General features: G+C 32.6%; 4 protein-coding genes and 2 long non-coding RNA genes across 11 annotated transcripts in view; 4 read left to right on the top strand and 2 right to left on the bottom strand.

The window, feature by feature from the left end:
* Positions 1-23,651: 23,651 nt before the first annotated feature.
* On the bottom strand, positions 23,652-53,065 carry LOC127107750 (uncharacterized). The gene is made up of 8 exons (XM_051045076.1): positions 52,775-53,065; positions 52,635-52,686; positions 52,427-52,543; positions 26,247-26,935; positions 25,971-26,097; positions 25,591-25,869; positions 25,383-25,484; positions 23,652-24,299 (listed from the first exon to the last, which is right to left on the bottom strand). Exons 4-8 carry the CDS (start codon positions 26,933-26,935, stop codon positions 23,976-23,978), a joined length of 1,521 nt encoding a protein of 506 aa, XP_050901033.1. The 5' UTR covers positions 52,427-52,543; positions 52,635-52,686; positions 52,775-53,065; the 3' UTR covers positions 23,652-23,975.
* Positions 27,953-31,134, bottom strand: LOC127104842 (uncharacterized). The gene is made up of 3 exons (XM_051041989.1): positions 29,162-31,134; positions 28,772-29,083; positions 27,953-28,685 (listed from the first exon to the last, which is right to left on the bottom strand). The coding sequence occupies exons 1-3, from the start codon at positions 31,132-31,134 to the stop codon at positions 27,953-27,955; spliced, it is 3,018 nt and encodes a 1,005-aa protein (XP_050897946.1).
* Positions 34,751-36,650, top strand: LOC127107751 (uncharacterized). 3 transcript variants are annotated; one of them, XR_007795816.1, is made up of 4 exons: positions 34,751-35,067; positions 35,219-35,350; positions 35,452-35,582; positions 35,698-36,650. It is a non-coding gene; the product is annotated as an uncharacterized LOC127107751 (long non-coding RNA). The 3 variants fall into 3 exon arrangements; XR_007795815.1 differs by having other exon boundaries at positions 34,751-35,147; XR_007795814.1 differs by having other exon boundaries at positions 34,751-35,350.
* LOC127107752 (uncharacterized) lies at positions 47,317-49,215 on the top strand. Of its 3 annotated transcripts, none has more exons than XR_007795819.1 (4): positions 47,317-47,633; positions 47,785-47,916; positions 48,018-48,148; positions 48,264-49,215. It is a non-coding gene; the product is annotated as an uncharacterized LOC127107752 (long non-coding RNA). The 3 variants fall into 3 exon arrangements; XR_007795818.1 differs by having other exon boundaries at positions 47,317-47,713; XR_007795817.1 differs by having other exon boundaries at positions 47,317-47,916.
* An 8,522-nt stretch (positions 53,066-61,587) lies between the features above and the next one.
* Positions 61,588-63,637, top strand: LOC127107749 (uncharacterized). Its single transcript, XM_051045075.1, has 2 exons — positions 61,588-61,758; positions 63,159-63,637. The coding sequence occupies exons 1-2, from the start codon at positions 61,648-61,650 to the stop codon at positions 63,393-63,395; spliced, it is 348 nt and encodes a 115-aa protein (XP_050901032.1). The 5' UTR covers positions 61,588-61,647; the 3' UTR covers positions 63,396-63,637.
* Positions 63,638-72,061: 8,424 nt separating this feature from the next.
* LOC127107748 (uncharacterized) overlaps positions 72,062-72,089 on the top strand; it is a 2,661-nt gene continuing 2,633 nt past the window's right edge. For both annotated transcript variants that reach the window (XM_051045073.1, XM_051045072.1), the window contains exon 1: positions 72,062-72,089. This exon is cut by the window's right edge and continues 251 nt beyond it. The gene's annotated coding sequence lies outside the window, so the exon portion shown is untranslated.

The raw sequence follows: 72,089 nt of genomic DNA, 5'->3' as shown, positions 1-72,089 counted from the left end.
AGTTTGTACAGTTGCTTGGGTGATTGTCTACCTCCCTTGGGATTCAGGTGGTTTGAATATGAAGTCAACAAGGGAGTTTAATGAAAGTCTCATTTTACTCTTGAGCTGGAATTGTTTTTCTGGTGAGTCACAATGGTCTAATATGTTTAAGCTTAGATATTTCTCCCATGGTCGACATAAGCATCATTATTTACAATCCTCAACCTGGATAGGTATTAGAGATCACTTGGATTTTGTCATTTGTAATTCAGTTTGGATTATTTGCAAGGGGAACATATTAATTTTTGTACAGACAATTGGCTTGGTTCTCTATTAGAAGACTTATTAGCGCTCTCTCAGTCAGTGCATTTGATTCTCAAAGACAAGCTCTCTTCCATCATTCGGGAAGATCGTCTAGATTTTCCTATTGATGTTATTAGAAGTACAAAGGTTACATCTCGACTACCTAGTATTATTTTTGTCTATTTCCCCTCTTCCGGATAAACTTGTTTGGTCTCACTCATCTGACGGTATGTTAACTGTGAATCAAACTTATCATTTCTTTCATCCCCATCTTTGACTATTGATTGGTTCACTATTATCTGGCGTCCTTGTATTCCTATGTTTCAATCTTTTATCTTTTGGAGGATTATGCATAGAAAAATTCCTACGGATGAGAACCTTCGCATTCGAGGTTGTACGACTAGGGGTGGCAAAATGGATGGATTGGATGGATATGGATTGGATAGTTAATGGATGGATCTAAACAATCCATTAGTCCATTAACAATCCACTAAAAGTTTTTTAAAAATATCCAATCCAATCCTTCCATTAAGAATAAAATTCATCCAATCCATCCATTATCATATTTTTAGTGGATGGATATCCATCCATCCATTTTTTTTTCTTTGAATTTTTTTTTTTAAAATCACTTATTTTTTTGAAAAATTTATTTTTTTCAAAAAGTTTTTTTTTAATAAAACAATATCATTTTTTTTTAGAATTTTTTTTTTCAAAAAAAAAAATATTTTTGTATTTTCGAAAAAAATAATTTAAAAATCGTTTTTTTTTATTTTCGAAAAAAAATAATTTTTTTATATTCGTAAAAAAATAAAATTTTCGAAAATAAAATCAAATTTTGGTATTTTTCAAAAAAAATGATTTTTAAATTTTTGGAAAATATCATTTTTTGTATTTTCAAAAAAGAAATTATTTTTTTCGGAAAATCAAAAAAATATTTTTCAAAAAAAATGATTTTTTTTCGAAAAAAAAAATATTTTTTGTTTTTCAATTTTTTTTTTAATATTTGAAAAAATTTATTTTTTTAAAATTAGATAAAAAAATCCATTGGATCATTAAAATGTGTTGGATGAATTGGATCAATCCATGCTTATAAATGGATGGATTGGATCAATCCATTAACTTAATTTTTTATGTAGTGGATGGATTGGATGGATTTTGTATTAATGGATCCAATTGTCACCCCTATGTACGACTGTGTCCATTTGCATTTTATGTTTGGTTGCGTTCAAAACACCGATTCAACTTTACCTCGAGTGTCCATTTGTTGTAGATCTTTGGAAGTGGTTGGCGACAAGCTTCATATTTTCATTGATTTGTCAAATTTGTGCCTACTCTATCTTTCATCCCCTATAGGTGTAGCTCGCAAGTTAGAGATGTCATTGTTGTAGGTTTCTTTCATACTTTTCATACTATTTAGATGGCTCACAATCTTATTCTCTTTTAAGATGCAAAAATTTATATTCATGCTGCTAGAAAAAAAAAATTGTTATAATGATATCCTAAATGGTAGTTATTCAAATGGTCATTGTCTTTCCATTCCATCGTACATTAGTATTCTAAATAATTTTTTTATTTCTTCGCAACATAGGAGATTAAAAACATTGTGATAGTTATTTGGGCGCCTCCTACAACCTCTTATGTTAAGGTTAATACTGATGGTTCGGTTGTGGGTTTACATGCAGCCCGTGGTGGCATATTCAGATATCATAGTGGGGCATTCCTTAGTGGATTCTCTTCCAACCTCAAACATTATTCTATTTTTGAATGTAAGCTGCAATGCCTTATGTTGCTATGGAATTGGTTGCGCAACATAGATGGACTCGTCGTATTTGGATTGAAGGTGACTCTAGTACTGTTATTTTAGCTTTTAAGAAGCCTTTGATTATGCATTACAGATTTCGCAATCATTGGCACAATTGTTTTTATCTTGGGTTATAGGTGATATCGTCGCATATTTTCATAGAGGGTAAATGTTGCGCAGATAAGTTGGCTAATCATGGTCATTCTGTTCATAACACTGTTTGGTGGGAATCTCTTCCCAGTTTCATTAGGGAAGGTTTCTTTAGGGACCGCTTTAGTTTACCTAATTTTATGTTTCCCTTAGTTTGTCTTTGAGGATTCGTTTTTGCTTCTCTTTGAGAGTTTTAGGTTGGTTCCCCCTCTTGTATATATATTTTTCTTTTTTTTAGGGGTTAAGTATGTTTGTGGTCCTCCTAAATATTTCAAATTTCGTTTTTAGTCTCTCAAAATATTTTCTTCAAGAAATGGTCCTCCTAAAAATTTTCATCCACATTTTTGATCCATAATACTAAAATCATCGTTAAAATTTTTTTAATTTAGTCGTTAAGTAATAAACCGTCGCTAAAACCATCGTTAATTTTGTCGCTAAATTGTAAAAATCATCGCTAAGTTGCAGGAGAGACCAAAATCATGAATAAAAAATTTTAGAAAGATCATTTTTTAAAGAAAATATTTTGAGTGATTAAAAACGAAAGTTAAAATATTTAAGAGTACCACAAATATATTTAATCATTTTTTTATAATATTTTGAATGTATGGATTAAGATAGAGGTTTTCTAGAAATACCGACATAATCGAGATGTCTGCATATCTCTTGATATTCGTATGACTCTGGCTAAGAAAATCTTAATACTATACTTTATAAAAAAATTATAATTATTGTCACTTTGTAGATTGATTAAAGTATAGATAAAAATGAAGACTCAAAGAATTTGTCAATGGTGGAATTTGTTTTTGACTACATGCAATGAACGTTAATAAATACATTAAGATTTTGTAATTTCAATAAAAGATGGTTCCAAGATTAGATGGTTCCAATTTTAATATCAGTATTTTTAATTTTTTAAAGAAAACTCTACATTAAAATTTTGACAATTTATCAGTGTTATGTATTTGAGCTACTTTTCTCAATGTAATATGATTAAACTTATTATTTGACCACCAATTATAAATATTATTAAAAAAAATGTTCTCCAATCATTCAAATTTTTTAATTTAAATATAAAAAGATATAGTACTATATATACTATCTCATCAAATAAAAATAAAAGAATATGTTAGTTGTTAAATAATAAAACTATAAAGAAAAAACAGAGTTCAAAAGACAATTTCTTAAATAAAGTTGTTTTTGACACCTGAAAACGTAAATTCGTATGTATTCATCATATGAGACTCATTTCCCATATAACCCTATTTACCACACAACTGTATGTGTTTTGATTCTCTTCAATGAAGCATTGTGCCACTCTTCAGTGACGTGTCATCCGCGTCTTTTGTCTAAAATTCTGGTCCAAATTATCAAATTTTAAATCTAAAACTTCTAAAACATATATAAATTTATAAAATATATATATTGAAATAGAGGAACGCCGAAAGACCCTCGGCAACTTCTTTTTTTCAATATTATGTATTACGGGATGATCAAACAACTCAATAAAATTGAACTTTGATGATTCAATTCATAATTTCTCCGATTTAAAGAAGACAAATAAGAAGACTCTCGTAAAGAGGTTGATGTCGCATTTCGAAAAACACAATCTCACAAGCGTTCACACGTTCGCGGAAATGATTGAATAGAGTCGCCATTAATTTTTATTTATTTCAAATAAGAAAAGAGAAAGTATCAATAAAACTCTTAAAAGAAAAAAAAAGATAGTCATCGCAACCAAATTTGAATTCGGGAATCAATTACACAAGGGGAAGGTATTAACACATCTCACATTTGTTGTATTCAACGAGAACCTTTTAGTTAAATTTGCGATTGAATGTTAGCATATGCTAATTGTTTTATTCGAGTGATAAAATATGCAAAAAGAAAATAAAAGGGGTCGCAAAAAGGTTTTCATTAGGGTGCTTGAAAAAATTGTGGGTGTTGCTTTTAGGTATCCTCAGTACAAAGAGGAACTCAAAGCAACGTAGTTCTGCACAAGACAAAAGATATTTTTGGGTTTTTTGTTATACTGTTTGAAGAGACGTTGAATCTTGCTCCTACGTATCCTCAGGTGTGATGTAGAACTCAAAGTTATGTGGTTCTTGGTAGCAAATGAGTGTTGGTTGATTGATTTTAGTGAATGAATGTTTAGGTCGCACTTTTGTGGTTAAACGTTGCTTATATGCTCATGCATGGGAGGCTTAACATTTGTTTGTATCGCGGTAGAAAGGGTCATGCTTGATCGTGTTCTAGCGATTAACTGTTGTGTGTATGCTCGTACATGGGAGGCTTAAGCATTTGTTTGTATCACGGTAGAATGGACTAGACAATTTTTGTTTGTGAAAAGGATTTCTATCGCGCGGGGGTGAGAAAATATAGGATTGATTGGTTGAAGTATTTTTTAGGTGGAAGACGAGTATTTGGACTTGCAAGCTATTACGGCTTAGGTCTAACACTCAGGACTATGATTGGACATTACACCCAAGTAGTTATTTTAATCCATTTTGTTGTGAAAGAGTTTGGAATGTTTACAAATGTTGAGTGAAAGACAGACACTCGGGCTTCCAAGCTATTACTATTTGGGGTTAGTATTCAGGACTATGATTGGACATTACGCCGAGGTAGTCTTTTTCTTTCAATTTATTGCGAAAGGAAGATAATTTTGAATTTTCGGCGGAAGACAAACATTTGGACTTGCAAGCTATTATGACTTGAGTCTAACACTCAGAACTATGACTGGACATTACACTCAGGTAGTCATTTTCTTCCATTATTTGAAATGGTCAAAGTTGTTTATTGGTCATTTTGAATTTTTTGTTTTAGAAAAGAGCTTGATGTTGGATCAAACATTTTTATTTGTGAGACGAATTATGAAAATGGTTTGATGGTTTTTAAAAATGGATTTTGAGTCGAGGGTGAAAATGGTTGAAGAATAAGAAAATGTGAGAATCGTAACACGGTTGCGAATTGCATCGCAAGGGGCGCGCATTCTAGCCTGGGGACACGAACTCTAGCACAAGGCGTAACCTAACGCCACAAAGTAAGTCGAATTGTAATATTTGTACAAAGCACACAACAAAAATAAAAGGACATGAGCACATACAACAATAATTACAACACACATTCATCGTAACTTAATCTAAAAAGTAAAGAAAAACGGAGCGTGAACAGATCAAAATATCTTGACGCGAGAACATGAATTAAGGTCACCTAACGCGAAGACGTGCGATGCAAAGCTAACAAAAGTAGGATTTAAATTTGATTTAAATGTAACGACATTGAATCGTTGTATCTCAATACAAAACGAATTACAAATTGCTAACGCATAATGTTTTCATCGCAAATAAATAGAAACACAACAAAATATAACATCACGAAAGCAAAAGTCACATGTTGAAGCGTGAAGTGGCGAAAAGCTAAAATGCGGATTGTCGTTATGCTAAACCATCGGAAGCGCATACGAAATTGAATAAAACACATAATGACAACCAAATTGAAAATGTCACACGCAAACCACAAAAATTCCAATAAAATGCTAGCCAAACGCGATCATCGTAAACGAGTTGAAATGCAAACGAAACATAACGTGCCAACAACGTAAAAGTAACGATATCACAAAGTAACGATAAAATCAAGCAACCTCAATGCGAAGAAATGTAACGTGAGGCTTTTAAACATGATATTTAAAGTTAAAAGAAACACAACGACAACGAAGACAATAATGTCGCACGCATACACAAAGAAAATCCAACACATTGCTAATGCTAAAATGTGAGCATCGCAACAAAATCAAATCGAAGAAAATGCCATGAATGACGCACGTATATGCAAACAGCGTATCGACATGAATTCGATCCGAACATAAAAGAAAATAAAACTAAACAGCACAACTCAAGCATATATTATTCGATTAAAATAGTATTACAAAATTATTACAACATATTCAACGTAACCGAAATCAAAAGCCAACTAATACATGAACAAAAATGCAATGACATCGAAAATATGAAAACAAAATAACCAACAACAAAACAAAATAAAAATGTAATGAGAAGAGAAACGGAAAAACAAAACAAACCAAACGAAGTCGAGTTGTTATGCTGCTTGATGTTGAGCACGGTTTAGAGAGGGAGAAACTCGAGTTTGTCACTGTCGAAGGTTGTTTCCAGGTTATGGTTACTTCGCGTCCCTCACTGTTTCGGTGGTGTTAGGAGGCGATCGGAACTTCTTCTCCGTGAATGTTGTTGGTTGTGTCGTGGTCTCCGTGGTTGCTTGAAAGCCGTTTGAGCAGTTTCCATTTTTGTCGGTTTTAGTAGTTCGAAGAGTGAGTGCACTGTGGGGTGGAAGAGATTTGAGATGGAAGGTGGTGTTGAGAAGAAGATTTTTCCGGTGGTGAGTTGATGAAGAGGGATGAGTTTCTGCGTACACGGCGGAGGGAAGATGGTGTGTATGGTATTCATCGGTCGGAGTTGTGGTTTTTTGGTTGGAGATGGTAGGCGAGCGTTGGTTGTTGTTAAAGAGTGAGGGTGGCGGATGAAATGAAGGTGATGGATTGTGAGAAGAATGAGGAAAGTGGAAATAGGGAGAACATGTTTTATTCAACAATGAGAGAGAGAAAACCGGAAAAAATTAGTGAAGAATGAAAAGTGATCATTTTTCCTACTATGTGTTCTGCTTTTTTTGTGAGAGAGAGAGAGAGAGATGCTATTGAGTTGGATGGTCTTTGAAAAGTGCTAAAGAGTCCCCTCAAGGGCACCGTGTGTGGTTCAAATTGTGTAGATTGGTTCCCCTTCTCTCATTTCTAACACGAGTTACTATATATAATAGGGTTTCTAAAAAAATTATTTTTCAAAAACACCCTTTTAGACCATAAAAATGAAATAAAATCTAATTTTTCTTATAAAGACAAATAAAATCAAATGACCTCATATTTGTCTCTATTTGATTTTTTTTAACATTTTGATAAAAAGGAAAAAGAAAAAGAATATAAATGAATAAAAAATAGGCGCGAAAATATGCAAAAATAAAAATAAATTGAATGCATTAAAATGATATGCAAATTAAAGCTCTAGAAAACAAAAAGATAAATATCAAATTTTGCGATAAAAAATTCTCGGTTCAAAAGGCTTTGACTGATCAAAATGCAAACTCAAATGGAATCGAAAAAATTAAACGAGCATGTCGGGTTAAACTACGTGAATCGTAGATCAATAAAACAAACAACTACAAGCCCAATCTCAAAAAGTTCCACCCGTTAAATTTACACGCAATCAAAAATCAATTCAACTGATGTGTTTGTAAAACCAAAAATTTATTTTAAGCAAAACAAAATGAAGTCGGATGCATGAAGATTTAAAATGCCAAGACAAAATTGGGGTATGACAACTACCCCTATCTAATTGTATTCAACCTAGAAGGATGAATTGCCACTGTTTTCATACCTTCAGGGTAGAAGTAAATTAGATACCAACAGATCCCTAAATTTTGTCCTAAAAGGCGGAGATGAAAAGCAATGAAGTTAGGAAAACGAGTTTATAGGGATAGGATATTGGATCAATATCAATAATCGATTTAATATTATTCAAACTTTAACGACTGTCATCATCAAAATGATCATGGTTATATCACAATGACAAAGATCATCAACAAAAGGATGATTGTTAAATTAAACTGCAAAGACTGCCATCACTAAGAGGATGATGGTCAAACCAAACTTCAAAGATCGCCATCACCAAAAGGATGATGGTTAGATCACAACTTCTAAAATCTCAATCACCAAAAGGATTATGGTTAAACCAAACTTTAACAATCGCCATCACCAAAAGAATAATGGTTAGATCATAACTCCAAATATCATAATCACCAAAAAGATGATTGTTAAATCATACTTCAAAGATCGACATCCCCAAAAAGATGATGGTTAGATCACAACTTCAAACATCTTCATCACCAAAAGGATGATGGTTAGACCAAACTAACAAAGATCGTCATCACCAAAAGGATGATGGTTAAATCATACTTTAAAGATCGCCAAGGGTGATGGTTAGATCACAACTTCAAACATCGCAATCACCAAAAGGATGATAGTTACATCAAACTGAAAAATATCGTTATCACCAAAAGGATGATGGTTAAATCATACTTCCAGGATCATTATCACCAAAAAGATGATGGTTAGATCAAACTGAAAAAGATCTCCATCACCAAAAGTATACTGGTTAAATCATACTTCAAAGATCTCCATCACTAAAAGAATGATGGTTAGATCACAACTTTAAACATCGCCATCACCAAAAGTATGTTAGTTAGATCAAATTGACAAAGAGCGCCATCACCAAAAGGATAATGGTTAAATCATACTTCAAATATCGTCATCCCCAAAATGATGATGGTTAGATAACAACTTTAAACATCGCCATCACCAAAAGGATGGTGGTTAGATAAAACTGACAAAGATCGCCATCACCAAAATGATGATGGTTAAATCATACTTCCAGGGTTGTCATCACCAAAAGGATGATGGTTAGATCAAACTAACAAACATCACCATCACCAAAAGGATGGTGGTTAAACCAAACTGGCAAAGATCGTCATCACCAAAAGGATGATGGTTAAATCACATTTCAAATATCACCATCACCAAAAGGATGATGACCATCACCAAAAGGATGATGATTAAATCAATGACTTCAAATATTACCATCACCCAAAGGATGATAATGATCTTACATCTTTGAAATTTTCATCACCAAAAGGATGATGGTTAGATCACAACAAAACTTGTCATCATCGAAAGGATGATAGTAAGACCATAATTTCACATATTTCCATCAAAAGAATGATGACTGACATTAATGATTAGGGGACTGCCATCACCAAAAGGGTGATAGTAAAAAAACTTTTTAGGGGGAATAAAATTATCAACAAAAGATTAATAGATCAAACTTGTTGGGGACTACTGGAAAATCAATGGGTAAGACTTCCTTGGGGATACCATCAACAAAAGGTTGGAGAAAAGGATTCATTTAGGAACACCATCATTGTCAACAAAAGGTTGAAGGGAAAGATTCACCGAAAGATATAATTCTGATCAATAAAAGGTTGAAGGGAAAGACTCGTTGAGGAACACCCATTCAGAAAACACGCAAGGTAGGAACACATTCAAAGAAATACCATTGACTCGACTGAGGATGTCATCCTCATCAATAAAAGGTTAAATAAAAAGACTTTTAGAGGGAATGCCCAATGAGAAAGCATATAGTGTAGGAACTAACTCAGAGAAATATCACTGACTTAGCTGAGAATAAATTAGACTCTCCTGATTGATCCCGGATCCTGACTTATGATATATATGCATGTTTTTTCTTAAAATGGTGTAATGTTTCATCTCAGTGAAAATGCTACGCACAATGCATGAAATTGTATAATTTTATTTTTGTATGGTGTAATTCTTCGCCTCGGTGAAAATGTTGTGCATGAAATGCATGTAGGAATGTAGGCGGGTGATTGGCTTTTGGGGTGAACTGTCAGACAATAACTAGATTTGAGGGATATACTTCCATACAGGAACTGGTGAAAAAGATTAAGTTGCCAGACGGGAATTGGTTATTTAGTTTTTGTTTGTCAGACGATAACTGACTTTAAAATAGTCTACCAGAGGAGAACTGGTTATTAAAACCTTCATACAATAATTGACTTCAATATAGGTTACCATACATTGTTAAACGGGAACTGACTTCAAAATAGGTTACTAGACAGGAACTAGTTATTAAAAATTGGAAGTGGGGCAGTTTAAAAAGTTCATGGAGATGCTCATTGTGTTACAAGTAAATATTCTATTTTGTGATACCCTGGAACAAATGGTCGTCTATGCCAAATTTATGAAAGAGCTTCTAAATGGTAAACATAAATTAAATGGTGATGAAAGTGTTGCTTTAGCTGAGGAATATAGGGCCATCATTCAATGCAAGCTACCACCCAAACTAACAGATCCAGGTAGATTTATTATTCCTTGCTCTATAGGTTCATTGAAAATTTGTTAGAAACTATGTGATTTAGAGGCGAGCGTCAATTTGATGGCATTATCTATGATGAAGAAATTAAACCATGGAGAGCCAAAACCTATAAAAAATGACTTTGACTCTGGTCGACCGATCAGTCACATACCCCTATAGAGTACTAGAAGACGCGTTGGTAAAGGTTGATGATTTACTTTTCACGCTGATATTTTCATCTTGGATATGTCGGAAGATACTGAAACACCATTATTGTTAGGAAGACATTTCCTTACTACGGGAAGAGCTTTGATTTATGTAGAAAGAGGATAATTGATTCTCCGATTTAATAAAGAGAAAGTAGTATTTAATGTGTTTGAAGCCATGAAACATGCTCATGAGGATTTGCAATGCTACCAAATTGATTTAATTGACGGATTGATAGACAATGTTTCCAAAGAAAGGGGTATGTCATCTCCAATTGAAAAAGTTTTAGTGTTGTCTATCAAAGAAACAGGTGAAGATGAAAATAATGTTGATGTAAATTAGTTGGTACTATAATTGTAAGTAGCCTAGCTATAGTGGGCTTATAAAAAATTTGAAGAATTAGGAGGAAGTAGTGAGGAGAAACTCACGGATCCTGAACTCAGAGAGCTCCCTAAGCATTTAAAGTATTTTTTTTTAAGTCGGGGAAATAGGCACCCCGCAATAATCAGTAACACATTATCAAAAGTTGAAGAAGAAAAGTTGTTAAGAGTGCTTAGAGAAAATAAAGAAGCATTATGATGGAAAGTATCATACCCGAAATGGATTAGTTCAGCATACTGCATGCATAAAATCAAGCTCAGAGAAGAATTAAAACCGGTAGTACAACCACAGCGTGATTAAATCCAACAATGAAAGAAGTGGTAAGAAAATAAGTCCTTAAATTGCTTGAGGAATGTATGATTTATCCTATCTATGATAGTTCTTGGGTAAGCCCAGTACATGTAGTTCCAAAAAAGGGAGGCACCATTGTTATACGTAATGAAAAAAATGAACTAATTTTAACTCGTATTGTTACAGGATGGATAATGTGTATTGATTATCGCAGGTTAAACCTCGCCACGAATAAGGATCATTTTCCATTTCCATTTATGGATCAAATGCTTGAAAGACCAGTAGGACAAGCCTACTACTGCTTCTGGATGGATACTCAGGGTACAACCAAATTATCATAGATCCCGCTAATCCGAAGAAGAAGAAAATTCACGTGCCCATTTGGATTTTTTGCGTATCGAAGGATGCATTTAGGATTATGTAATGTACCAGCAACTTTCCAAAGGTGCGTGCTTTGTATTTTTTCTGACATGATTGAAAACTCAATAGAGGTATTTATCGATGATTTTTCTAGCTTCGGTACATCGTTTGGTTGTTGTCTTGATTGATTAAATAATATCCTAAAGAGATGTATCGAGACAACTTGGTGTTAAATTGGGAAAAATGTCATTTTATGGTAACTGAAGGCGTTGTTCTTGGCCACAAAATCTCTACTAAGGGGATATACGTCGGTAAAGCTAAAATTGAAGTTATAGAAAAACTTCCACCGCATGTAAATGTTAAAGGAGTAAGGAGTTTTCTAGGTCATGCAGGTTTTTACATGAGATTTGTTAAAGACTTTTCAAAATTTTCAAAATTCCTATATAACTTGCTGATAAAAGAAAATGACTTTAACTTTGACAAAGATTAGCTACACTGTTTTTCTATCTTAAAAAATAACTTGATAACTGCCCCCATCATCGTGTCACCAAATTGGGAGTTTCCTTTTGAAATTATGTGTGATGCTAGTGATTATGTTGTTGGAGCAGTACTTGCCCAACGCCATGCAAAAATTTCCATGCAATTTACTATGCAAGCAAAGTTTAAATGAAAATCAGGTTAACTACACCACCATTGAAAAAGAATTGCTAGTAATAGTATTTGCGTTGGAAAATTTTCGCTTGTATTTAATAGGTTCAAAGGTTATTATTTATACAAATCATACAACTTTGAATTATATATTTAATAAAAGTGACTCTAAACCAAGATTGTTATGATGGGTGCTTTTGTTTCAAGAATTTAATATGGAAATTAAAGATAAGAAAGGGGTAGAAAATCTTGTGGCAGATCACCTTTCCACGTTAGAGAATGATGAAGTGACCAGAAATAAATAAAATATTACAGAGACATTCCCTGACAAGCAGCTAATGGAAATCAGTGAAAGACCATGGTTTACGGATATGGAAAATTATAAAGCAATAAATACGGTACGCGAAGAATACAATTGGAAGAAAAGCAAATGCTTCTATAAAGAAGAAAAATTTTATTTGTGGAATGATCCATACTTGTTTAAAAGAAGCCCTGATGGTTTACTTCACAAGTGTGTTACAGGTAAAGAAGCAGACAACATTATGTGGCATTACCATAGCTCGGCATATGGAGGACACCATAGTGGCAAGAAAACTGCAGCAAAAATAATGCAGAGTGGGTTTTGGTGGCCTATCTTATTTAATAAATGTAAGTTATATGTGTATACATGCCCCGAATGCAACATAACTGGTAACATCTCAAAATGAGACGAGATACCATTGAATATTATGCTTGAGGTAGAACCATTTGATTGTTAGGGAATCAATTTTATGGTACCATTTCCCTAATCAAATTTGTATCTTTATATTCTTCTCTATGTTGATTATGTTACCAAATGGGTTGAGGCAATTGCTTGCAGTGCTAATGGTGTCCGAACTATCACTGACTCTTTGTAAAAGAGTATTTTTGCCAAGTTTGGTGTTCCCAAAGTATTAATCAGTGATGGAGAGACACATTTCTACAACATGTATTTGAAAAGATTTCTTGAAAAATATAATGTCAAATATAAAGTCTCAACGCCATATTATCCTCAGACATGTGGCCAAGTCGAAGTATCAAACAGACAATTGAGATAAATTTTGGAGAAAACAGTGGCAGCATCACAGAAAGATTGGTTGAAAAAATTAGATGATGCTTTGTGGTCATATAGAACAACTTTCACAACAATTTAAGGTTCTCTCCATATCAAGTTATTTATGGTAAAGCATGTCATCTCCCTGTAGAACTGGAGCGTAAAGCTTATTGGGCGGTAAAATTTCTAAATTTTGACGAAAAGCTAGTTGGGAGGAAAAGGTTACTAAAATTGGATGAATTGGAGGATATGAGGTTATCTGCATATGAAAATGAGTTTATTTACAAGGAAAGTACCAAAAGATATGATGATAAAAAGTTGGTACCATGAAACTTTCAAGTCGGACAACAAGTCTTACTGTTTAATTCAAGATTATGACTTTTTCCAGGAAAACTAAAATCCAAGTGGTGAGGACTGTTTGTTGTCACGGATGTTTGCCAAAGCGGTGCTGTTGAAATTCAATATCCTGGTGATATGAGGAGATTTTAAGTAAAAGGACAAAGGTTAAAGCATTATTATGGAGGGGAGATTCCAAATGTAAAAGTTTCCCTAATACTTTCGGACCCCTGAATCCAACCGTCAAGCTAATGATGGAAAAAAGTGTTGAATGGGAGGAAACCCATGTTTTATAACCAAATTTTTTTGTTTGTGCAAAATTTACTTTATATTAGTAGTTAGATTCAAGAAAAGGAATTAGTCGCTCGCACGCGCTCTTCAAACACTTTATGTTTGTCATTGATTAACAAGTTTGCATCTATTATTTCTTTCATATTTACAAAATTTGCACTTGTAGCATTGAACAAATGAACCAAAAATACCATCTAGGAAACTTGATCATCAGGAAAGTGACATACAAATTGAAGGAAAAGGATGAAAAAGGAATCAAAGGACTTGTACTCAACCTTCAGATACCTCAAATAGTAAGGTTCGAGCCAAATAAATTCCATTGTTTACTATTCCTTGTATTGAGTGTATCCATGCATTATTGTTTAATCAGGTTTGAACTATTTTTGATTAAATTCATCTGGTTTGATTTACACACACTGATATAGTTGTTTGTTTTAAACTCTGAGCATTTTAACCACCATGTAGTAATAGGATACATTCATTGCTAACCATTTTGATATTGGCCTTTGTTTCGGTGACTTAGCCTTATTTCTTAGCCTCATGACTTGAGAGATTTTATATTTCCACACTCTCTTTGGAGTTAGATAGAAATGTTTAGTTCTTAAAGTGTATGAAAAAGAGTAAGTTTGGGGTTGCTCTTGGAAGTGAGCAAAGTTTAAAGTTTGGGGTTGGGGTACTAGAGAAAAACGGTCAGAAATTCAAAATTTTGAGAAAATAAGAAGTTGGAAAAAGGAACTTCTGAAAAAAGAGATAATAATAATGCAAAAGACATATTGAGGACCACAATAGGAATATATATAGTACCATAATTAAGGAACAAAGTGGCATGATAAAAGAATGAGAACTAGGCACCTAACTCCGAATGTTTAAACCTACTTTCCCCAAAATGTCCTACATGAACATAAGCCAAGTTACAATCGAAAAAGACCCCAAATGTGTGTGTTTTGATTTCTTTGACGAATTATATTAGAACATGATCAAACTCAGTATAAACTATTTTGTATGTTGATTAAGAGACTACCCTATCAATTGAGTGAATCAAGGTGAGATGAGATACAGGTTGAGTACTTATCAAAGTTTGAGGATGTTTTCTGAATTTTCTAAATTGAAGTTTGAGGATGGTCAGGTGAAGAAAATTTTACATGGTGATGTTCAATTGTTATTGTGAAACTTGTTTTCTGTTTGGAATTGGCAGTACAAATAAGTTACTTGAGGACAAGCAACGATTCAAGTTTGGGGTTATGAGGACACTCTTTCATTGCATGTTTTTGGTCGAAGAAACAGATCAAAACAAATTAAAGAGGTGAAAAATAAAGAATAAAGGTCAAAGAAAGATGCAAAAATGACTAAGTATGAAAAAATTATGACTTAGTGAAAATCAGGTGAAAAAGGAGGAAAAGCATGTAGCTACTGGAATAATCATGCGCATCATCACTCTGCATCATGCACATGATAGAGAAGTAAAGTTACCATCACGTATGATACATGCTATGACGCACGCGATGGTATTTTTTCTGTGCTTTTTCTAACGCATTTATGATCCATTCTGGAGGCTTAAAAGGGGAAGTTTGATACTTTCTCAAGGGTTCTGAAATTTTACAGGTGAAGGAAGGGTTTACAACACTAGAAGGAATATTTGGAGAGCATTTGAAGTCATTTAAGGCCAATTCTTCAAGGGATTTCTCATGCAACCTTCTTATTTGTATTTGGTATTGTAATTTGCACTATGAGTAGCTAATTCTCTTTAAGTTAGGTTGAGTTTGATGAACCTATTTTAATACTATTTGGGCACATGTTTGGTTTTCTATTGCATGAATAATTTGAATTACAATTATATTCAATTGCACCTTGCTCTTAATGCTTTTTATATGAGATACTCGTTTAATTTGAATTTGAGCACATATGGAATATTAACCATTAGTATATGTGTTGAACCTAATGTAATTGTTGTGCTTACGCTGGTTTAATAGGGATGGGAGATCTCGAGTGGTGGCTTACGAATTAACGTTCTATTGTATTGCCTAATCATGCTTACGCTGGCAGACTATGGGTAGAAAACTCTGAGTATAGATTAGTGAGTGTGATACAGTGAACTGACTTTGTGTTTTTGCTTTGAAAAGCAATGTTGCGGATAGCAAGAGTCGCCACCGATTTTTCTTTTATCCAATAAGGAAAGGCGGAAAAGAACAGGAAAGACCTTGATTAGATTTTGAGTTCGGGAGGTACATTATACAAAAGGAAGGTGTTAGCACCCTTTGTATCCATGGTTATCCATGGGCTCTTAATTGCTTAACTCACTTATGCTTTCCTTGTTTGAGAAAGTGTTTGAGAAATGTGGTGTGTTTAGAAAATATTTTGAAAGGAGAGTTTAACTTTGTAATGATTCTTGTACGAATGTATACAAAGTGTTTATCTCGTTTGATTTTGAAAGATGTTTAGAAAAATATAACTCGGCGATGATTCTGGTGCGAATGTATACCAAGTGGTGATTTTCTAAAAGATGTTTTGAAAAGTGTAAGGTGTGAAAAGTATTTTAAGCTGTGAGCAAGCATTTAAGAGTTATACCTAACCAAGGTCTTTATAGGTATTTCCTATCCTTAGGAGGGTAAAACTGTCCTTACTATTGAGAAGTAAGTAGTCTTATCCTTTGGATGTAAAGGGACATCGTGGGGTCGTCGATTGGTCATTGAAGGCAACATTTGTAAGGATACCTTAGCATTCGAAGGGACGATCATCATTTAATCGTAGGCTACAACGAAGGGTCATCGAGGGACAAAGTCATATATTCGAAGGCAACGTTCGAGGGACAAGGTCATATATTCGAAGGCAACATTCGAGGGACTATGATTTATCTTGTAGGGACATTGACCTTTTGATCGAAGGGACTATGACTTATCTGTTTAGGGATGATGATGATTTAATCGAAAGAGTCTTTGCTAAGGGTATCCCCACATTCGCGGGACATGACCGTAATATCGTAAGGCAACAAAGAGAGGGTTACCCTAGAGGTGCAACTGTGAAAATGATTGGATTCGGATATATTATCTTGAATTAATTTATCTAAGTTCGATTATTTATCTTTCCATGCAATCCTATTAGCATACATGTAGACAGTTATATTCACAGTATGGAAAAAATTAAAGTGCGAAAAATAAGACTACGATATTACATGGCTTCGGGATGGGGGGTACATAATTTAAAAGGGGATATAAAATATCTAAATCTTAATTAACGAGTACGAAATTAAAAGGGCATAGAAAGTTCATGACAAATGAAATAAATAAACTAAATTTAAGAATGAATTGAGAATATTTTTAGTCTATAATAATAGAAACTTTTTTTTATGAATTTATGGAAAAACTTAGACTAAATTGATAGAAATTTTAAAAGAAAAGAGAACAAAAATATAATTAGATTTTTATTATTCAAAATAGCCAATTTTAATTAATTAAGTGATATATGAAAATTTAATTAATAAACTAGATTAAATTATATCCTAGTTTAAATAACCAATATAATATATTAATTAGAAAATTAATTAATGGGTTTTATTTTAATAATAGAAAAATAGTGGTGAATTAATTATAGTGGAAAGGGAGTAAACATAGTAAAAAACTGAAAAGCTAAAAAATAGTCATGTTGGTCCATTCGTTATTTATTCGCCTTCATTAAAATATATATTAATTCTACATGGATTTTTCCATTTTGACACAACACCACCATGCATGTTACAACTTTCTCTTTTATGGCAAGCTACTTTATTTTTTCTCATGCTGTTTCTTTCATGTGAATATAACAAACCTGTAACTTCATCTTATATCACACCACACACATAAAATAAGATCATATGTAATCATCATGCAATAATAAAAATAGTCATGCATAAATCAAGAAGCTTATATTATTTTACTCATGTATTAGTTCTCTTTACTGCAAGTGATAATGATAAAACAAACCTTACACATACATGTTAAAGACAACCAAGGATTTATATTATCACCATTATATCATCATCATTATTATGTAATAACAGCATGTGAAATAAACATAATCATGCTAGAAACAACACTCATATAATAATAATTAAATGGCAGATATAATTCTTTAATCATGCAAACAAAATTTCTCCAACATGCTATGACATAGCAAGAACAGATGCATACTTGAATAAAGCAATATCAACATCCACCAAACCATGAATACATCATCTCAATATATATATTAAACCAATATTATTCATGCATGAATTAAGGAGTATTGCAAGGTAATCATGCTGGATGCAAATTCCATAATGAACACTTACTGGGGATTTGATTCTTCTAGCTTGCTCACTGTATGTGTGTTGTTCTTATTCAGGCTATGAGTGCTTTATGGTTGCTTCTCTTTTCCCTGCCCGTGAATCTTCTTGCTTCTGCCTTGCCTTGTGTATCTTCTTTTGCTGTATCTCTCCCCCTTTTCGTCTTCTCCCTCTCGCTACAGCCATATGAAGTATTTATAATGGTGTGGATTAGGGTTTAACCTTGCTAAATATTTGGATCCCTTCCTATACTTTAGAGTTTAACCTTGCTAAATATTTGGATCCCTTCCTATACTTTAGGAGAGTTAGGGTTTAACCTTGCTAAATATTTATTAAATACAAATAATGAATAATTCAAATGACTTTTAACAAATAAAAATTAATTTAAATTTTAGTTACATAATTGAATTAAAATTTAAACCTATTTCTATTTTTACTTTCATCATTAAAAAAAAATCAAAATTATTCTTACTTATATCAACCAAAATTATTTTATAATTTATGGGCTTTTAAAAAAATGTTACTCTTATAAATAAATTTTATTAAGTAAAAAACGTGAATTACTAAATAAATACTATTTATAAATAATGAATAAATGGAACATGAGTCACTAAATTATAAAAAATAGTTATTATAATTTAATGAGCTTTAACAAATAAAAATTAATTTAAAATTTTAATTATACAATTAAAATTCAAATCTATTTTTATTTATCATTAAATTAAAACTATTTTACTTATATATATATATATATATATATATATATATATATATATATATATATATATATATATATATATATATATATATATATATATATATATATATATATATATATATATATATATATATATATATATATATATATATATATATATAATTTATTTATATCATACAGAAAACCAAAATTATTATTATTTTTTATATCTGTATCATATAATAAATAAATTAAAATTTATAATTTATATGAGAATGTATGCTCATGAATGAATGCAAATGTGAAATGAATGTCATGCATGAATCAATTTATCATAAAAATTAACAGGCAAATTTTGGGGTATGACGGTGAGCTATACACCAAGGGATTGGTTATAGCGGGTTTTTTAATTTGTCGTGGAATTATAGTGATGATATCATTCATGTAATACATCAAACATCAATAATATATAAATATGGGATTCTATACACAACCTGACCGCTTTCATATTATTGACATAACAATTTATTTTATTTTCGCAATTAAAACTCACCCCCTCCCCATTTAGGATTTTCTACGCATTTCACAATATTGTCTTCTTAAATAGTCGTCCCTGTGGATTCAATCTTTTTTATTATTTCAACATTATCGGTACACTTGTCGATAAGTCATCACGACCCCACGAGAAATACATCTCGCAGGCCCATACTACGCAACCATTGACTTCAAGGTTCTAGACATTGTTCCCATAGTCATTGATTCGCCAAGAATGATTGTCGCTTATGGAAAATTACTTGTCGGACATCAATTCCTTCAAGGAAATCTTTTCTGGGTGAGGTTTTTGTGTCGACCCCAAGAGAAATACATCTCGCAGACCCATACTACGCAACTGTCATTCCTAGTAGGCCAAAAGGGTTAAATGTTCTATAAAAGGTCCTTAGAGTCACGAACCCTAATGAAAACATTGAAGCTTACGGAAAATTACTTGTCGGGTGAGAACACTCTCAAAAGGATCTACTCTAACTGACGTTTTCATATCGACCCTAACGAAAAATACGTCTTGTGGACCGACACTATGCAACCACCACCATATCTTATGTTTTTCCTCTAGACTCAGGTATAGAGTCTTTCCCACAATTTGTTTGACAAGATATTGAATATTGCTCCTACGTATCCCCAGGTACGATGGGGAGCTCAAAGCTACATAGTTCTTTGTAGAAAATGAATGTTGGTTGATTGATTTTAGTGAAATAATGTTTAGGTCGCATTCTAGCAGTTAAACATTGCTTGTATGCTCGCGTATGGGAGGCTTAAGCATTTGTTTATATCGCAGTAGAAAGGATCCTGCTTGATCGTATTCTAGCGGTCACACATTGCTTGTATGCTCGCGCATGAAAGACTTAAGTGTTTGTTTGTATCGCGGTAGAATGGACTAGATAATGTTTGTTTGCAAAACAAGGTTTCGATTGCGTGGGGAGAGAAAAGATAAGTTTGATTGGTTGGAGTTTTTTTAGGTGGAAGACGGGCATTTGGACTTGCAGGCTATCACAGATTGGGTTTGACATACGGGACTATGATTGGAAATTACACCTAAGTAGTCTTTTTAGTCCATTTTGTTGTGAAAGAGTTTGAAATTTTTACAATTGTTTTGAGTGAAAGACAAACACTCGGGCTTGCAAGCTATTACGGCTTGGGCTTAGTATTCGGGACTATAACTAGACATTACACACATGTAGACTTTTTTATTCAATTTATTGTGAAAGGAAAGCGCAATTGAATTCTTGACGGAAGACAAGAATTTGGACTTGCAAGCTATTACAGCTTGGTTCTAACACTCGAGACTATGACTGGACATTACACCCAGGTAGTCTTTTTCTTCCATTATTTGAAATGGTCAAAGTTGTTTATTAGTCATTTTGAATTTTTTATTGGAGAAAAGAGCATGAGATTGGATCAAACATTTTCATTTGCGAGACGAATTATGAAAATGGTTTGATGGTTTTGAAACCGGTGGTGAAATGGTTGAAGAATAAGGAAATGCGAGAATCGTAACACAATTGCAAATTTTATCGCAAGGGGCATGAATTCTAGCATGGGGACGCGAACTCTATCACAAGGCGTAACCTAACACCACAAAGTAAATCAAATCGAAATATTTCACAAAGCACGCAACAAAAATAAAAGGATAGGAGCACATACAACAATAATTACAACACACATTCAGCGTAGTTGAATCGAAAGAGTAAAGAAAACCGAAGTGTGCACGGACCATAATATCTTGACGGTAGAACATGAATTGAGGTCACGGATGCAAAGACGTGCGATGCAAAGCTAAGAAAAGTTGGATTTAAATTCTATTTAGATGTAACAATGTTGAATCGTTGTATCTCAACACAATCAAATTGCAAATTACTAACGCACAATGCACTCATCACAAATAAATCAAAACATAATAAAATATAACATCGCAAAAGCAAAAGTCACATATCGAAGCGTGAAGTGGCGAAAAGAAAAAAATGTGGATTGTCACTATGTTAAACCATCGGAAGAGCATACGAAATTGAATAAAAAACATAACGACAACCAAATTGAAAACGTTGCACGTAAACCAATAAAATTCCAACAAATATCTAACGCCTAAGCGGTCATCGCAAACGAGTCAAAATACAAACAAAACATAACTTGCCAACAACGTAAAAGTAACGATAGTGAAAAGTAATGATAAAATCAAGCAACCTCAATGCGAAGAAATGTGACGCGAGGCTTTTAAACATGACATTTAAAGTTAAAAGAGATGTAACGACAACAAAAACAATCATGTGCATGCATACACAAAAAATGTCCAGCATGTTGCTAACGCTAAAATGTGATCATCGCAACCGAATCATATCGAAGCAAATGCCACGCATGACGCACGTATATGCAAACAGCGTATCAGCATGAATTCGATTTGAACATAACAGAAAATAAAACTAAACAGCACAGCCCGCGCATATATTATTTGATTACAACAGTGTTGCAAAATTATTACAACATATTCAATGTAACTGAAATCAAAAGCCAACCAATACATGAACAAAAATGCAGTGACATCGAAAATATGAAAACAAAATAACAAAAAACCAAACAGAGTCAAAATGTATTAAGAGAAACGAAAAAAATAAACAAAACGAACTCGACTTATTATGCTGCTTGATGTCGAGCATGGTTTAGAGAATAAGAAACTCGAGTTTTTCATTGTCGAAGGTTGTTGCCAGGTTATGGTTACTTCGCATCCCTCACTATTTTAGTGGTGTTAGGAGGCGGCCGGAACTTCTACGCCTTGAATGTTGTTGGTTGTTTCGTGGTGTTTGTGGTTGTTTGAAAGCCGTTGGAGCATCTTGCATTTTCGCCGAAGGAGTGAGTGCACGGTGGGGTGGAAGAGCTTTAAGATTGAAGGTGGTGTTGAGAAGAGTGAGTGCATGGTGGGGTGGAATAGCTTTGAGATGGAAGGTGGTGTTGAGAAAAAGAGTTTTCAGGTGGTGACTTAATGAAGAGGGACAAGTTATTGCATACAAGAGTGAAATATATTCTTTCTCACTTATAATATCTCTTACTTCATATTTTTATATTTTTTAACAAGGTTGCTTTAGTGCTTCAATAGTGAAATATATTTGTGAGAATTGTTATATGTTGGTGTAGTGTTATCTTTATAATTTAATTAAGAGAGTTTTGTCTTTTGTGTAAAATCTTTTGAAGGATTTGTTTGTTTGGTTATGAGCTTAATTAGTTTAAAGCTCCCTTTTGATACGTGAGATTCACCAAGTAAATATTTTTTTGATTTCAAGCTCAACCTGTAAAATGTTATTTGTTTGTTCTTGAGATTATCCAAGTAAAATCTTTATTCGGTTGTTGAGCTCGGCCTGGTGTAAAAGCTCTGCTCGATTATGAGTTTAGCATGAAGTAAATTCTCTCGCATGGTTTGGGTATTATACAGTATAAAATATCCTCTTTAACTATAAGAAGGTCTATGGGTATAACCTATGAAAAGCTCATATCTCATATAGTGGAAACTCTCAAGAAGGAAAACTATTTGGGACTGAAGTAGGCCATGTGATTAAGTTAAAGTTGTATAAACCACGTATGCATTTCTCTTTTCCCTTATCTTTTTATATTGATGTTCTTTATTTCTTTCTATTGTATTTACATCTCTTCATATCTTTTATTTTGTTTTTCTTTTACTTATTTTGCAACTTTATCTCTATTTGATTTATAAAATCAACTTAAATGTTCTTGTAACTTAATTTTTTTATAACTAGACATCATTTTTCAACCTACACAATTTCACTACTAGAAAAACAGTTATTAGCGTCGGCCACTTTCAGACGCTAAAGGTGAAAAAACAGACACTAATGTGTGGTTAGCGTCGGTTTAGCGTCGGTGTCGGGCCTTGAATAAAAGTTGCGAAGCTACTGTGTAACGTCGGCTAAAGATACACCGAGGCTACGTAGCCTCGGTGAAATGGAGGCTAACGCGGACACTAATGGGACCGACGCTATATTGTTTCAAAACCATGAAAAGTCAATATTATGTTTAGCGTTGGCCTGTCCGACTCTAAAGTCAACAAAAAAAGTCAACTTTTTTGTATGCATCGATCGATTGGCATTGAGGTCAATTTATGAAACTCAAGAAAAAAACAGATAGCGTCCGTAGCACCGACTCTAAAGTCAACATAGAAAAGTCTATAATAATATTTAGCCTTGCATAGACCGACTCTAAAGTCAACAAAAAAGGACAATAAAGATGTTTAGAGTCGGGTTGCAACATGACAACCTCACTCGAACAAATTTTTTCAATCCACTCCATCAACCGAACAATATCATATTTATGGTAAAACATTTGGAAACAATTTTAAACATTCGTGAAAGAAACTACAAAAGTTCTACCCACATTAACTTTCAAAAAACATACACAAAAAGTAATCACATCCGAGATTAATTCGTTCTACTAAAAGTACAAGATCAATCTTCATCTAATGATTGATCATCCAAATCGTCATCATAATGATGAGAATGTGATACAAAAGTTGAAGTGTCAAATTTCTTCATCATAAATTCCTTCCAAGCATTCATCTCCCTCTCCATCCTTTGTGCAGTCTCGGTAGCAGCTTTTGTAGCCTCGGTAGCAGCTCACATTGCTTCGTTAGCCTCTTGTAATTGGGTCGTTGCAGCCTCGGCAATTTGTTCAGCTCTAATTCTAGCTGCTCTTTCAGCTTCTAATGACATCCCAAACATAGAATGTTGAGGAGTTTGAGATTGTTGGGTAAAACTTTTTGATCCACGTTTTAGATTAATAGCTAAATCTGCAGCGCCATAAACCCGACCACGGTTACGGCCCCCAGCAGCCTCTGTCCATAGCTGATTTACACGCTCTTCATCTAACACTTGAACAACCTCTCCATTCCCTTCTTCAGTTGGCTGAAGTTCTGCATCAAACTTCTCTTTAAAAGTCTTCTGCATAATAGAAAAAGTAAGGAATACTTAACAGCAAGATAACACAAGCAATTGTATCATTCTTATACAGCTATGCCAATGAAACTCAAAATGGTTATGCCAATGACTCACTCACTCATAGGGTGGTTTGATTTATTCACATGTAAACAAAGGTACAAATTTGATATCTATCTAAGAAAAGAATCAATAATAATAATAGTATTTGTGCGCTGTCTCATGCATTGTCACTATAGCAATCGACACATCCACGTTGTGCTCAGAAATCTAATGGGACTGATCATTATTTTGCCTGCGTAACAGCAATCTGCAAGCATGTTGAGAGACATGAAGAATTTTAACTTAATTTGAGTTCATCAAAACAAGACATATATCTATATTTTAAATTGTCCTTAAAAGTATAAAAGTACAGTAATTATATACATCAGTTAATATATATCTATCCATATAAAAAATAATATAAAGACATGTAGTCAAGTTATAAAGTAGTAATGTACTAGAATTGATTTTATTGATTGATACTCCAATATTATTTAGTATGAGATGGAGTCAAGTTACACAAATCCATAATTTTAGTTCCTATTTTGAAAAGCAGCAACAACAAACAGTTTATGGGACTTTAAACTATTTTTCTGTAATAATAGTTAATAAGGCTGAATCTTGGTGGAATAAGTAGCACCTACCTTCCAACCTGCAGGTATTGTGAACCGTGATCCCACCCAATTGGACCCAACATTGCTACTCACTTGAAACCTCAATCGGATTTCATTTTCAAACTGATAGCAGGAAGTAGGAATTTCAAACTGATAGCAGGAATTTCAAACTGATTGCAGGAATTTCAAACTGATATCAAACAGCACAGCAAATATTGATGCAGGAATTTCAAACAAATATCAAACAGCACAGCAAACTGATTGCAGGAATTTCAAACTGATAGTTAAACATAGGACTTGTGCTATTATATCTAACTTACATTAGACTATAAAAATGGATAACTAGATCCTTTTTGGAGAGTTTAATTTGAATAAGTCTGCTTCTGAAAGCATGGATGCAAATATTGATGCAGTAAAATTTACGAGAACTTACATAAGTAGATGCAGCACGACTGTCAACCCATTCACCATTTTTCCTCTTGTGTGTTTTTAAAAATAACTCATCGGGACGCAGATCCCTTTGAAGTTCACGTGACTACAAAAATCAAATAATCCAATAATCAATACAGAATACGAGTAAAACTGTCAAGATATAAAGAATCTTCATAATAATAATAATTTGTTAGGATTTTATTACTTACAAGTTGAAGTGCAACATCAATATGAGCCTTACGGCCTGTGGTGTGGACTGCTCCGCCTCTTGCGGAAGCTCGATTGGTCTTGTTTTGAGAAGACACAGCCAAAAACTCGGTCTTTTTCCAATAAGTTTGAAGTTCAACCCAAGCATCATCACCAATCCATGAAGGTCGAGTCCCTTTTCTCCTCGCCTTCCCCAACATGTCGTTTAATCGTTTTCTTCCTTTTTTTTCAAATGCGCTATAGACAAATGCATGATCGAAAGGATCCCACGAAACCTTCTCCTAAAAATAATTAAAATCACATAATTAATATTAATAACCAATTAGTTACTTTTTAAATATAATTTGATCAACTTAAGTGACAAAAGTCAATAAATACTTACTCCAAACAACTTAAACCAATCAGCTTTCGTATCAGGATCGAGTGCAGACCAATGATGTATAGGTTTATAAAATTGTTTGCGTATCGCATAATTAATGGCACCAGCAACTTCTTTGGCAGGAACTAGCCTACAAAATACAATAATAAAACTACTAAATTATTAAGAATCATATGGATAGTAATATTCTCAACTTTCTTAACAGGTTATATATATTTTAGACAAAATACAATAATAAAACTACTAAATTATTAAATTATGAGAATATATATGACTTACCCAGTACCAGATGGTTTTATAATAACTTTCCCATTCTCATCTATTGTTGGCACAAGAGGGGTAATAGTTTCTTGACCCACCGCCTCATCCTCATCAGCATCCACATCTTCCTCCTCTGCCAAATTTGAAGGGCTAGCCATTGTTTGAAGGTTTATACTTTGAGGGCCAGCCATTGTTTGATGGCTTAAAGTTGGAGTAGGCATAAAACTGAATTTCTCAGAGGTAGTGGCATGAACAGGTACTACAGTTGGAGCTGGTGTTGGCATCGACGATGCAGCCTGCACAGACGATGCTGCCTGAGCTGGTGTTGGCATCGACGATGCAGCCTGCACGGACGATGCTGCCTGAGCTGGTGTTGGCATCAACGATGCAGCCTGCACACACGATTTTTTAGAAGCTGATGTTGGCATTGATGATGCAACCTGCACGGACGATGCTTCCTGAGCTGGTGTTGGCATCGACGATGCAGCCTGCACAGATGATTTTTTCGAAGCTGATGTCGGCATCGACGATGCAACCTGCACGGACGGTGCTGCCTGAGCTGGTGTTGGTGCCGATGATGCATCCTGCATAGACAATGTTGTTTGAGCAGGTTTCCTAACGATATGCTTCTTGTTAATTATGCGATTTCGTTCTTCTTGAAGTTTTCCTGGTGCTAATACCTTAGCTTTTCCACCTCTTTTAGTCATCTGTTGTCATAAAAATAAAAGGATTAGTCAGTCTCACACTCTTAACATTATCATAACATTATCAAATGCAGTTTCTGATAAAATTAAAAGTAAAAGAAAAGAAACAATGTTGTTTCTGATAATTCAAATGCAGTTGCCAAACATTATCATAACACGCAAAAACCCCTCCAAACATCAACAACAGCAAAAACCTCTCCATACTGTGGCGAGTCCGAAAACTGCCACGTATACCTACCATAGCGCCGTAGTTACAGATATTTGATAACACAACACTGCTCTACAGGAAACAATTTGAGCAATTTACAGTACGGATTCTTAATGGAGAATCCAAAATGCCCCCTAGTTTCAACAGAGAAGATGTGGATTTTTTATTATATGCCAGAAGACAGATAAAGGGAGGCGGCTGCTTGCTAAATAAAAAAATTTCATAAAACATATAAAGTGAATTCTAGTTCTACTAGAAAACAAAACATTCATTGTTGTTGTACGATATTCTCATACATCTCCAAACTTTATAAAAACAGGACTCATATTAATCAATCAATAAAAAAAGTTAAGAGAAAGATATGCATACTCTATTGTGGTCCTAAAGTAATAATAACTAAAAGATTAACAACAACTTCATGATAAAGCATGCAACGATCTAATGCAAAAACATGTAAAATGATATTGCAAGGTGTAGAAAACTGTATTTGACCTTTAGAAAGTATTATACTGCATGATAGCACAGGGAAGAACTATAGTGATTCACTATATAGCCAAATTATTGGATATTAGAAATGGAGCCATTTCAAATACAAAGGAATGCTGCTAACAAAGGAGGGGTAAACAAAGAAAAAGTTCTCTACAGGGAAAAGATAAATGCACAGCGACTTAATTTATCTTACATAACTTGTCCAGAATTGATTCTAGCTGAGAAACTAGAAAGAGAAACTAGAAAGAAAAGAAAATTTAGTTCTGCTTCACCCTTTTGTTTCTATTTGAACCCTCATTCACGTCACATCACGCTTATCTTCATCAATGCCCTCTATCTGCTTCACTAGTAGAGCAATCAAAAATCTCTTCAAACACATCTAATTGTGACATGTCACGCAAACAAGATATTGCTTCAATTTCTACATTGGGTAGCGCCGGTAACATCCCATCAGATTGATAAGGTACTTCATCCTCTATGTTGTCAATCTCTACGCGACCCCTTGGTTTTGTGGTGATTGCCGCACACCATCCACGCATATCTCTACACATTTCTGGATATGGGACATAATACACTTGTCTTGCATTTTGCGCAAGGATGAAAGGATCATAAGGACGATAACGTTTATCCATCTTAATATCCACAGTTTTATATTGTGGGTGAACCTTTGTGCCCGTATTCCTTGTTGGATCAAACCATTCACAATAAAAAACTGGAATCTTATGCTTCAGACCAAAGTAATCTAGCTCAAAGATATGTTTGATTATTCCATAAAAATCAGTATTTCCTCCTTCTGCAAGACCTTTCACGTGCACACCATAATTGCTAGTTTTTCTACCTTTGCTCCATTCTTCAGTATGAAACTTGTACCCATTGATAAAATACATGTTCCATGATATGGCCATTGATGCAGGACTGCGAGACAAGGCAATTATATCTTGGTTAGTAACTCCATTTGTCTCCTCATTTACATATTTCTTCAGCCATATGGGAAACTCTATATGTATGCGCCCAGATGAATCTTCTATATCTAGAGAGTGGTTCTCTAAGAATATGCTGAAATAAATCACACGATTCATAAGTAAATATCTATTATGATATGCATCAATAATTTGATTGAATATATTATGATGCACACTTACTCAAGATATGGTTTAACCTCATCACAATTTATCAAGACATGCACATGTGAAGACTTCCATTCCTTATCAGATAGAAAATATTTTCGTGACTTCCCACTTGGTCGACCGCCACTTTGTAGAATGGACATTGTAGGTAGAATGTCATCATTGTCTAAATGAGGTTTGTTACTAAGATTTATGGTTGGCAACAAACGGAAAGAGTTGAAATAATGAGAGCAAAAGTAATTTGTCTCGCGATGTATATAATCACTGCATATGGAACCTTCAACTCTAGCCTTATTTGTCACTGCCCTCTTTGAGACTCCCATAAATCTGCACATTCAATCATTCCACGTTTATTAATTTATGATAAACATGCAATAACTTAATAAAATCAACCACAACAATTACCTTTCGAATGGATACATCCATCGGTACTGTACTGGACCACCTAGAATTGCTTCTTTGGCAAGATGGATTGGAAGATGCTCCATTGAGTCAAAGAAACCTGGTGGAAAAATCCTTTCCAACTTGCATATGATAATTGGAATATTCTCATCCAACTTAATTAAGTCGTCCATCCTCAATGTATTGCAACAAAGATCTTTAAAGAATCGACTTAGCTCAGTTAATGGTTTCCAAACCAAATCTGGCAATGAATGGAATGCAATTGGGAGTAAACATTCCATGAAAACATGACAATCATGGCTCTTCATCCCATGCACCGTACCCTTTTCTACATTGGCACACCTACTGAGGTTTGAAGCATAGCCATCTGGCATTCTCAATTCCTTAAGCCATTTACAAACCAACTTGGCTTCAGATTTGGTTAGAGTGTAACTAGCCTTTGGTTTACCATTCTTTCCGTTTTCTAAGGGTTGGAGCTCCAAGTCCCCGCAAAAGCATAATTTAGCCAAGTCTTCTCTTGCCTTTTCATTATCCTTTGTTTTATCCTTAACATTCATGACAGTATTAAATATATTATCGAAGACGTTTTTTTCTATGTGCATCACATCGAGGTTATGCCTTAACAAGTTATCCTTCCAATATGGGAGATCCCAAAAAATACTTCGCTTTTTCCAATTGTGATCCACTCCATACCCTTCGAATTCTTTCCATTTCGCCTCCCATCCAATTTCAGTAACTTTTGGAAAATTACTTATTACCGCCCATATATCTTTCCCTGTGGAAATGGGAGGTGGCTCATTGGTCACAACCCTATTTTTTAGGAAACTTCTTTTACTCCTTCTGAAGGAGTGATTAGATGGCAAGAAACGACGATGACAGTCAAACCAGGAATTCTTATGGCCACTTTTCAAGGTGAAAGCATCAGTGTGTTCCATACAATGAGGGCATGCCAATTTACCTTGTGTTCCCCATCCAGATAACATACCATAGGCTGGAAAATCATTAATTGTCCACATCAAGCAGGCTTTCATGATGAAGTTTTGTTTTGTAGATATATCATAGGTCAATATTCCATCGGACCACAATCGATGTAGATCATCAATCAATGGTTGCAAGTAGACATCTATCTTTAATTTAGGGTTTTTAGGTCCGGGTATGAGGCATGCCAAAAACAAGTATGGTTTGGTCATGCACATTTCAGGGGGGAGATTATACGGAGTAACTATTATTGGCCAACATGAGTATGGAGAAGCAGACGCTTGAATGTAAGGAGTAAAACCATCTGAACACAGACCCAACCTTACATTTCTGGGTTCCCTAGAAAAGTCAGGATATACACTATCAAAATGTTTCCATGCTTTTCCATCTGACGGGTGGCGAAGGATGTTGGAACTATTTTTGTTCATGTGATGCCATCTCATTTCACTTGCCGACTCAGTTGATGCATACAATCTTTGTAATCTGGGAATGATTGGGAAGTAGAACATTCTCTTCACTAGGATATCTTTGTACTTTCCCATGCCAGTCTTGCGAGGAATGAACCTAGGAGCATTACAAAATTTGCACTCTGATAGATTGTTATCATCCTTGTAATATAACATACAACCATTCTTACAACAATCAATCTTCTCAACCTTTAACCCTAACTTAGATACCAACTGTGTTGCTTGGTAATAGTTCTCGGGCAAGCATTTTTGAACTGGACATACACTTTTAAGCATTTGTGCAACAAAATCTAAACCTTTTTGTGGTACATGCCAATTAGACCTAATTTCAAGAAGTTGAGTAGATATTGATAATATTGATTGGGTAGCTCCCTCATAAATGGGCTTGTTGAAAGATATCAACTTGTCATAAAATCGTTTGGCATCTTCGTTGGGAAACTCATCCTCCGTATATTCCTCAACTTCTATGTTATCATTCACGTGAGAGAATACTCCATAAGGCCTAAAAGCATCATACACCATCTGATTCATTGCCTCAATTTGGTCATCATGATGCACATGCTCACTACTATTTGAATCATTCCTTGTATTAACATTGAGCTCTACTTCTCCATGTTGAGTCCAAATCCAATAGTCTGGTTGAAATCCATCTCGATACAAGTGAAGTCTAACATTAGTTGGTGTTCTTATCTTGAGACACTTGCAATTTATACACGGACACCTTATCCCTCCCTCAGATTTACAAATAGGTTGTTTCAAAGCCCTCTTTACGAAGTCTTTAACCCCGCGAACATACTCTTCTTTCAATCGTGTCTATTGGAATATACTCTATCGTACATCCAAGTACGATCCATTTTCTATAAGGCAAACAATTAACTCGTCAACCACTGAAAATTAAAACATATATTAGACAAAAATGAATGGCTGATAAGTTCCTGTCGCACCTCGAAAAAAAATGGGGATACGACTACAAAGCGAAGCGCGATCGCACGCTCGCAATGATGGACTGAACAGAGTCGCCACCGCACTTTATTTATTCCTAAAAAGGAAAGGGGAAATATCGATAAAACCCATAAAAGAAAGGATAAGATATGGTCGTCGCAACCAATATCAGGGTTCGGGAGTCGGTTACGCAAGGGGAAGGTATTAGCACCCCTCACGTCCGTTGTACTCAACGGGAACCGTTTAGTTAGTTTCGTTTTGAATGTTAGCTTATGTTAGTCTTCTTAAGTTATAATGAGGGAGAGAAAGAATAGAAGAGAGAAGAAATGTTTTTGGATTTTTGACGAAGGACTAAACCTAAGTTTTTTTATTAGTGGGCCTGACAAGATTTATAAATCCTGCTCCTACGTATCTCAAAAGAGAAATCAAGGCTTACGTAGTTCTGGGTAGAAAAATGTTTGTTTGTTGGTCGATTTTAGCGAAAGCTATATTGTATTAATCGACGAAAACATTGTTTTACCCAAAACAGATGAGGAGTGGACGCATACCACACATCGAACGGATTTATAGATCTACATTCGGAAAAGCGTCATTTATCTCTACTCAACAATCGTGGCCGAAACATTGTTTTGTATCACTTAAGACAATATATCTTTCATTTATGAAAAAGGTTTTTGATTAATCGCACGACGGCGAGAAAAGGGGTTTGATTGGTTGGATGTATTTTGAGTGATGGCGAGAACTTGGATAAGCGAGATATACATCTCGAATCCTAGCCTCAGGAGTGCATGGTATACACCATGTTCCATTTCCATCTTTATTGAAAGAGTTTAAGATAGAAATTAAGTATATGTTTTTGAGTTTGAAATACGGATATTTAAGAATGAGGCATAAGCCCTAAGATCAAAATTTCAGGGTTCCACTGGAATGCTAGATTCCAATGGTCCTTTCTTATTCGAATTATTTAAGAAAAATATTTGGACAACGAACACTTGATGAGAATCAACTATTCAAAGGGTTACGCCAGAATGCTTGATCCCAACGGTCCTTCCCCTTGTCCAAGTTAATTAATGTGTTTTAAAAAGAATGAACAGTTAATCCAAAACGCGTGGTTCAAGACCGATCATTCAAGGGTTCCTACCGGAATGCTAGATTCCAATAGTCCACTTCTTTTGAGTTATTCATAAAAGGTTTTAATATTTTAACTTAAATAGTAAAGTGTTTTAATTGGGATAAGAAACAAACTAATCAGATTAAAATGTATAATTTGGGGTAGGATCAAAGTTTAAAAAAATAGTCATAAGTATTTTATTATATTAATTAGTCAACATCATTACTAGATATTTATTTAATTATTTATTCGTAATATTCTAACAATAATAAATAAAACTACAAAGAAAATGATATTATATGAAAATAATAATTCTAGAGTTATTCAAACATTTAGAGAAAATAGCAAGAAATTAAGTTGGAGAAAAATACAATTATATTCTTTTTATGTCTAGTAAAATAAAGTGAGAAAATAAGATCAACTTAATATTAGACACATGCAGATTATTTTTTATTTAAAAAAAGTCTGATAATAAAACAATTAAATACTTTTTTATAACAACAACAAAAAATAAATTAAACATAACCTTTTTATTTTTTATAACATAATCTAATGATAATAATAAATATATTTAAATTAACCTTTTTTATATTTTTATAACATAATTTAAAATAATGATGAAAATAACTAAATTATATATATTTTTTTAAAAAAAAAAAAAAAAATCTTATAACAGAATCTAAAAATAATAATAAAACTAACTAAATTAATCTTTATTTATTATAACAATCTAAAAATAATGATGAAAATGACTAAATTAATCTTTTTAATATTTTTTATAACATGATCTAAAACTAATGATGAAAATAACTAAATTAAATTTTTTTATAATTTTTATAACATAATCTAAATTAAAATAAAATGAAAGGTAAAGTTATTTTTTTTGAATTTTTATAACATGATCTAGAATTAAATTAAATAAATGATAAACTCTTTTTTTTTGGAATATTTTATGGCATGATTTAAAAATTAAAAGTAAATGAATGGCAAACTTGATTTTTTTGAATATTTCATGACATGATCTGAAATTTAAAGAAAATAAATGCTAAACTTATTTTTTATGAATTTTTATGACATGATCTAGAAATAAATGGTAAACTTAATTTTTGATTTTTATGACATAATATAAAATAAAAATAAAATAAATATTGAACTTAATTTTTTTGAAATTTATGACATAATCTAATAATAATAATGAAACTAACTAAGTTAATTTTTAAAATATTTTACAACATAATCTAAAATACAAAATAATAAATAGAAAACTCTTTTTGTAATTTTTATTAATATGACTTATATGTATTTATGTATTTATTTTTATTTTTAAAAAAATAACAAAAGAATAAGTTGATTTAAATGTTTTAAGAAACAAAGAAAATAAAATAAACGGTTAATCGAAAATGCAAGGCTTATGACCGAGTATTCGAGGGTTCCCACCGGAATGCTAGATTCCAATGGTCCTCTTCTTTACAGTAACTTTTGAAAATATTTAATATTTTGACTTAAATGATAAGATGATTTAATCGGGAAAAAAATATTTAATCGAATTTTTAAAAAAACATGTTATTGGGCCAAAATTCTTATTCTATCTATTCGATCAATATCATCGTACAATTATTTATTTAAATAGCAACCCATAAATAAATAAAAAAGTAGATATTTTAATTAAATCATAGAATGAATGATAAAAATAATTTAGAAATCAAAACTAATTAAATAATCTAATTAATAATAGTAACAATTAATTAATGATGACCAAATAACTAAATTATTAAAAAACAATTAAAAGAAATAATGAAAAAAATCTTTTTATTATTCTGATTTTAATATATTTTTACCAACGGTTATATTTTAAAATAAAGAAGAAAATAAGAAAATTTCTAAGCATCCATTAATTAAAAATAAATATAATATAAAATTGTTTTTGTTTTTATTTTTTACTTTCTCTTTTAACTAAAAAAATAAACCAAATAATAAAATAAATAAAAATCAAGTCATAAATGTTGTTCTTTCCTATGAACAGGCAACTGAATATTTAGTGATTTTCAAAAGACCAAATGAACAGTAAATCTTCACGTGATTCTTGGAAGAAGAAGAAAAGTGTATTAAATAATATTGAAAATAGAATAAATGTAAACAATGAGAATTAAAATCAGTAAACAATGAGAATTAAAATCAGTAAACCTATCACCATTCACTTCCTTTCTTCTTTCACGCTCGATCATCCTTCTCTCTCTCACTCTCGATCTCTTACCATCTCGCCACTCTCGATCGCTCTATCTCACACCTCTCTCGCTCATGTCATCTCTCAATCTCAACCTCATTCACAAACTTTCACTCTACATGCCAGAAAAACAAAATGCTTTAAAGAGATTCAAGCAGTAAAACTCACCTTCGGCGGTGGTCCGGTGGTAATGACGATGCTTGGATCTTCCTCCCGTCGCCGCTCAACTCTTCTAGCTCTAGGGCTTTCGCTCTCTGAAAACTTTAGGTTTTTTTTTTGGCTGATTGAAGTTAGGTTTTTCGTCGCCGCTCCTAAAAAACTCTCCTTTTTTTCTACAGCATCCGCCTCTTTTTATACCCAATCAGTTAGGGTTTTCGAGCTAGCTATGGAGATTAAAAAGGGAAACCTCTTGGAAGTGCTTTTAGGTGCTCAGCTTTGCCTGTCTCGCTTGATACTTAAATCTGGAAACGGTAATATGAACTTAGCTTTCTTCCTCTAACTTTGTCTCAATTCTCTTTTGGGTTATTTTTTGAACTTTACAGCCTTTGCTAATTACTTGGTTTTACTGTAGTAAAAATTGGTGAAAAGAAACACTTCGGTTATTTGCAAAGCTCAACTATTGCTACTACCATGAACTTCTAGGTGTGAAGAAGTGCTAGCTATCAAGGATGAAAATCAGTTCCGTTATAAGCTAATGTTAATGTTAAGTCTCATTACATTGTCTTACTTAACTGTTAATGCAGAATTTCTTATTAATTGGAAATTTTGTTCAACTATGAGGAATTATTCTTACTGTTATGCTTATTAATCTCTGCAGGTTAGTAGGTGTTGCAGGTTGAATGTGTTGTTGCTAATGTGTTTGCTGTTGGCTTCGAGAAACGGCGGCTGCGTTTGAAATTATGTCGCTTAAATACAGGTTTTGTGGGTTAGTTAGAGGTGTTAGAAATATGGTGGAGAATTTCATTAAAAAAAGAGGGGTTCTGTTTTTTGAACTGAGCTTCTAAAAGATTCTAATGTTATATTAACAGTTAGGAAATAAGTTGTTGTTATTCGTGATTGTTATTATCATACTGAAAGAGATTAATCTTCTATTATCTTGCTGACTTTCCTGATCGCATTGTGATGTTTACAAGGGATTTGCTGTGAAACTGATATGAACCATTGCCACCAGGTTGTTCTGTTACGAACCTTGTAGAGAATGTTGGCTATTGTGCCTGAAATTGGGCTTGAAATTGTTCAGGTTTTGGATACTGATTGGGTAATAGGATTGTGTATAGATGGAATTAGAAATGATTGTAATTTTGAACATATTTGTTTCAGGAATGAATAGGAAGTTTGAAGGTTATTGGTTAGCTTGGAAATTTCGGCTTGGATGCGGCTATGAAGCGCATTGGATGGCGGGGCTGTTTTGGAATTCTGTAAAGCTTCTTCATGTTCCACGACTTCAATAGATGAATTGATCGAGCGACAAGCAGCAGCAGCGGATTTAACTTTTAGCTGACCAATATATGCTTCCGTGTGTATAATCTGTCTATGCATATTATTCAACTCAAACTTGTCATGATCAAGAACATTGTATCTATGAATCATGTGAGGTTCTAATCCATTTGTAGCGTACCGTAAAGTTTTAAAATGCCGGAGATTAGCTTTAGTGCCTCAAATTTGTAGTTTCCGTTTGTTTATGGTTGTTTGTAATTAGGTGCCTAGTATAGTCCTTAATTTTTTGTAGCTGTATAGCTTTATAATATGAAGCGTGATTATTCTATTCCATCTCACAATGTCTATCATGGATTAAATAAGAAACAAAAGAATTATAAATATGTTGATACAGACATCCCAAAAGAATAAGTCATGACTGCCTATGTTATATAAATAATATATATCGTGTTACATACAAGCAAAAATCAATCAATTCATGTAATCACACATAGAAAAAGAAATTTTGAATGTTAATTCTAACACTACTAGCACAGTATAATTATAATATAATAAAAGATATGCTTTAAGTTGTTTGACTTTTCAATTACTACTAATGCAAGGCTACATTGGCTTAACATGAATGCATTTGAATGCCATGCTTATGTGTATCAGTTTTGGTTCTTGCTTGGAGAACAAGAAATGTATAAAGAGGAAATCGAGGAAATTAGAATCAACATGAGGTTGAAATAGAATAGGTCTTAGAGCTTAGAAAAAAACTGACTTTACTTTGGTTAAAGTGATATTTTTTGCAAACACAATGATTGTACACATATATATAAAAATGGTTCTTTTATTTCAACAAAGAGAAAGCTTTAATTTCAAATGATATTTTGCTACCGACTTAACATATGAATTGCTAGTCAGAAATTTGCACCATGACCTTGAATGGATAATACATATGAAATTGTCATGAATGTATGCAAATGAACTTTAGGCCGAAGACCGAATGAAAAATTTTCAGGACCAAAATCGGGGTATGACAGTTGCCCCTATTTAAGTATCTTCAACTAGAGAATATGAAGCAGGACACTCTTCATATGATCATAGTGGGAGATAGTTAAATACTAAGAAGACCCGGATTTTGATCCTGAATCCCTATGACATGATGTGATATGATATGATATGATATGATATGATATGATATGATATGATATGCATGGATGATTGATTTTTTTTATTATTATTATTTTTTTTTTGTAATTTTATCTGCTAGGGATATGGTGGACCCTTAACAGGAGACGCTACTAGACAGACCAACCTGTGGGGAATGTTGATGGTCCACAGGAAGACAGACAAATGGTAAGGAACAACTTGCTGGGGAAACAGTCCTGCTGGAGAATCAGACACACACTGGGGAGTATTCAAAGTGAGATTTGATAAACGACACTTAGAATACAACCGAATGAAGAAAAAGATGCTACGACAGGTTCATATATGACCTGATAACGCTGGGGGATAATCAAGGAGAAAACTCTTCAGAACAGGTTCATGTATGACCTGATACCGGAATAGGGGTTCAACAAACAGGTTCATACATGACCTGAATGGGTATTGAACAAAGAATCTTCAGAGCAGGTTCAAGTATGACCTGACCCCGGAACAAAAAGGTTCAACGACAGGTTCATACATGACCTGAATAGGATTGAACAAAGAATCTTCAGAGTATGTTCAAGTATGACCGGACCCCGGAATAGAAGGTTCAATGACAGGTTCGTACATGACCTGAATAGGATTGAACAAAGAGTCTTCAGAGTAGGTTCGAGTATGACCGGACCCCGGAATAAAAGGTTCAATGACAGGTTCAAGATGACCTGAATAGGATTGAACAAAGAATCTTCAGAGTAGGTTCGAGTATGACCGGACCCCGGAATAAAAGGTTCAATGACAGGTTCAAGATGACCTGAATAGGATTGAACAAAGAATCTTCAGAGTAGGTTCAAGCATGACCGGACCCCGGAATAAAAAGGTTCAATGACAGGTTCGTACATGACCTGAATAGGATTGAACAAAGAATCTTCAGAGTAGGTTCAAGCATGACCGGACCCCGGAATAAAAAGGTTCAATGACAGGTTCAAGATGACCTGAATAGGATTGAACAAAGAATCTTCAGAGTAGGTTCAAGCATGACCGGACCCCGGAATAAAAAGGTTCAATGACAGGTTCGTACATGACCTGAATAGGATTGAACAAAGAATCTTCAGAGTAGGTTCAAGCATGACCGGACCCCGGAATAAAAAGGTTCAATGACAGGTTCGTACATGACCTGAATAGGATTGAACAAAGAATCTTCAGAGTAGGTTCAAGCATGACCGGACCCCGGAATAAAAAGGTTCAATGACAGGTTCGTACATGACCTGAATAGGATTGAACAAAGAATCTTCAGAGTAGGTTCAAGCATGACCGGACCCCGGAATAAAAAGGTTCAATGACAGGTTCAAGATGACCTGAATAGGATTGAACAAAGAATCTTCAGAGTAGGTTCAAGCATGACCGGACCCCGGAATAAAAAGGTTCAATGACAGGTTCGTACATGACCTGAATAGGATTGAACAAAGAATCTTCAGAGTAGGTTCAAGCATGACCGGACCCCGGAATAAAAAGGTTCAATGACAGGTTCGTACATGACCTGAATAGGATTGAACAAAGAATCTTCAGAGTAGGTTCAAGCATGACCGGACCCCGGAATAAAAAGGTTCAATGACAGGTTCGTATAAGACCTGAATAGGATTGAACAAAGAATCTTCAGAGCAGGTTCAAGCATGACCGGACCCCGGAATAAAAAGGTTCAATGACAGGTTCGTATAAGACCTGAATAGGATTGAACAAAGAATCTTCAGAGCAGGTTCAAGCATGACCGGACCCCGGAATAAAAAGGTTCAATGACAGGTTCGTATAAGACCTGAATAGGATTGAACAAAGAATCTTCAGAGCAGGTTCAAGCATGACCGGACCCCGGAATAAAAAGGTTCAATGACAGGTTCGTATAAGACCTGAATAGGATTGAACAAAGAATCTTCAGAGTAGGTTCAAGGATGACCTGACCCCGGAATAAAAAGGTTCAATGACAGGTTCGTATAAGACCTGAATAGGATTGAACAAAGAATCTTCAGAGCAGGTTCAAGCATGACCGGACCCCGGAATAAAAAGGTTCAATGACAGGTTCGTATAAGACCTGAATAGGATTGAACAAAGAATCTTCAGAGTAGGTTCAAGGATGACCTGACCCCGGAATAAAAAGGTTCAATGACAGGTTCGTATAAGACCTGAATAGGATTGAACAAAGAATCTTCAGAGCAGGTTCAAGCATGACCGGACCCCGGAATAACGACAATTGAACTCTGACTGCAAGCAATGGACTACAACCAGCTTTTAACGGATTTTGCCAACAACAATTGGACTTGAAAATGACTGCGAAAACCGGATGTTGGTTTAAGGGCACCAAAGACAAGCTGGAATTAGAGGTTCAAGGACATAGGATTGACACCAAGACCTAGGTCAATGCAAAATGAGCACGAAGTACATTTCGGCTATGCATGATTTGAATTTCCTTTTATGCATGATATATGAATGATCATGCTATGAGAATGCTGACACTTGAGCAGACTGGGAGTTTGTAAAGGCTTTTTATGGAAGCTCATGATTCCTCAACACCGAGAACTCAACCAAATATTTTATGATAGATGTTGTCAAGGGAGGATTCTATCCAGTTTGATGGCCACAGCTTAGCCAATGGATCCTTTTGGAGGATTAATGAATCGTGCTAGCATAGCTTTCGGGCACTCGTCTTGAACTCAACAGTTGTTGACGTATGGCAGAATTCGTTTGAACAGTTTGAAAGCATGAAGAAGGAGGTTCTGCCCCTCTGTGGCTCATCTTGCCCCAGTTTGTTGGGTCTTTGGAAATGTTCACCTTGAAAGTGAGTTTGGAAACAACTTGCCATGAGACTACCTCGAGATGGCTTGCCCCAAGTGTTTGAAACTTGTAATGGTCTGAACTTGGCTAACCAAATGTTGGAATGACAGACTCTTGGTTGTCTGTCTTTTGGATAGCTGGACTCATTGAGCTCTGAGGTGGCTTGCACCGGTCTAAGTCTTGAAGCAAATTACGCTTGGCTAACTGAACCTTGGAGTGATTGGACTTACTGAGCTCTGAGGTGGCTTGCCCCAGTCTGAGTCTTGAAGCAAATTACGCTTGGCTAACTGAACCTTGGAGTGATTGGACTTACTGAGCTCTGAGGTGGCTTGCCCCAGTCTGAGTCTTGAAGCAAATTACTCTTGGCTAACTGAACCATGGAGTGATTGGACTTACTGAGCTCTGAGGTGGCTTGCCCCAAGTGTTTGTAACTTGCAGTAGTCTGAACCTGACTAACCAAATGTTGGAATGGCAGACTCTTGGTTGTCTGTCCTTTGGATAGTTGGACTTATTGAGCTCTGAGGTGGCTTGCCCCGGTCTGATTCTTGAAGCAGATTACCCTTGGCTAGATGACCCTTAGGGTGATTAGCTCGAATCAACTGATGCTCAAAGTGATTTGCCCATGACTAGACTTCTTTCACTCCATCAAGTTCCTCAACTGTGTATTGAATTTCTTTGATGCTAAGTGTTGACTCGCAAATAAGATTGTTCATTCAAAAATGGTAATTTTAATTCAATGTTTATGCAAAAATTTGAAATCAAAATTTATTGATATGAACGGGTAAAATACAGTGAACGAGTCGTTGATAAGAACACAATGGTGATCAAGTCATTCACAGTATGCAAGTTGGTGTCATCAAATGATTAACAAAAATCGTTTGGAGTCAGGTTAACACAACCTTGTTGTAGTATGCTTTCAAAATAAACCCTGCCTCAATTAGGTCTTTTAAGGGTTATAACGTGGTCTGGTTCGCGGTTCCTTGAAACAAAAGGATATAAGGCTCAAAATTTATTTTTACCCACCCCTTCTTCTTGATGATCTCCAGTTCCTACGTTCAGTTAATTCGATACACGCATTCGACTTCCAAGAGGGTTCGAAGGTGTGATGAGGATTCAAGACGAATTTTTCTTGAAATGGCAGTCACCATATTTTTTGTCGAGGATTTAATGACCTCTTTTGATTGATTTTTTTTTTTTATCCCTAATTTTTGCCTGGACCGTTTTTTGAATCTTTCGGTCCATCGGGATGCCCTGACTTTTGCCTAAGTCATTTTTGTGGTGTTTGACTTAGCGGACTTTTTCAATCTTTTTTTTATGCGTGTTGACTGCCATATTATTGGTGGATAAGGATCAACCAACACTAATTTTAGCTTTTCTCAACCTCTTCGACACCTTAACATGTGTGCGAAGGATAACATGGGGTTGAACCTAATTGGAGGGTGTTCATATGGACGATTTTTGAAAGATCGAATACATGATCAAAATATCTGAACACAACTACCCTGCCCCAGGTTAAGATTAAGGGTTTTAGATCCAAAATAAACACCAACTTCTAGGCTCAAAGTGGTTGACTAGGGATTAACTCCTTATAACTTCAGTGTTTGGGGATTTGAAACAATGCCTTACATCATCGACAAGGTTTTACTCAAAAGCATACCACAACAATTTCAGGTGTTTTGTTTTCATCATCCTCCCTCCAATCTTTGTTAACACAACAGTTTGATAAACAAAAGTGAATGAGAGGAGAAATTTTGTTTTTTAACATAAATGAAAAACGAGTGAATACGAATGGATCAATTCAAAAGATGCATAAACATTTCATTAATCTTACCAATTCAAAGAAAACAACAATGCTTAAAAGCAAATAAGAGTCAACATGCAAGGAAACTACAAAAGAAGTGCGGAAACAGCCAAATGATTGCCAGCTTTAGGGAATGACTTCTTCAATCTTGAAGATTGGGATCAACCAGCTTTTTGACATGATGATCTTCAAATTCTTTTCTTTCAATCCCATCGTCGAACGCAACCCTCTTGGATCCACTACTCACTTCTCCTTTTCTTTCATTGGTTAGGGTCGCGACATTGGAAATCCAAGGCGGTATCTCAATGCTCTTACCAGGAAACAATGATAGCTCACTAGCCACATCCCTGACATCTTCCTTGTGGTACAAAACCTTAAGGGGTTTCAAGGGTCCTTTCCCTTTATCATTACTTGGCCCGGAGATCAGGGTATATGTACTTGAGACTTCCTCCTTGAGTGTTGGTGACCTTATGTCAATCAATCTTTGCAGCTTGAGCTTAAAACTCTTGCATTCCTCGATGGAGTGTCCCATTGTTCCAGTATGGTATTCGCACTTGATCTTCGGGTGATCTTCTTCAAAGACTAAGCTCTTCTTGTTAATCAGTTCTCGTACCAAATATTTTAGCGCACAGCAAGAATCTAGGTCATGTCCCAATGCCCCTTTATGGAATTTACACGTTGCATTTGGATTGTACCATGGTAGGTCTGGTGACACAGGCGTGAGAGCTCGAGGGGTCACCAAAGCATTCTGGATCAGTAGCGGGTAGAGCTTGCTATATGGCACCGGAATCGGGTCATTGTGATCCTGGTTCTTCTTGCTCTGATTCTGATTTTTGTTTTGAACCTGACTTCGGTGATTTTGAGGAGGAATAGCCAGATACTGTTGATGATGACGTCTTGAGGGAGGGCCATATGCCGGTAGGCGAGGAGTTGCCATATAAAATTTCTCTTGACTTGGGGCAACACCAGACGGATATGGGGTAGTAACTCCCTTTGTTGTAGCAATGGGTATAGGATGGCCCTTTTTCCTCAATAAGGCTTGCAGAGTTTCCACGACCCATCTCATTTGGCTCTTTAAAAGATTAAGTTCCTCCTTCAGCGCTTCTTGGCTTTTCCTTAGCTCGTCCATCATCTCCTGAGACATGGTTCTTTGTTCTAAACGCGTGTTAGGAATCACTTCGCTTGAACATGGACAAAGGATGGATGAGTTTTTTTTTTTGTATTTTTGGAAAATGATATGAAATGCATGATGACGAATGCATATGCAACGGTATATGAATGGATGCAATGCATTGTTTTTGTGTTTTGGTATGCAAATAAAATGCAATCCAGGTAGTTATGATCTGGGATAATGTGAGTAACTCAGAACATCTTACTAGGTAGGCTCCTTAACAGATAGTTCTAGGTTTTCTACCCATAAACCCACTCACAGGATAGTTTCTACATTTTTGATAAGGTTCCCAGAGTCATGGACCATAATCGTATCAACATCATGCAACAGGCTAGCCGTTTTATGACAAGAGTGACGCAAGGTCTCTTCTGAGCGGAGTTTTCATGTTGGGTGCAAAAAGGAGAGGCCCTTGGAGTCCATCATTACGCAACCACCAAAGCAGGAACTGGTTCTAAGAGGGGCTCCTAGAGTCATGGACCCTTCATGAATCAACATTATGCAACAGGCTAGCTGTCTTATAAAGAGATCTACAAACAGGTCTACTCTAGGGGAGTCTTCATGCTAGACACGCAAGGAGTGGCCCTTGGGGACTAACACTACACAACTTCCAATTCTAACTTATGTGTTCTCTCTTCTTTTTCCAAAGCTCGGGTGTAGAGCTTTATTCATGATATCAAAATCCCAACACCCACACATATATATATATATATATATAATCATATATAAAAATGCAATAAAACAGAGATAAAAAGAGCATATAACAAAGAAAAATAAACAAATAAAGCTAACACACATACGAAAAAACCTAACTAAACTAGGGTTGACTCACTTAGGGATGTTCCTGTCCCCAGCAGAGTCGCCATCTGTCGCACCTCGAAAAAAAATGGGGATACGACTACAAAGCGAAGCGCGATCGCACGCTCGCAATGATGGACTGAACAGAGTCGCCACCGCACTTTATTTATTCCTAAAAAGGAAAGGGGAAATATCGATAAAACCCATAAAAGAAAGGATAAGATATGGTCGTCGCAACCAATATCAGGGTTCGGGAGTCGGTTACGCAAGGGGAAGGTATTAGCACCCCTCACGTCCGTTGTACTCAACGGGAACCGTTTAGTTAGTTTCGTTTTGAATGTTAGCTTATGTTAGTCTTCTTAAGTTATAATGAGGGAGAGAAAGAATAGAAGAGAGAAGAAATGTTTTTGGATTTTTGACGAAGGACTAAACCTAAGTTTTTTTATTAGTGGGCCTGACAAGATTTATAAATCCTGCTCCTACGTATCTCAAAAGAGAAATCAAGGCTTACGTAGTTCTGGGTAGAAAAATGTTTGTTTCTTGGTCGATTTTAGCGAAAGCTATATTGTATTAATCGACGAAAACATTGTTTTACCCAAAACAGATGAGGAGTGGACGCATACCACACATCGAACGGATTTATAGATCTACATTCGGAAAAGCGTCATTTATCTCTACTCAACAATCGTGGCCGAAACATTGTTTTGTATCACTTAAGACAATATATCTTTCATTTATGAAAAAGGTTTTTGATTAATCGCACGACGGCGAGAAAAGGGGTTTGATTGGTTGGATGTATTTTGAGTGATGGCGAGAACTTGGATAAGCGAGATATACATCTCGAATCCTAGCCTCAGGAGTGCATGGTATACACCATGTTCCATTTCCATCTTTATTGAAAGAGTTTAAGATAGAAATTAAGTATATGTTTTTGAGTTTGAAATACGGATATTTAAGAATGAGGCATAAGCCCTAAGATCAAAATTTCAGGGTTCCACTGGAATGCTAGATTCCAATGGTCCTTTCTTATTCGAATTATTTAAGAAAAATATTTGGACAACGAACACTTGATGAGAATCAACTATTCAAAGGGTTACGCCAGAATGCTTGATCCCAACGGTCCTTCCCCTTGTCCAAGTTAATTAATGTGTTTTAAAAAGAATGAACAGTTAATCCAAAACGCGTGGTTCAAGACCGATCATTCAAGGGTTCCTACCGGAATGCTAGATTCCAATAGTCCACTTCTTTTGAGTTATTCATAAAAGGTTTTAATATTTTAACTTAAATAGTAAAGTGTTTTAATTGGGATAAGAAACAAACTAATCAGATTAAAATGTATAATTTGGGGTAGGATCAAAGTTTAAAAAAATAGTCATAAGTATTTTATTATATTAATTAGTCAACATCATTACTAGATATTTATTTAATTATTTATTCGTAATATTCTAACAATAATAAATAAAACTACAAAGAAAATGATATTATATGAAAATAATAATTCTAGAGTTATTCAAACATTTAGAGAAAATAGCAAGAAATTAAGTTGGAGAAAAATACAATTATATTCTTTTTATGTCTAGTAAAATAAAGTGAGAAAATAAGATCAACTTAATATTAGACACATGCAGATTATTTTTTATTTAAAAAAAGTCTGATAATAAAACAATTAAATACTTTTTTATAACAACAACAAAAAATAAATTAAACATAACCTTTTTATTTTTTATAACATAATCTAATGATAATAATAAATATATTTAAATTAACCTTTTTTATATTTTTATAACATAATTTAAAATAATGATGAAAATAACTAAATTATATATATTTTTTTTAAAAAAAAAAAAAAATCTTATAACAGAATCTAAAAATAATAATAAAACTAACTAAATTAATCTTTATTTATTATAACAATCTAAAAATAATGATGAAAATGACTAAATTAATCTTTTTAATATTTTTTATAACATGATCTAAAACTAATGATGAAAATAACTAAATTAAATTTTTTATAATTTTTATAACATAATCTAAATTAAAATAAAATGAAAGGTAAAGTTATTTTTTTTGAATTTTTATAACATGATCTAGAATTAAATTAAATAAATGATAAACTCTTTTTTTTTGGAATATTTTATGGCATGATTTAAAAATTAAAAGTAAATGAATGGCAAACTTGATTTTTTTGAATATTTCATGACATGATCTGAAATTTAAAGAAAATAAATGCTAAACTTATTTTTTATGAATTTTTATGACATGATCTAGAAATAAATGGTAAACTTAATTTTTGATTTTTATGACATAATATAAAATAAAAATAAAATAAATATTGAACTTAATTTTTTTGAAATTTATGACATAATCTAATAATAATAATGAAACTAACTAAGTTAATTTTTAAAATATTTTACAACATAATCTAAAATACAAAATAATAAATAGAAAACTCTTTTTGTAATTTTTATTAATATGACTTATATGTATTTATGTATTTATTTTTATTTTTAAAAAAAATAACAAAAGAATAAGTTGATTTAAATGTTTTAAGAAACAAAGAAAATAAAATAAACGGTTAATCGAAAATGCAAGGCTTATGACCGAGTATTCGAGGGTTCCCACCGGAATGCTAGATTCCAATGGTCCTCTTCTTTACAGTAACTTTTGAAAATATTTAATATTTTGACTTAAATGATAAGATGATTTAATCGGGAAAAAAATATTTAATCGAATTTTTAAAAAAACATGTTATTGGGCCAAAATTCTTATTCTATCTATTCGATCAATATCATCGTACAATTATTTATTTAAATAGCAACCCATAAATAAATAAAAAAGTAGATATTTTAATTAAATCATAGAATGAATGATAAAATAATTTAGAAATCAAAACTAATTAAATAATCTAATTAATAATAGTAACAATTAATTAATGATGACCAAATAACTAAATTATTAAAAAACAATTAAAAGAAATAATGAAAAAAATCTTTTTATTATTCTGATTTTAATATATTTTTACCAACGGTTATATTTTAAAATAAAGAAGAAAATAAGAAAATTTCTAAGCATCCATTAATTAAAAATAAATATAATATAAAATTGTTTTTGTTTTTATTTTTTACTTTCTCTTTTAACTAAAAAAATAAACCAAATAATAAAATAAATAAAAATCAAGTCATAAATGTTGTTCTTTCCTATGAACAGGCAACTGAATATTTAGTGATTTTCAAAAGACCAAATGAACAGTAAATCTTCACGTGATTCTTGGAAGAAGAAGAAAAGTGTATTAAATAATATTGAAAATAGAATAAATGTAAACAATGAGAATTAAAATCAGTAAACAATGAGAATTAAAATCAGTAAACCTATCACCATTCACTTCCTTTCTTCTTTCACGCTCGATCATCCTTCTCTCTCTCACTCTCGATCTCTTACCATCTCGCCACTCTCGATCGCTCTATCTCACACCTCTCTCGCTCATGTCATCTCTCAATCTCAACCTCATTCACAAACTTTCACTCTACATGCCAGAAAAACAAAATGCTTTAAAGAGATTCAAGCAGTAAAACTCACCTTCGGCGGTGGTCCGGTGGTAATGACGATGCTTGGATCTTCCTCCCGTCGCCGCTCAACTCTTCTAGCTCTAGGGCTTTCGCTCTCTGAAAACTTTAGGTTTTTTTTTTGGCTGATTGAAGTTAGGTTTTTCGTCGCCGCTCCTAAAAAACTCTCCTTTTTTTCTACAGCATCCGCCTCTTTTTATACCCAATCAGTTAGGGTTTTCGAGCTAGCTATGGAGATTAAAAAGGGAAACCTCTTGGAAGTGCTTTTAGGTGCTCAGCTTTGCCTGTCTCGCTTGATACTTAAATCTGGAAACGGTAATATGAACTTAGCTTTCTTCCTCTAACTTTGTCTCAATTCTCTTTTGGGTTATTTTTTGAACTTTACAGCCTTTGCTAATTACTTGGTTTTACTGTAGTAAAAATTGGTGAAAAGAAACACTTCGGTTATTTGCAAAGCTCAACTATTGCTACTACCATGAACTTCTAGGTGTGAAGAAGTGCTAGCTATCAAGGATGAAAATCAGTTCCGTTATAAGCTAATGTTAATGTTAAGTCTCATTACATTGTCTTACTTAACTGTTAATGCAGAATTTCTTATTAATTGGAAATTTTGTTCAACTATGAGGAATTATTCTTACTGTTATGCTTATTAATCTCTGCAGGTTAGTAGGTGTTGCAGGTTGAATGTGTTGTTGCTAATGTGTTTGCTGTTGGCTTCGAGAAACGGCGGCTGCGTTTGAAATTATGTCGCTTAAATACAGGTTTTGTGGGTTAGTTAGAGGTGTTAGAAATATGGTGGAGAATTTCATTAAAAAAGAGGGGTTCTGTTTTTTGAACTGAGCTTCTAAAAGATTCTAATGTTATATTAACAGTTAGGAAATAAGTTGTTGTTATTCGTGATTGTTATTATCATACTGAAAGAGATTAATCTTCTATTATCTTGCTGACTTTCCTGATCGCATTGTGATGTTTACAAGGGATTTGCTGTGAAACTGATATGAACCATTGCCACCAGGTTGTTCTGTTACGAACCTTGTAGAGAATGTTGGCTATTGTGCCTGAAATTGGGCTTGAAATTGTTCAGGTTTTGGATACTGATTGGGTAATAGGATTGTGTATAGATGGAATTAGAAATGATTGTAATTTTGAACATATTTGTTTCAGGAATGAATAGGAAGTTTGAAGGTTATTGGTTAGCTTGGAAATTTCGGCTTGGATGCGGCTATGAAGCGCATTGGATGGCGGGGCTGTTTTGGAATTCTGTAAAGCTTCTTCATGTTCCACGACTTCAATAGATGAATTGATCGAGCGACAAGCAGCAGCAGCGGATTTAACTTTTAGCTGACCAATATATGCTTCCGTGTGTATAATCTGTCTATGCATATTATTCAACTCAAACTTGTCATGATCAAGAACATTGTATCTATGAATCATGTGAGGTTCTAATCCATTTGTAGCGTACCGTAAAGTTTTAAAATGCCGGAGATTAGCTTTAGTGCCTCAAATTTGTAGTTTCCGTTTGTTTATGGTTGTTTGTAATTAGGTGCCTAGTATAGTCCTTAATTTTTTGTAGCTGTATAGCTTTATAATATGAAGCGTGATTATTCTATTCCATCTCACAATGTCTATCATGGATTAAATAAGAAACAAAAGAATTATAAATATGTTGATACAGACATCCCAAAAGAATAAGTCATGACTGCCTATGTTATATAAATAATATATATCGTGTTACATACAAGCAAAAATCAATCAATTCATGTAATCACACATAGAAAAAGAAATTTTGAATGTTAATTCTAACACTACTAGCACAGTATAATTATAATATAATAAAAGATATGCTTTAAGTTGTTTGACTTTTCAATTACTACTAATGCAAGGCTACATTGGCTTAACATGAATGCATTTGAATGCCATGCTTATGTGTATCAGTTTTGGTTCTTGCTTGGAGAACAAGAAATGTATAAAGAGGAAATCGAGGAAATTAGAATCAACATGAGGTTGAAATAGAATAGGTCTTAGAGCTTAGAAAAAAACTGACTTTACTTTGGTTAAAGTGATATTTTTTGCAAACACAATGATTGTACACATATATATAAAAATGGTTCTTTTATTTCAACAAAGAGAAAGCTTTAATTTCAAATGATATTTTGCTACCGACTTAACATATGAATTGCTAGTCAGAAATTTGCACCATGACCTTGAATGGATAATACATATGAAATTGTCATGAATGTATGCAAATGAACTTTAGGCCGAAGACCGAATGAAAAATTTTCAGGACCAAAATCGGGGTATGACAGTTCCTAATGGGTATTAGGAGAAAATCAGATAACTTCCTAATGGGTATTAGGAGAGAATAGAATACATGCATTCCAAGGGATTTTTATTTTATTTTCAGTGGTTCAAAAATTAAACATGACGAACATACCAAATTTTAATACTATTGTACATTATTATTTCAGACCGTAAACAAAATTGCTGCACAGATTTATAAATCTATTAAACTGCTGTATATTTTAACAAATCCAATAAGCTATTGTACTCACTTCCTGAAATCTAACTAAAACAATGTAAGCCTTAATTCTTAGTTTATTTTTTAATGTAAACCGAACCAAAACTACATGTTAATGGAAATAACTAACAACTTGCAGTATGTAGTCACTATATAGACTGTCATGTACAGTAGTACCAAATTATTACCATGCCAACACAAATCAACATACAAACCAAAACAAAACTTCTACCTACAAACATACGCAACCAAAACGCATAAGGTAGCCGATACACAAAGCAACCGCCTCGAAACCAGAAAAAAAACACAACACTGGGACAGTGATCACAACAACAGAATAGAACTTAATTCGAAATATAAACAAAATCTATGCGAATCAAATGCCACAAAGGTGAAAGGTTATATCCCGATGCTAGAATTTCATTTACAACATAACCAATTCGCAATCCAAGGGAAACCGAAAAGAGAAAAACACAACATAGCCAATGCGTGTTCGAAATCAAAATAAAGTTCAAAAATTTGTAAATCATACACTTAGCTCGAACTATGAGTTTAAACAAGTGGTAACCACAATCAAACAATTCTCTTATAACAATTAGAGTTAACGGTGCCGACAAAAACTAACGGTAACTATAACCAAACCGTCTACGCAAACAGAGCCGTACAGTGCAAAAAGAAGAAACAAAATAGATTATGATTATTTACAATGTTATTCCAAAGATAAAAGATCCAACACTTATTCTGAGAAAAAAACCAACACTCCGACATAAAGACATAGGTAACCGACACAAATTTATTCACAACATGACGGATACGCGATAGATCAATTGACATCCATGCTCAAATGAATGCCCATTAATCAATAACTGTATTAAAAGAATAGTTACCAGTGAGATTTTATTTCATTTATGATATGAGTTGCAATCAACCTTATCTTGCTGATGCCAAGAAGAAAGTTGAGGAAATAAAATTTTATTGCAAGTTTTACATAACGTGGATGAATATTTTCTATTATCTTAGGCTTTCTATGTTGTTTATGACGTTTCTTACTAAGCTATCTAACATGGTAACATGCCTCACGCCTTATTCTTCAATGTAGAATTCATAAGCATAAGTCAAATGTAAGAATGAGATATAACCTTGGTACAACAGCACTACAATAGTTTCTAAGTTTAATAACCTTGGTACAGCAGCACTATAACCTTGGTACAGCAGCACTACAATAGTTTCTAAGTTTAATAACCTTCATCGTACAGCAGCACTACAATAGTTTCTAAGTTTAATAACCTTGGTACAGCAGCACTATAATTTTCTTAAACATACTTGCCATAAGTTAGTTATATATTGCCCAAGTTTTAGATTACTTCTATAATACCATATAACATATTGAAACAATGGTTTTTGATATGAACATACGCTTATGATTAGAACATACCATATAATATATTGCCCAAGTTTTATGATTAGAACATACGCTTATGATTATCTATTTTTGGTTGTACCTGGAAAAAAGTTAGAGGGCAATGACTATGAAGAAATACTTGCCATAACTTAGTTATATATTGCCCAGTTTTTGGATTACTTCTGAAACAACATTTAACATATTCAATCAGAGTTTGCTGCTTTAATTGATTAAATACATCATGTTATGATTGTCTGTTTTTTATTGTAATTGCCAATGTTATAGCAACATGACTATGAAGACATATCTTTATTGGTATGAGTTATCTGTTTTTGAAACCGTTACACTTATTTTACATTTTTCATTAGATTTTTCATGTCTCTACTAGCAATGAATCTTACACGACATGTTCCGGAAATCAACAAATACACACTTCATGATACATCTTTCAAGCAACCCTGAACCTCATCACACAATGCGTATGTTGCAACAAATTTTAAACATTTAAAAGTATTTTGGTTATTACATAAATTATATTTTCCATTTATTTATATTCAAAATCTTGGATTTAATTTACTTAGTTTAAAATAAGTGATGCTTATAAGATACAAGTAGAAACTATACAGCTTTCACAAACACAGGTAGAAACTATATAGCAGAGCAATCAAAATCACATTTAACACCACACATATGTTCATAACAGGAGTATCATAGAAACTATACAGCTTTCACAAACACAGCTTTCACTACTGATGCAAACAGTTAATAAATTTGAGTCCAGAAAAAATATTTCCTTCAAAATAAATTATAACCCCAACCTTGAGAAATACTAACTGATGCAAACACTAACTATTGCAAACACTAACAGTTCAGTCTGGTTCCAAATTAACATAGGGATGACTAACCTTGAGAAAGAGTTGTCTTTGCAAAATCCCGGATGATATAGTGCTTCGGTTCCAAATTAACTTGCATTCAACAACTGCTTACTGCCTCCACTAAGTAAGATGAGCATTCTTGAAAACCTACATTCAGAAAACCAATTAGCAAATAATTTGATTTTTGTAGTTTCAGACTTAAAGGAGACTTTAAACATATTTGGAAACAATACTAAACTTGCAAAGAAAAGTTGATTCCAGCATCCACAAAGCCGATAGTTCTGGAAAACCTACATTCAGAAAACATAAAACATATGACTATCTCATACTCATTAAACCAAAACTCCATGGAAATCACTTGAGATGAATATGCATTACCTTTGATGATTCAGAAACCCTTTAACGAGGGATTTTGAATTAGGGATTCTTCAATGGATTCACGGATTAGGGATTCACGAATCGGTTCACGAAATAGGGAAAAAAGGGATTCACGATTTAGCATGGAATTAGGGTTTTCGTTTTGTGAAATGAAATGGAGGGAGAGTGAAAAATGACGAGGGAAAAGGAAAGAGGGAAATAAGCTGTCGCGCAATTTTTGGTCCGAAATAGAAAATTACATAGAGTCCGCCAAGCGGACTCTAATTAATAAATAAAATACTTAAACCTTAAATATATATATATATATATATATATATATATATATATATATATATTATAGATAAATAAATGGAAAATGTATATGTTATAAGAATAGAGTCGGCTCAGCGGACTCTAAGTAAATAAATACTAATTAAAAAATAATGCTACTAGATAGAGTCGGTCTCACCGACTCTAAATAAATTAATCAAACATTCTTCAAAGGTAACATAACAAGTAGTGTCGGTTTTGCCGACACTGATAAAAAAAATAACTTGTCTTAAAAGATGTACCTAGATAGAGTCCGTTAGTGTAGGCTTAGCCGACACTAATAGTGTCCGTGTCGGTGGCCGACTCTAAACTAGGAGGCTAAAATGACTTATTCTAGTAGTGTTTACCCTTCCACCTCTTGTGTTTAGAGTCAATTGTCCAATAAGTGACATCAAATCCTGACTTCTGTTATAAGATTAATCGTCTTAGGAGGTAGAATGATTACTTAAAATGCTTCTTTCGTTTTTAACAAGGGACTTATTATAAATAAACATCCATTGTTTGAAGGTGAAAGGTTTGACTTATGGAAATCTAAAATGAATTTTTTTATTAAAGTTAATAATTTTGAAGTGTGGAAGTTTGTTATCAATGATCTGTTTATTCCTACTTATTGTATCAATAATAAAGTAGTGAAGAAATTAGATAATCTTTGGATCAAAGAAGATAAGAGAAAAGTCAAACTTAATTTTAAAGTTAAGTACTTGATGATGAATGCTCTAAGAACTAGAGAGTAACTTTCTCCTTTTAATTATAATTCGGCCTAGAAAGTATGTGGCACTTTTGAAATGATCCATAGATATTTTCCAGAGATTGAACAAGAGAGAATGAACATCAATATCCAAGAATATGAGTCACCAAATAAAAGTGAAAATCAACTTCAGAGATAGTTCTCAAACATTAGAATCATTGGAAGTTGTTTTAGAAAGTTTGTATCTAAAAAATATCTCAGACTCAAAAATTGGTGAAAAAACTTGATCCAATACTTAACTTGAAGGATAAAAATATTTGTGCTGAATTTCGGGAAAAATCTAGAAGTGGGGACATTATCTTAAAACTCAAAGAGATAATCTAGCTTCTAAAAAATGAAGAAACAAAGTCAAGTTCACAAGAAAAATCTTCATAATACTATATTTATCAAAGAAACTACTTGAAGAAGTGGTTGAAAGAACAACACCAGAAGTATTGTTGCAAATAATTGTCATTATAAATGAATGATCCTATGAAAAATCAACATCCGAAAAGATTGTTTAAGAATCAACATCCAAGAATTCTTTTAAAGATTCATCATATTAAGTTATCTCATGAATAAGAGGTAACAACACATGAATAATCAATGGGAGAGACCTCAAGATATTCTTGTAGAAATTTATGCAAAGATGTATTCAAAGATATATCCGATGGCTCATTTGAAGATTCTCAAGAGTATATTCTAGAAGAACGACAAGTGAATTTTACAAAAAAAAATGTTTCCTTCAAACCCACCAATGAAGAAGATGATATTGGGGTAAAAACTCTAACTTATAAGCAAATTTTTAAATTAACTGTTAAACTTGGTAAAGAGCATGAAAAAAATGGAAAAAAGCACCGTAGAATTTAATGATTGTTTGAATTTTTGAAAATTAGTGTTAGGGACCAATTAGTACTACTTTTTATATAATTTTATTGGTCCCTTTTACCAATTTTTGATGTAATTACACACTTTTATTCTCACAATTTTGTATAAATGCAATTAGGTTTAATTGATGTTGTTTTGAGTAGTTATTTCACATATTTGTTAGTTTTGTAGAATTTTTTGTACAAGAGAGCGTCGGAATGCATAATCATAATTTGGAAGAAATGTTGAATGCAATTTGGAGGCATAATTTGGAAGATTAAAACTTGGGAGAATCATTGCATGAAGCTTTCAAGGCAAAGAAGCTGAAGTAGCTTCAGTTCGCGCCGCGACCAGGGATGGCGCCGCGAACCTTGCGAATCCAGCAAGCTGTTTTGGCCAAGTGTTCTGTTTCCAAGCCAGCTGTGTGTGACAGTTTTGTATCTGTTTTAGGGTGCTTTTCAGTTTTAGATGAAAATGAACATTTTAGGAAAGGTCAACTCTTTAAGAAAAGCAGAATGGAAAATATTCATTCATTCATTCATAGTTTGATATTTTGTAAGAGAAAAACAGAGTTTATTCTACCATTGCCTTTGGCTTTCCAAAATGATGATGAGGAGCTAAACCCCATTTTGTCAAGATTGGAGGTAGTAGCTATTCCTATTTGTTTATGTATTTTATTTGACTCTTATATATGATAAAAGATTATTGATGTATTGAATGATATTTTTGCCCTAAGTTGAATATTAGATTTGAGTAGTTGTTGAAAGAAATTATTTGAGTCTTGACATAAAATATATTTTCAAGTAGTGAATAAGTTGTAGAAATAGATTTATTCACTACTGTTCTTTTGTATCAACCATTAAAGATTGCTATATTGATAGTTAGGTGGAGAAATCATCTAAAGATTAATATAGTGATTATCACAATATCATTTAGACATAAATGATATTGAGAGGATACTTGAACATCATCAATAATCTTAAATCTATATAGTTGTCATAAGGAATCATAAGCAATTTGAATCGTGAACTCCAATCTTGCCAAGCTTTTTACATTTGATTAAAACTATTTTATTGTTTTAGTGACATTTGACTCAAAAGATAACTTTTCAAACCAAACAACTTGGTTACATTTTGAACTTATAACAATTTGGATTATCGAACGGCGGTAATAACAACCAATCTATGTGGATACGATATAAAAATATTTGCCGAAATTATACTTTTCAATAATTAGTAATAAAGTGCTTGGAAATGAAATAGATGAGAATGAAATAGATGAGATTAGAAGACAGTAAGTTAAATGTGAAACATGTATTTCATTGAAAAATTAGTTAGATAACCTACATGAAACCCTGGGTAAATTTGCTAAGGGTAAAAAGAACTTGGATCTAATTTTATCGAATCAAAGAGCTTCCTATAATAAAAATGGATAAGGGTATACCCCAAATAAAGTGTTCATTAGTATTTGTCATGATAAAAAGAAATCTTATTGATTTGTGTTTAAGTGAAAGTATTGTAATAAGCTTGGGCATTTAAAACCTTTTTTATTTTTCTAAAATGCAAAATTTAATATGGTCTAAAGGGAGAAATTAGACATCTTAAATCTAAAACCTTAAAAGGACCTAAAAATATTTGGTTTCCGAAAATAAAAATTTGTTTTGTTTGGAATGTATGCTTTGCAACTTTGAGGGCTTAATCGTAAATAAATAAAATTTATGCAAAGAATGAGTTTGAAAGATCCACCAAAATATGGGTTTTTATGAACTTGATGGTTGAGGAAAATTTTAAAAAGTTTGTTTGTAATCCTGATTTATCAATATTGAAGATATGTGATTCAACTGTCGTATCAAGCAGTTTAGAGAGATGGAGAATAAAAGGTGTGATGTAGTTCTCTTGAATGGGGAGTTCTCAAAGTTTCTTGAAAATTTGAGGTAAAAACTTGATAGAGAATAATATTCAAAAAACTTTGATTAATCCTCTATCACGTGGTTGTTTATGTGTCTAGTGAATTTGTTTCATTTTTACTAATATTGTGGTTTAAGAAAATGAAAATTTAAGCGAGGGGTGCAAAGCAAAAAGAAAGGGGTACAAGAAGAAATTCAGAGCCCAAAGTCATCCAAGACCCAAATGGACCAAGGAAGTTGAAAAAGTTGCTTCTAATTGATTAGACTTAATAGGCTGGTTGACTGGCGCATTTGAATTTAAAACTTTATGTCACTTAATCGATTAATCCTAATGGCCTAATCTATTAGATCACTCTAAAATGATCGTCATCATCAATTAATCAATCAGAATCTATTGCATTAAACGTTTAATTGATTAGAAGCCCTGCTTATTGATTATATCAAGCATATAAAACGTAGCTCGTTATCCCCTCTTTTCTCATATCATCCCAAATATTTTTGTCTTATCATGCTTGCATTTGTTCTTACTTTTTTTAGTGAAGTTTGTGAATTCTTCTTGAGTGTTCCTCTATTTTATTCATTCATCATCACTAAATGGCACCTAAAAGAGTCAGAACTTCTGGAAGCACATCTTTTTGGGCATACTTCTCAAACAAATTATCTTTGTAAGAAAAAGAGAACAAAATCAATAGATATTTTATTTTTAATAATCTTTTCCCAACCTACTCATTGGATCTTCAATTCTTTGAAAGCAGTTTTTTGATGTCTTTGTTCAAGCACAATTGAAGGACTTCGTCAGCAATGTCCCATGAGAGATGTTTTCGACTATTTTAAGAATTATCTGCGCCAACCTTATCTATAAAGATGGTATCATCACTTTTGATGTACGAAAGCATCCAATCTCCTTGACTTTGGCAAAATTCCTTGAAATTTTATATCTTCCTTGCACTGGATCATAGTACAAGCCAGACGAAATAGTAGCAGGTGGATATTTTAATTTTGGTAATGTTGCTCTCTCCTTCCTATAAAATCTAAATAATGGAATTCTTACTCCATTTGTTGTAGGCTGTATGCACCCAGATATTTTGCTCATTAACTACATGGAAACACAATCCTCATCCCAAAAAAAAATTCTTGGGCAAGTATCCAAAATACATTTGACTTTAACTTTAGTGTTGGCAAACAAATTTTAAATGAATTAGGAAAACTGGGTATTATATCACATGATGTAGAGCCGAAGAAAAGGGATTTGTGGTTTCCATATGGTGATTTGGTCATAAAAATCTGGAGCATACTAACTTCAACCTTGAAGAGGAAGAATCCATTAGTAACTTGACAATGATAGGGGAATTTGCATTGGGGCATACATGGATATCCATCGTCGATGAAGTGGTGGTTCCAAATCAAGAAAATATGTGCGAAGTCAACACGCACTTGAGAAACCAGGTCCCTAAATCTAGACAAACTTTGATCATGAGATCCCTAAGACCTTTTCTACTTAAGCTTACACCATCATCAAAGAGCAGAGTAGACAAGCAAGAAGATTGACTATCTGGAAAGAAAGCTTGTTAGGACTGAGATGTCATCGTCGTCTGGGGTATTTAATGATGAGGAGGAGGACATTGAGTTGTCCTTGTTGATTTCCTTATTTGTTTTGTTGCTTAATTTATTTTCTTATTTTCTACATCTTACCCTTTTTTTTTACTTTAATAAATAATTGTTTAAGTTAATTATTAAATCCGTCCTTCTTTAATCATTTGAGATATTTGTGCTTAAATGTGTGCTTGTAAGGCTTGGAAGAAGAAAATGTTTTCCTGTAATTAATATATAGTTTTGCCTTTCTGATAATGTAAAAGGAAAGAAAGTATAATCTCTAGGGGAGTAAGATATACTATTTATATTTGTGAGGGATATTTTAACCACTCCAATATTTTATTTATGCTTTTTTGTTTTTGTCCACCTCCTTGAGAGATGTGATGTCATCATTAAAAAGAGGAAGAATATGGATCATGTGCTTGAATGTACAACTATCTGCAATACTTTGATGTTTGTGATGGTTTTGATAATGACAAGACTATATGTCAAACAACATTATGTGAAGCCTTCATCTATCAAGACAAAACAATGTTCTAGATGTTTTTTGTAAGGTCAAGATGTCAAGTCTGATTCAATATTCAACACCTAAGATCAAGCGGCATTCAGAGAAGTCACTGATGATCTCCGATCTAGTAATTTATGATGACAATGTCTATCAAATAAGCTATATAAATCCTCATCAGTTAGAAGAATTAAGTCACATATGAAGTGTTAAATAATTGATGAATGAAATAAGGAGTCTTGAAGCTTCAAGATTGTGTAAAAAGAGGAAGTGTGAAAGCTTGTCTGATATTGTGTCTAAGTGATCCGTGTAATGTAAAGGTGTAAAAGTAATTCTAGAATTACTAAGACAACTCACACATTCACTTGAAAAAATTTTAAACCTCTTTTATTTTCCAAAACACATTCTCTATGTTCAACAACCATCTCTAATTTTGAAGAAATCCACTTGTTTGGGTTACCCTTTACTCTGTCTGTCTTTTGAAATAACTCCCAACAAGTTGGACTCGTATATGATTGGTTACATGTATTTCTAAGTGGTACTATTTAGGCATTGTATAAGTTGGAAGAAAAATTCATAGAACGATTATTTCCCATCACTAAGTTCATGCACAAGAGGACAGACATAACAAACTTCAAATAAGGCGACTTTGAATCTCTGATGACTAACCAATTTGATATTCAATCATTTTTCTCATACTTTTTGATAAATTTAGGAAATTTGTGATTTTTATATAATAATGTGGAGTAAGGACACATAATATTATAAATTAGATAAGTTGGGACAAAATTAAAGCAATGAAGTGATGAAAAAGATATAAATGAGGCGTCACACTCTTTCTATGAGTTCAAAATGATGATAAGCCTACACTAGTAGAAAAAAATTAATTTAGAGAGGGTATTATTCTGTCACTATTACACTAAATTTTTGTCACAAAAACCTTTAGTGACGGATTCTACGACGTGCCAATATTCGTACCGAATTTCAATGTCGCAAAATATTTGTGAGGAATTTCAAATTTCGTCACAAATAGTTCGAAACTAATCTGTCACTAAATTTAAAGTTTCAATACTAATCACTGAAAATAAATTCGTTAGTAATTTGTGAGGGATTTTTAAATACCTCAATAATTATACTTTAGCGACGTTTATTTTCTGTCACTAATTATTTAACATTAATGTTTGAATACTCATTTTGTAAGGGATATCTTTTGTCACTAAATTAAATGATTTATTTAGTGATGTTTATATTCGGTCATTAAGGAACAATAAAATTCCTTATTTATGACTAATTTATTTTGTTGCTAAATTAGATGATAGTGATTTAGTGACATTTATATTTCGTCACTAATCAATGAGAACCTGCCAAATTTAATTAATACTCTAACTGGATTTACTATATCATCATGATTAAAATAAATAAATCACAAGATGAAACACGAGAAACTTTTTTGTGAATATCATAAATATGTTCTTAAAACTAAATATTAAAATCATAGTATTGTTTTGTTGACACTAGATATTACAACTAAAATAGTTCACATAAAACTCTTAAAATTAAGAAATTACAATGAAAATAATATTATCATTGTTCTTGAAACTAAGAGATGACAAACAAATGTGTATTCACCATAATTTATTACTATTTTTCAAGAAGTGGGTGAAGATGAATTTTGATCTGAACGTGGAGGTTGATGGCCTATAGAATTTTTTTCCATAAATCAGAACAATTATTCTCTAAGAAAACGTGAGTTTTCCTGCGATGCACGAATCAAATCCTCGTGAGTCTTAAGTTTCTTTTTAAGGGTCTTCTTTTCAATAGACAAATAAAAAAATCCATATTCATACGATGAGATACCGTCAGATGTGGAAGATCTAGACCACTTGTATTTTGTTGCTTCTGATCCCAAACCATATAAGAAACATTAATCCTTTTTTACCCTCTTGTCCACTTCTCCAACAACATCTAAGAAACATTATCTCCAGGTGCCTCTTTTGAGTCTCTCTCAATAATCCTTTTTCCATACACATTCCGTAAACACATTCCGTAAATAACAATTAAGTAGAGAGAAAGAATATAATCAACAAAAACAAAAAATAACATAATATTAATAGTTTATGAAAACTCGCACAATCTTGAATTTGCACTAGTATAACAAGCTGAAATAATCCTAAATTTTAAAATACATTACCGCAATCCTAAAATTGTGTTAGTATACAGTAATAATATATTAAGGAATTTGATGTTAATCACAAGCTTTAGTAAAGTCATGCTTAGCACATACATTAATACATCCATATATAGTAGAAACATTTTAGTAGATAAAAACACTAGAACAACATTAATACAAGCATAAGTTGATGCATTAGAACATAATTAGTACAATTACATCTAGTCTAAAAAATTTAGTAGATAAAAGCATTAATACGCCATTATAACATCATTATTACAAACATTATTTCATGCATTGGTACAACATAGTATAACCACATCTAATACAAACATTAATTCATAAATGTGTACAACATAGAACAACCACGTCTAATACAAGCATTTTAGTAAATAAAAGAATTATTATATCATTCGTATAAACAATAAAATAACATTTTCAAAAAAATTATGAAATTGTAACATACTGCAACCATCTCTTATTTTGAAGAAACTCACTTGTTTGGGTTACCCTTTACTATGTGTGTCTTTTGAAGATATTTCTCTTATAGTACCATTAATTATTCATTTAATTTCAACTATTTTTCTATGTAATAAACTACTTAGATAAGAATAATGATGTATTCAAAATAGTTGAAACTTGAAATCATCTTGCTTCCATAAATTTTTTGCATACACATCACATGTTGAAATAGTATTAAATACTACTATATAATCCTAAGTTAGATAACTTCCATAGTCACATTCATTTAAGACAAAGTAGATAAGAATAAGAAAAATCTTAGAAAGAAAGAAAAATGCCCTGCCTTTATCTCTCTACCAACGTCAAGCTAGATGGAGTTAACATTGATCCCATCTTTACTGAAGCCACAACTGCTGTCTCTACTATCACAGGAAAACCAGAACAGGTATTGTCATTTCTCTATCTAAGTCTCTTATCATTCTGCACTAAGGTTGTGCGAAAATTCATATAAATTTTGGGTTTTTGTTGATTATGGTGTTTTTTTAAGATAACTAATTCATAATCTTTGGTGGATAGTTTCTACTATGTTTTGAGGTAAATTAGTTAATTTAGTTCAATTGTTTAGATTTGTAAAAAATTATTTGAATAGTATATTATTATTATTATAGGTTTAATGGAGATGCACTGAAAGTGTAAAAAAATTTTACACTGTCATCCAATAATAATATATTATTTTACCATTTCATACAAGTATTTTAAAATTTTTAGTATGACTTAGCGGGATGCATGGTCGTCATTCGTTGACAATGTAAAATAAATTTACACGGTCAGTGCATCATCCTTTTTTTTTTCTTTTTTTTAATTATTATTATTATTATTATTATTATTATTATTATTATTATTATTATTATTATTATTATTGAATAAAAGGAAAAAAAGTTGGATGGATTAGGTTTATTTATTCAATTTAATAATTGAAGATAATAGATACCATGGATCTATTCAAATTCTTTATGTATTTATCGAGTGAAAAGGTAAAAGAAAGATAGTGGAAGAAAGTGTTTATAGTGATTGCACTTCAGGAGCAGTATTATGAGTTCATCTTTATTATCAATAATTAATCCTAAACACACTTTAATTTTATAATGTTTATAATTATTTTATAGTTTTATAATAAATTTGTTTGCAAATTTATTATTTTTAACGATATTAAGTTTATATGTAGATTCATCATAAAAAAATAAACAGGAACAAAATTAAAAGGATATTTTTTCAAAGGTTTGAACCATACTATTTTCAAGTAAAATTGAGTGTTTTGAAAATCAGAAATCTCAATGTAAAGATCGAGAACTCAACAATCAAATGTATTTAAAATGGGCTTATTTAGTTAATACCTAAGTTACTTATATTTTCTCATATTATATACATTTTTTTTAAAAGCATATTTGGTAACATCAATAAACTACCTTTTAATTTTTAATTTTAATTTCACATCAATAAAAATGTTATGTTTTATAAGAAATTTTCAGCATGAGTTTTTAACTTATTTTATTGATTCTTATTTTATTTTTCAAATATTATTCAGAGTAGTATTTTGAACTTATAAGTTTTAAACTTGTATTTTTTATATCTTTATTAATTGAATAAAAACTTATGTTTATTCTGTATATTTTATTATAATTTAAAACTAATAAATATATTTGAAATATTATTTTATATTATTTTACATAAAATAATATTAAAAATATTTTAATTATTTTATCCGTTATCGATCATTAATTATAAGTTATAAGTTAATTTTACCGAAACTAATATGAAGAATATGTGTTGAATGTAAATTTGCAGTTTGTGATGGTTTTATTGAAGGGATCAGTTTCATTAATGTTTGAACATAACAAAGAACCAGCTGCATATGGTGAACTAGTTGCAATGGGTGGCATAAATTCCAAAGTGAAGAAGGATCTGATTGATACCATTGGCACAATATTGGAGAACAACCTATCTATACCAAGAACAAGATTTTTTCTCAAAGTATTTGACACAACACTTCTTAAACATGATAATAATCACTCAAAACTCTAGTGATTGTCTCGTCTCGTGTTTTGTTGCATCTTCTCAAGTAATAATTGATGAGTGGCATAATGGCATTTTAAGGATAAATACCCCATTTGCCATGCCTTTTACATCATAATAAAAATGCGTATGACCACTAAAATAAGAGTATTAAATAGAACAGTATTAGACAGTTTTTTGTACTTCAATGTATTTGATGATTGATGTACTGTACCATTTTTTTTACTCAATTTTATTTGATATGTTTCTGCATCGAATTAATATTCTTAATTTTATTTGATATGTTTTTGCATCAGAGAGAGAGAGAGAGAGAGAGAGAGAGAGAGAGAGAGAGAGAGAGAGAGAGAGAGAGAGAGAGAGAGAGAGAGAGAGAGAGAGAGAGAGAGAGAGAGAGAGAGAGAGAGAGAGAGAGAGAGAGAGAGAGAGGAGAGAGAGAGAGAGAGAGAGGAGAGAGAGAGAGAGAGAGAGAGAGAGAGAGAGAGAGAGAAGAGAGAGAGAAGAGAGAGAGAGAGAGAGAGAGAGAGAGAGAGAGAGAAGAGAGAGAGGAGAGATAGAGAGAGAGAGAGAGAGAGAGAGAGAAGAGAGAGAGAGAAGAGATAGAGAGAGAGAGAAGAGAGAGAGGAGAGAGAGAGAGAGAGAGAGGAGAGAGAGAGAGAGAAGAGAGATAGAGAGAGAGAGACGAAGAGAGAGAAGAGAGAGAGAGAGAGAGAGAGAAGAGAGATAGAGAGAGAGAGAGAGAGAGAGAGATAGAGGAGAGAGAGAGAAGAGAGAGAAGAGAGAGAGAGAGAGAGAGAGAGAAGCATCTAACTTTTTCTAAAGATGTGAATTTTAAGGATGGGCAAAGCCCTTTGTGTAAAAGAAAAGAGATACAAAAGATGGGATTAAGCCAAAACCTCAAGAGTTAGAAACTCTAAAGTTAGAAAGACCAAGTTTATCCTTATTGAGATCCAAAGAAATTTGGTGTGAACATTATCCCACAAACAAAAATGTTGAATTGTTCGACTTATATTAGACTTATCTGCACATTAGTTATCTTTTCTAAAAATTTGAGAAACAAAAAAATTCTTGGATCTAAGGACAAGTAAGCAATTTTTTCATCTATTTCTAATCGTCCACGGAACCAGAGAAGGGTTGGAAAAAGCCTCGACCACCAACTTAGAATCGACTTCTAACCATAAATGTGACCAATTTTTCAAAGAAAAGCTTGCTCCATGGCAAGGATGGCACCCATAAGCTCAGCAAAAACCGCATTAGTCATGCCCAAGAAACAAGCAAAGTTGCCCACGACTAGTAAGGTGGTCCCTAAAAATGCCTCCACACACTGCCATATCGGAAACACCTGCTAATGCACCATTTGTGTTGACTTTTATCCGATTAATCAAAAGGGGATACCAAAGCACTTCAATGACTTTTTTAGGAGGAAGGGGCTTGATATTAATTTTGAAAGTTTTGAACAGTTGAAAGTCTTGAATATCCACAATGTTGTCATGCTTAAAAAAACATGCCAGACAAAAAAACTTTTAAAAGAACAACAGTTATGCAGATCTGTCAAGGAAGACTAATATCATTAAATCAAGAGGATTTTTTTTTGCCATATTTAATCTTCTCTACTTTGATGGATTAGTATTTTTAATGGTGCGTAAAAAATATTCAATTTATAAAAATAAAAAAATTGGATTTTTTTAAAAATTGAACTAAGAAAATCTTATAAAATTTAGATTCTAATTTTAAAGCTCAATTCCTATATTTTATAGAATTTGACATGTGGATCCATGTAAACTAACGCATTTGACTGATCTACTATACGGTATGGTACATAAACTTCTTAGCAGCAACAGTTAAATTACCAAATATGTTTCAATATCTAGAGTTCTGCAGACAAGATTTTAAGAAACATTCAACATGTGTAACAACTCATTTTTATATATTAGATTCGTTAAAATTTTGATTACCGTATCATTATATTCCATTGTGTATTTCTTTTATTAATATTATTTTATGAATTAAAAAATAAATTAAGCGTGAATTTGATTATGGGATGAAAATGAATTTTGCATAAATTGATTTTAGTTAAAAGTAGTTGAGAAGTAAATTTCAATGTAAAAATTATGTTTAATGTATGTTTGTATCGGTTTTTAAAAGAGGCAAAAATATTTCTAGAGACGTAGATTTAATTTTGAAGTGATTGATTCTCTTAAAGTAGAATTGATTATACGAATTGATTTTATTTAAAGTTATAATTTATAATTGTTAAGTTTAAATGTGATTTTTGCATTAAAATTTGTTGTTCAACTCATTTCTACATAAATTACCTTAAGTCAATTCTATAAAATTAATTCATTCATGATTAATTCTTCTTACCGCATAATCAAACATACACTTAAATTCAGAAGTTATAAATTATAACTTCAGATAGAATCAATTCTGGACATAATCAATTCTATTTTAGAAGAATCAAACATCTTAAAATCAATTTTACACTTTTAAAATTATTTTTATCTCTTCTAAAAATTAAATCAAACATTCACTAAAAGCTCGACAAATATCGTAGCAATTCATCATATCTTTCAATTGACTTTGATTTAATATCAGTTTGATTTCTACAACTTTAGACACATTTTCTGAAAGTAATGCAATACAAGTGTTGATACTATCGTAGCAAAGGAAACTTTGAATGGATTTTATCGAGTTTTAAAAACGGTCAGTAGCTACGAAAACGGCCGCGACAAACTATTATCGACATCGATACCCTTATTATCATTTTTATGTTAAAAAATAAATTATAATTAATTTACATCATAATTAATATCGCAATATTTAAACCGATCGAAATCGCAAAAATCTTTATGCGAACACGACTTTTTTAAAACCCAGATTTTACACATTTTGAGATCTAGAATCAATTTACGCCAATTTCGATCATTGTTTAAGATTTTATTAATCATTCTTCATTATATAAGACTTAAAGTGAAGTGGTTATATGGTTAAAGTCGCATGACCCCTTGTATTTTGTTCATATACGAAGTTATTCATAGGGATGTTCGCGGTGCGGTTTGGGCGGTTTTGGCGATAAAAATTATCCAAATCGCAAGAGAAAAAAGCATACGGTTCGATTTGGTTTGGTTGACTTTTAGAAATAAAACCAAACCAAACCAAACCACACCAATGCGGTTTGGATTGGTTCGGTTGGTTCGGTTTTTTATAATATTTTTATTGAGTCATACATACACCTATAGAGAACAACGTAACTTTATATTTAGTCATTCATACATTACTAAATAACATAAAGTCTTATCATATTTAGACAAAAACTTCGCATTCAATATACACAAAATTAGATTAGACAAAAATGGAATAAAAAACATATATATAATAGTAGAATAAAATAATATCAAAAACATTATAATAAAACATAAAAAACATATGAGATGAGAGATTAGAGAAGATGAAAAAAAGAACATATGAGATGCGGTATTGAGAAGAAATGTGCGATAAAAACGTAATTGAAAGAGAAAATAGTAACATAAAAGATAAAAAAGAAAGAACATAAGAGATGAAATATTAGAGTAGAAAAAGCGAAACGTACATGATAAAGAAGATGAGAAGAATGTGTGATACTACTGGGAGAGATTTAAGAAGGTTGAAATTGAAATCCTAAGTGTGAGTAAGAGAAAATCGTTTTTAATTGTAAGGTTAAGGCATACTAAGTTTGAGTTTTGGATTGGATGTGGGATAATTGAAGTTTGAGTTGTAACATAATGCAGTTTGGTTTGATTTAGTTCGGTTTGAAAAATACAAACCGCAAACCAAACCAAACCGTACGGTTTTGTTAGAGAATGACCCAAACAGATCCGAACCAAATGCGATTTTTTGCGGTTTTGGTTTGGTTTGGTTTGGTTTGCGATTTTCTATTGGGTTGGTTTGGTTTTGAACACCCCTAGTTATTCATGTATTATCATAATTGAATGATATATGATCAAGATTATGTTTTAATTTTTGTATGATATTAAATTTTGATAATGGTTTGGTCGTTATTAATTATTATGTTAAATTTGTGTTTGTTGTATTTAACTCTTAATCGAATAAGCTAATTGATTAGATGAATAAAAATAGTATGTTAGTTGATTAGGATGGTAAATAATTAGTTAGGAGGAATATATAACGTATTTAGATTATAGATAATCGATAAAGCATGCAATATAATCAATTAGGCATTGTACTTAATCAATTAAGTATTGATTATAACTTTAAAAAATATTCTAAGTTAGGATTCTAATGAATTTTGAGGTGTTTAGTCTATTAGAATTTTAATTTTACCAACTAAGTGATTATCCATAAGTAAGATTTATTTTAAGTTATATTATAAACAATTTTGCTTAATCAACTATTTGGAAGATAGTGATTGATTAGGATGACGATGTTAATCGATTAAGAGTGAGTTAGATTCATAGTAATGTTTAAGTATTGATATGAAATGGTATTAAAGGATTAATATGTGTATAAAGATTAGCGGGGAGTCGATTAATAGGGATGTTTGTGGATTGGTTGGTTCCGTTTCGAGAGAATTTGATATTCAAATCGATTAAATATATATGGATTTGTTTCGATTGGATTTGTATATTTTTTTGATAAAATCCAAACTGAATCAAACCGAGAAACAATTAATTGGTTTGTGTTGTATTGATCGAAGACATTAAAAATAAATGCGCAAAAATATTTTAAAAAGATATCTATTTTACATCAACTAATTTTCCAAAATAATATAAAATTGTTAATCTTTTCATTTATCCATATACGTTGGGAATGTCACAACTGGTGTTTCATTTTTAATCGTTGAAGTTGAATATCTTATACTAATTTTCATGATAATGATAATATAAAGTATATGAATTAATTATGGTTGATTCGGGTAGACGGTCTCGCGGATAGAATTTTGGAAATCTGTTACCATAACCAATTAACATCGGGTTTCATTGGTTTGTTTTGGTTTTTGCCCAAACTAATAAAATGCCCAACCCAAACACCATGATTTGATTTGGATTTCAGTTTGGTTCGAGTTTGGTTCGGATTTGCCCGAACCAATGAATACCCCTTAAAGACCAAAAGAAGTTGAGGTTGTTCACCTTCATTTGATTGGACGAGCAAATGATTGGTTACATGTAATGCTAAGTGGTACTATTTTAGGCATGGTATAAGTTGGAAGAAAAATTTATAGAACGATTCCTTTCTATCACTAAGTCCATGCACAAAAGGGCAGATATAACAAACTTTAAATAAGGCGACTTTGAATCTCTGGTGGCTAACCAATTTGATATTCAGTTATTTTTCTCATACTTTAATAAATTTAGAAAACTTGTGATTTTTATATGAAAATATGGAGTAAGGACAGTGAATACTATTGATTAGATGAACTAGGATAGAATTGAAGCAATGAAGTGATGAAAAAGATAAAAATGATGAAGCGCCACACTCTTTCTATGAATTCGAAATAATGATACGCCTAAGTGAAGAACGGCACAAGAAACTTGTTATCTTAATAAAATAAAAATGTTGGTTCAATCCTGAACCAAATGAGCAAATCTCTCAAATTCACATAATGTTTGTGTTTAACAAAATGCAACTTATTTTTTTATTCATGATTAACTCTTTATTTATATGTATAAGATAGATTGCTGATTTTACAATAATACCTCATAAAATGATACAAATTCAGTCCATTATTCTATCAATAATGGCATGGAGCTGAAAGGTCACACATTAAAAGGTGGCGGAGGAAGTGGATATTTATTGCTTTTATGAATTATAGCAATTTACAGCCAATTTGATTAATGCAACCTCACGTATATCTCTCTTCCTCCTTCAAGCTTTGACTTTTCCTTTCTTCAGCTCATTATTTGAATGGAAAAGAAAATGCACGAATTTTAAAGTTTGGAGAGCTTTAAAATGTTTTAAAAACACAAAAAGAAATTAAGTGTTTTTTGCCAAAATTAAACAAGTTGGTCCTTACAAATTTTATTACAGCATGATTAATTAAAATATTAAAATAGGGCAGCAAGCCCATAAGTCATGTCATCTTCATGAATTTGGATCAAAAAGACAAGTCTTGACTCATTTCCTCTCAATTAGTCTATTGATTCCATTAGTTTGGTCATGAATTGTGTTAGGACGCCATTAACTCTCTTAGCACGTTCCTTTGTCATATGACCTCTTAAGCTTTGGGTTGCTTCACTTAAGTCTTGATGCTTCATGTCCTCATCATTCATTCCCACTTGAAGAGAATTTGACCTTGAATTGAGCTCATCATCACCATAAAATGGATATAAATCAGAAATATTGAAAGCGGGACTTAAACATACTAACTAGCAAGTTCTATCTTGTAGGCATTGTCATTTATCTTTGAAAGCACTTGAAAATGACCATCTTCTCTTGGATGTAATTTGAACTATCTTTGTAGGAGAAACATTTTCTTTTTCATATGAAACCAAACCTATTCTTCGGGTTCAAACACCATTTTCTTCATGCTCTTATTTGCACACTTAGCATAACTTTCATTTTTTCTCAATTTGTATTTTAACTTTCTCATGTAATTTCTTTACAAAGTCAGTCTTAGATTTTCTGTCCTTAAGCTTCAAAATAAAAAGTGTTAGGAAATGACGATAAATCAACATGCGCTAATGGATTAAAACTATATACACTTTCAAAAAGTGAATGATATCTAGTATTATGAACAACCCTATTATAAAAAAACTCTACATGAGGAAATCATTTTTCCCACATTTTTAAGTTCCTTTTCAGGACGCCTATAACAAAATTAGAAAGAGTTCTATTGAATACCTCTATTTGTCCATCTGTTTGAGGATGACAAGTGGTGGAAAAATTAATTTAGTATAAACTTTATCCCCTCTACCCCTACAAAGTCCTCCATAAATGACTTAGGAACTTAGTGTCCCTATCTGAAATAATGCTCTTTTGCAACCTATGAAGTCGTACCACTTCTTTGAAGAAGAGATTAGCAACTTGACAAACATTATCTACTTTCTTACAAGGTATGAAATGTGCCATAATTGAAAATATGTCAACAACCACCAAAAATAAAATGTTTTTCAATCTTTGTTCTAGGCAACCCTAAAACAAAACCCATAAAGATGTTAATCCATGAGGCATCACCTTAGATTTGACATTTTTATAAACAATATTTTTTCACAAATCTTTTGAACAAATATTTAACACTCCAATACTAAAGTCAGTTCAAGATACAAGATGAATTTAGTGGGAAAAAAATGAAAATCATAGAGTATACCCCTAGTTCTTGTGTAAATCAATTTTTATATCTTGAGTTAGGTGAAATGCATTGAATGAATATGGGTCTGAGCTCCTTTGGACCCTTGGGTGACCCATAACAATATATATATATATATATATATATATATATATATATATATATATATATATATATATATATATATATATATATATATATATATTCTTAATTATTTGAACATTATTTTAGTTATTATATTCTTAATTATTTGAACATTATTTTAATTATTATATTCTATTATTTTAATTTTGGTTTGAATTAATTTAACTTAGTTTATTATAATTCTTTAATTTGGTCCAATTATTCTTAAATGAATGTTAAAATGAAGTGTAGAACTATGTTATGTTATTATATGTATTATCGATATTATTGTATTAAATTTGTAATGAATTTTTGAATTAATTATTTTATTAAGTTGTGAATATATGATTATGTGTGACATATTTATGAAATTTAATTTTATATTATTAATTTATTTAATAAACTGTTCGACCGAAGGTTTAACCGGTTGAACCAATTGAACCTTAAACCGCAAGTTTCACCAGTTGAATCTCCGGTCCGGTTTTTAAAACATTGCAGTCGGCGTATGAATAACTATTCACGACGGTTAAAAGACCCCCAACATCTAACATACCCAGCGAGTCTTGGGGGTAACTGTTCCGTGTCAGCCAAAAACTCAATAACACGAGGTCCATTTATCCGATCTACTCCATTAAGTCCAAGGTAAAACCTTCACAAAGAATTTTCAAGTATACGGTGTCTAATATCCACTTTCACCACAATTATCTTGAACCCTAACTAACTTGAGTGTTGGAGTGTTAACCATGCAGGTATCCCCTTGAACCGTCGTACCGGAGATTAGCAACGCCAATTCAATATCGACGTTAATTGGTGACGTCAGTGCAAGATCAACGTCTCCGATTCAAGAAGCATTGTGATCGCAACATTCGATCCACGATGTTATATCACAATATCACTCAAAAAGCATCGCTCCGCCTTACAATTCTTTCCATTTCTGATTCCGCAATAAAATATATATATATATATATATATATATATATATATATATATATATATATATATATATATATATATATATATATATATATATATATATATATATATATATATATATATATATATATATATATATATATATATATATATATATATAACTGTTTATATATTTATTACTTTTATTCTTATAAGAAAAAAAAATTATTATATGTTAACTATGCATAAATAAGATGCATTGTTATTCAATGTATTTAAAAAGTAATATTTTCTTAATATCTAAATATACAAAAATAATTTTAACATATACTAGAGGAATACTATACAGCTGTTTTGTATTTGTATGAAAGTTGTGTCCAAATACATTT

The sequence above is a fragment of the Lathyrus oleraceus genome, chromosome 7, assembly GCF_024323335.1.
Source record: "Lathyrus oleraceus cultivar Zhongwan6 chromosome 7, CAAS_Psat_ZW6_1.0, whole genome shotgun sequence".
Taxonomy (NCBI): domain Eukaryota; kingdom Viridiplantae; phylum Streptophyta; class Magnoliopsida; order Fabales; family Fabaceae; genus Lathyrus; species Lathyrus oleraceus.
This window is presented reverse-complemented; position numbering and strand designations above follow the sequence as displayed.

What these genes read in the sequence shown, in the direction of transcription:
- LOC127104842 (XM_051041989.1), bottom strand. Translation starts at nt 31,134, where the DNA reads ATGAATCAGATGGTGTATGATGCTTTTAGGCCTTATGGAGTATTCTCT. An exon ending in TGGATGTATCCATTCGAAAG is followed by an intron (nt 29,084 to 29,161) that starts GTAATTGTTGTG and finishes TTGAATGTGCAG; the next exon opens with ATTTATGGGAGTCTCAAAGA. An exon ending in GAGGTTAAACCATATCTTGA is followed by an intron (nt 28,686 to 28,771) that starts GTAAGTGTGCAT and finishes GATTTATTTCAG; the next exon opens with CATATTCTTAGAGAACCACT.
- LOC127107749 (XM_051045075.1), top strand. Translation starts at nt 61,648, where the DNA reads ATGCCCTGCCTTTATCTCTCTACCAACGTCAAGCTAGATGGAGTTAAC. An exon ending in TCACAGGAAAACCAGAACAG is followed by an intron (nt 61,759 to 63,158) that starts GTATTGTCATTT and finishes GTAAATTTGCAG; the next exon opens with TTTGTGATGGTTTTATTGAA.
- LOC127107750 (XM_051045076.1), bottom strand. Translation starts at nt 26,935, where the DNA reads ATGACTAAAAGAGGTGGAAAAGCTAAGGTATTAGCACCAGGAAAACTT. An exon ending in ATAAAACCATCTGGTACTGG is followed by an intron (nt 26,098 to 26,246) that starts GTAAGTCATATA and finishes TGTATTTTGTAG; the next exon opens with GCTAGTTCCTGCCAAAGAAG. An exon ending in GTCGTGCTGCATCTACTTAT is followed by an intron (nt 24,300 to 25,382) that starts GTAAGTTCTCGT and finishes TCTATTATGCAG; the next exon opens with AAGACTTTTAAAGAGAAGTT.